Source organism: Protomyctophum bolini (assembly GCF_963924005.1).
Source record: "Protomyctophum bolini genome assembly, chromosome: 12".
NCBI lineage: Eukaryota > Metazoa > Chordata > Actinopteri > Myctophiformes > Myctophidae > Protomyctophum > Protomyctophum bolini.
Window position 1 is genome coordinate 8,772,599 of NC_137873.1, and position 65,669 is coordinate 8,838,267.

The window sequence follows — 65,669 nt, forward strand, 5'->3', positions numbered from 1 at the left end:
TGTGGATAACATTTTTTTCAAAAATTCAAAAAACGATGGGCTATAACCCATGTTTTTTGAAATTTTGAATTTTCTTCAAATCCTCAAAAATGATGAAAAACGGCGTGCTATAGTATGCCGTACGGTAGGGGCTATAGCCCATGTTCAAAAATGATGAAAAATGAGGATAACATTTTTTTCAAAAATTCAAAAAACGATGGGCTATAACCCATGTTTTTTGAAATTTTGAATTTTCTTAAAATCCTCAAAAATGATGAAAAACGGCGTGCTATAGTATGCCGTACGGTAGGGGCTATAGCCCATGTTCAAAAATGATGAAAAATGAGGATAACATTTTTTTCAAAAATTCAAAAAACGATGGGCTATAACCCATGTTTTTTGAAATTTTGAATTTTCTTCAAATCCTCAAAAATGATGAAAAACGGCGTGCTATAGTATGCCGTACGGTAGGGGCTATAGCCCATGTTCAAAAATGATGAAAAATGTGGATAACATTTTTTTCAAAAATTCAAAAAACGATGGGCTATAACCCATGTTTTTTGAAATTTTGAATTTTCTTCAAATCCTCAAAAATGATGAAAAACGGCGTGCTATAGTATGCCGTACGGTAGGGGCTATAGCCCATGTTCAAAAATGATGAAAAATGAGGATAACATTTTTTTCAAAAATTCAAAAAACGATGGGCTATAACCCATGTTTTTTGAAATTTTGAATTTTCTTCAAATCCTCAAAAATGATGAAAAACGGCGTGCTATAGTATGCCGTACGGTAGGGGCTATAGCCCATGTTCAAAAATGATGAAAAATGAGGATAACATTTTTTTCAAAAATTCAAAAAACGATGGGCTATAACCCATGTTTTTTGAAATTTTGAATTTTCTTAAAATCCTCAAAAATGATGAAAAACGGCGTGCTATAGTATGCCGTACGGTAGGGGCTATAGCCCATGTTCAAAAATTATGAAAAATGAGGATAACATTTTTTTCAAAAATTCAAAAAACGATGGGCTATAACCCATGTTTTTTGAAATTTTGAATTTTCTTCAAATCCTCAAAAATGATGAAAAACGGCGTGCTATAGTATGCCGTACGGTAGGGGCTATAGCCCATGTTCAAAAATGATGAAAAATGAGGATAACATTTTTTTCAAAAATTCAAAAAACAATGGGCTATAACCCATGTTTTTTGAAATTTTGAATTTTCTTCAAATCCTCAAAAATGATGAAAAACGGCGTGCTATAGTATGCCGTACGGTAGGGGCTATAGCCCATGTTCAAAAATGATGAAAAATGAGGATAACATTTTTTTCAAAAATTCAAAAAACGATGGGCTATAACCCATGTTTTTTGAAATTTTGAATTTTCTTCAAATCCTCAAAAATGATGAAAAACGGCGTGCTATAGTATGCCGTACGGTAGGGGCTATAGCCCATGTTCAAAAATGATGAAAAATGAGGATAACATTTTTTTCAAAAATTCAAAAAACGATGGGCTATAACCCATGTTTTTTGAAATTTTGAATTTTCTTCAAATCCTCAAAAATGATGAAAAACGGCGTGCTATAGTATGCCGTACGGTAGGGGCTATAGCCCATGTTCAAAAATGATGAAAAATGAGGATAACATTTTTTTCAAAAATTCAAAAAACAATGGGCTATAACCCATGTTTTTTGAAATTTTGAATTTTCTTCAAATCCTCAAAAATGATGAAAAACGGCGTGCTATAGTATGCCGTACGGTAGGGGCTATAGCCCATGTTCAAAAATGATGAAAAATGAGGATAACATTTTTTTCAAAAATTCAAAAAACGATGGGCTATAACCCATGTTTTCTGAAATTTTTAATTTTCTTCAAATCCTCAAAAATGATGAAAAACGGCGTGCTATAGTATGCCGTACGGTAGGGGCTATAGCCCATGTTCAAAAATTATGAAAAATGAGGATAATATTTTTTTCAAAAATTCAAAAAACGATGGGCTATAACCCATGTTTTTTGAAATTTTGAATTTTCTTCAAATCCTCAAAAATGATGAAAAACGGCGTGCTATATTATGCCGTACGGTAGGGGCTATAGCCCATGTTCAAAAATGATGAAAAATGAGGATAACATTTTTTTCAAAAATTCAAAAAACGATGGGCTATAACCCATGTTTTTTGAAATTTTGAATTTTCTTCAAATCCTCAAAAATGATGAAAAACGGCGTGCTATAGTATGCCGTACGGTAGGGGCTATAGCCCATGTTCAAAAATGATGAAAATGAGGATAACATTTTTTTCAAAAATTCAAAAAACGATGGGCTATAACCCATGTTTTTTGAAATTTTGAATTTTCTTCAAATCCTCAAAAATGATGAAAAACGGCGTGCTATAGTATGCCGTACGGTAGGGGCTATAGCCCATGTTAAAAAATGATGAAAAATGAGGATAACATTTTTTTCAAAAATTCAAAAAACAATGGGCTATAACCCATGTTTTTTTTGAAATTTTGAATTTTCTTCAAATCCTCAAAAATGATGAAAAACGGCGTGCTATAGTATGCCGTACGGTAGGGGCTATAGCCCATGTTCAAAAATGATGAAAAATGAGGATAACATTTTTTCCAAAAATTCAAAAAACGATGGGCTATAACCCATGTTTTTTGAAATTTTGAATTTTCTTCAAATCCTCAAAAATGATGAAAAACGGCGTGCTATAGTATGCCGTACGGTAGGGGCTATAGCCCATGTTCAAAAATGATGAAAAATGAGGATAACATTTTTTTCAAAAATTCAAAAAACGATGGGCTATAACCCATGTTTTTTGAAATTTTGAATTTTCTTCAAATCCTCAAAAATGATGAAAAACGGCGTGCTATATTATGCCGTACGGTAGGGGCTATAGCCCATGTTCAAAAATGATGAAAAATGAGGATAACATTTTTTTCAAAAATTCAAAAAACGATGGGCTATAACCCATGTTTTTTGAAATTTTGAATTTTCTTCAAATCCTCAAAAATGATGAAAAACGGCGTGCTATAGTATGCCGTACGGTAGGGGCTATAGCCCATGTTCAAAAATGATGAAAATGAGGATAACATTTTTTTCAAAAATTCAAAAAACGATGGGCTATAACCCATGTTTTTTGAAATTTTGAATTTTCTTCAAATCCTCAAAAATGATGAAAAACGGCGTGCTATAGTATGCCGTACGGTAGGGGCTATAGCCCATGTTAAAAAATGATGAAAAATGAGGATAACATTTTTTTCAAAAATTCAAAAAACAATGGGCTATAACCCATGTTTTTTTTGAAATTTTGAATTTTCTTCAAATCCTCAAAAATGATGAAAAACGGCGTGCTATAGTATGCCGTACGGTAGGGGCTATAGCCCATGTTCAAAAATGATGAAAAATGAGGATAACATTTTTTCCAAAAATTCAAAAAACGATGGGCTATAACCCATGTTTTTTGAAATTTTGAATTTTCTTCAAATCCTCAAAAATGATGAAAAACGGCGTGCTATAGTATGCCGTACGGTAGGGGCTATAGCCCATGTTCAAAAATGATGAAAAATGAGGATAACATTTTTTTAGAAAATTCAAAAAACGATGGGCTATAACCCATGTTTTTTGAAATTTTGAATTTTCTTCAAATCCTCAAAAATGATGAAAAACGGCGTGCTATAGTATGCCGTACGGTAGGGGCTATAGCCCATGTTCAAAAATGATGAAAAATGAGGATAACATTTTTTTTCAACAATTCAAAAAACGATGGGCTATAACCCATGTTTTTTGAAATTTAGAATTTTCTTCAAATCCTCAAAAATGATGAAAAACGGCGTGCTATAGTATGCCGTACGGTAGGGGCTATAGCCCATGTTCAAAAATGATGAAAATGAGGATAACATTTTTTTCAAAAATTCAAAAAACGATGGGCTATAACCCATGTTTTTTGAAATTTTGAATTTTCTTCAAATCCTCAAAAATGATGAAAAACGGCGTGCTATAGTATGCCGTACGGTAGGGGCTATAGCCCATGTTCAAAAATGATGAAAAATGAGGATAACATTTTTTTCAAAAATTAAAAAAACAATGGGCTATAACCCATGTTTTTTGAAATTTTGAATTTTCTTCAAATCCTCAAAAATGATGAAAAACGGCGTGCTATAGTATGCCGTACGGTAGGGGCTATAGCCCATGTTCAAAAATGATGAAAAATGAGGATAACATTTTTTCCAAAAATTCAAAAAACGATGGGCTATAACCCATGTTTTTTGAAATTTTGAATTTTCTTCAAATCCTCAAAAATGATGAAAAACGGCGTGCTATAGTATGCCGTACGGTAGGGGCTATAGCCCATGTTCAAAAATGATGAAAAATGAGGATAACATTTTTTTAGAAAATTCAAAAAACGATGGGCTATAACCCATGTTTTTTGAAATTTTGAATTTTCTTCAAATCCTCAAAAATGATGAAAAACGGCGTGCTATAGTATGCCGTACGGTAGGGGCTATAGCCCATGTTCAAAAATGATGAAAAATGAGGATAACATTTTTTTCAAAAATTCAAAAAACGATGGGCTATAACCCATGTTTTTTGAAATTTTGAATTTTCTTCAAATCCTCAAAAATGATGAAAAACGGCATGCTATAGTATGCCGTACGGTAGGGGCTATAGCCCATGTTCAAAAATGATGAAAAATGAGGATAACATTTTTTTCAAAAATTCAAAAAACGATGGGCTATAACCCATGTTTTTTGAAATTTTGAATTTTCTTCAAATCCTCAAAAATGATGAAAAACGGCGTGCTATAGTATGCCGTACGGTAGGGGCTATAGCCCATGTTCAAAAATGATGAAAAATGAGGATAACGTTTTTTTCAAAAATTCAAAAAACAATGGGCTATAACCCATGTTTTTTGAAATTTTGAAATTTCTTCAAATCCTCAAAAATGATGAAAAACAGCGTGCTATAGTATGCCGTACGGTAGGGGCTATAGCCCATGTTCAAAAATGATGAAAAATGAGGATAACATTTTTTTCAAAAATTCCAAAAACGATGGGCTATAACCCATGTTTTTTGAAATTTTGAATTTTCTTCAAATCCTCAAAAATGATGAAAAACGGCGTGCTATAGTATGCCGTACGGTAGGGGCTATAGCCCATGTTCAAAAATGATGAAAAATGAGGATAACATTTTTTTTCAAAAATTCAAAAAACGATGGGCTATAACCCATGTTTTTTGAAATTTTGAATTTTCTTCAAATCCTCAAAAATGATGAAAAACGGCGTGCTATAGTATGCCGTACGGTAGGGGCTATAGCCCATGTTCAAAAATGATGAAAATGAGGATAACATTTTTTTCAAAAATTCAAAAAACGATGGGCTATAACCCATGTTTTTTGAAATTTTGAATTTTCTTCAAATCCTCAAAAATGATGAAAAACGGCGTGCTATAGTATGCCGTACGGTAGGGGCTATAGCCCATGTTCAAAAATGATGAAAAATGAGGATAACATTTTTTTCAAAAATTCAAAAAACAATGGGCTATAACCCATGTTTTTTGAAATTTTGAATTTTCTTCAAATCCTCAAAAATGATAAAAAACGGCGTGCTATAGTATGCCGTACGGTAGGGGCTATAGCCCATGTTCAAAAATGATGAAAAATGAGGATAACATTTTTTTTCAAAAATTCAAAAAACGATGGGCTATAACCCATGTTTTTTGAAATTTAGAATTTTCTTCAAATCCTCAAAAATGATGAAAAACGGCGTGCTATAGTATGCCGTACGGTAGGGGCTATAGCCCATGTTCAAAAATGATGAAAATGAGGATAACATTTTTTTCAAAAATTCAAAAAACGATGGGCTATAACCCATGTTTTTTGAAATTTTGAATTTTCTTCAAATCCTCAAAAATGATGAAAAACGAAGTGCTATAGTATGCCGTACGGTAGGGGCTATAGCCCATGTTCAAAAATGATGAAAAATGAGGATAACATTTTTTTCAAAAATTAAAAAAACAATGGGCTATAACCCATGTTTTTTGAAATTTTGAATTTTCTTCAAATCCTCAAAAATGATGAAAAACGGCGTGCTATAGTATGCCGTACGGTAGGGGCTATAGCCCATGTTCAAAAATGATGAAAAATGAGGATAACATTTTTTCCAAAAATTCAAAAAACGATGGGCTATAACCCATGTTTTTTGAAATTTTGAATTTTCTTCAAATCCTCAAAAATGATGAAAAACGGCGTGCTATAGTATGCCGTACGGTAGGGGCTATAGCCCATGTTCAAAAATTATGAAAAATGAGGATAACATTTTTTTAGAAAATTCAAAAAACGATGGGCTATAACCCATGTTTTTTGAAATTTTGAATTTTCTTCAAATCCTCAAAAATGATGAAAAACGGCGTGCTATAGTATGCCGTACGGTAGGGGCTATAGCCCATGTTCAAAAATGATGAAAAATGAGGATAACATTTTTTTCAAAAATTCAAAAAACAATGGGCTATAACCCATGTTTTTTGAAATTTTGAATTTTCTTCAAATCCTCAAAAATGATGAAAAACGGCGTGCTATAGTATGCCGTACGGTAGGGGCTATAGCCCATGTTCAAAAATGATGAAAAATGAGGATAACATTTTTTCCAAAAATTCAAAAAACGATGGGCTATAACCCATGTTTTTTGAAATTTTGAATTTTCTTCAAATCCTCAAAAATGATGAAAAACGGCGTGCTATAGTATGCCGTACGGTAGGGGCTATAGCCCATGTTCAAAAATGATGAAAATGAGGATAACATTTTTTTCAAAAATTCAAAAAACGATGGGCTATAACCCATGTTTTTTGAAATTTTGAATTTTCTTCAAATCCTCAAAAATGATGAAAAACGGCGTGCTATAGTATGCCGTACGGTAGGGGCTATAGCCCATGTTCAAAAATGATGAAAAATGAGGATAACATTTTTTTCAAAAATTCAAAAAACGATGGGCTATAACCCATGTTTTTTGAAATTTAGAATTTTCTTCAAATCCTCAAAAATGATGAAAAACGGCGTGCTATAGTATGCCGTACGGTAGGGGCTATAGCCCATGTTCAAAAATTATGAAAAATGAGGATAACATTTTTTTAGAAAATTCAAAAAACGATGGGCTATAACCCATGTTTTTTGAAATTTTGAATTTTCTTCAAATCCTCAAAAATGATGAAAAACGGCGTGCTATAGTATGCCGTACGGTAGGGGCTATAGCCCATGTTCAAAAATGATGAAAAATGAGGATAACATTTTTTTCAAAAATTCAAAAAACAATGGGCTATAACCCATGTTTTTTGAAATTTTGAATTTTCTTCAAATCCTCAAAAATGATGAAAAACGGCGTGCTATAGTATGCCGTACGGTAGGGGCTATAGCCCATGTTCAAAAATGATGAAAAATGAGGATAACATTTTTTCCAAAAATTCAAAAAACGATGGGCTATAACCCATGTTTTTTGAAATTTTGAATTTTCTTCAAATCCTCAAAAATGATGAAAAACGGCGTGCTATAGTATGCCGTACGGTAGGGGCTATAGCCCATGTTCAAAAATGATGAAAATGAGGATAACATTTTTTTCAAAAATTCAAAAAACGATGGGCTATAACCCATGTTTTTTGAAATTTTGAATTTTCTTCAAATCCTCAAAAATGATGAAAAACGGCGTGCTATAGTATGCCGTACGGTAGGGGCTATAGCCCATGTTCAAAAATGATGAAAAATGAGGATAACATTTTTTTCAAAAATTCAAAAAACAATGGGCTATAACCCATGTTTTTTGAAATTTTGAATTTTCTTCAAATCCTCAAAAATGATAAAAAACGGCGTGCTATAGTATGCCGTACGGTAGGGGCTATAGCCCATGTTCAAAAATGATGAAAAATGAGGATAACATTTTTTTCAAAAATTCAAAAAACGATGGGCTATAACCCATGTTTTTTGAAATTTAGAATTTTCTTCAAATCCTCAAAAATGATGAAAAACGGCGTGCTATAGTATGCCGTACGGTAGGGGCTATAGCCCATGTTCAAAAATGATGAAAAATGAGGATAACATTTTTTTTCAAAAATTCAAAAACGATGGGCTATAACCCATGTTTTTTGAAATTTAGAATTTTCTTCAAATCCTCAAAAATGATGAAAAACGGCGTGCTATAGTATGCCGTACGGTAGGGGCTATAGCCCATGTTCAAAAATGATGAAAATGAGGATAACATTTTTTTCAAAAATTCAAAAAACGATGGGCTATAACCCATGTTTTTTGAAATTTTGAATTTTCTTCAAATCCTCAAAAATGATGAAAAACGGCGTGCTATAGTATGCCGTACGGTAGGGGCTATAGCCCATGTTCAAAAATGATGAAAAATGAGGATAACATTTTTTTCAAAAATTCAAAAAACAATGGGCTATAACCCATGTTTTTTGAAATTTTGAATTTTCTTCAAATCCTCAAAAATGATGAAAAACGGCGTGCTATAGTATGCCGTACGGTAGGGGCTATAGCCCATGTTCAAAAATGATGAAAAATGAGGATAACATTTTTTTCAAAAATTCAAAAAACAATGGGCTATAACCCATGTTTTTTGAAATTTTGAATTTTCTTCAAATCCTCAAAAATGATGAAAAACGGCGTGCTATAGTATGCCGTACGGTAGGGGCTATAGCCCATGTTCAAAAATGATGAAAAATGAGGATAACATTTTTTCCAAAAATTCAAAAAACGATGGGCTATAACCCATGTTTTTTGAAATTTTGAATTTTCTTCAAATCCTCAAAAATGATGAAAAACGGCGTGCTATAGTATGCCGTACGGTAGGGGCTATAGCCCATGTTCAAAAATGATGAAAAATGAGGATAACATTTTTTTAGAAAATTCAAAAAACGATGGGCTATAACCCATGTTTTTTGAAATTTTGAATTTTCTTCAAATCCTCAAAAATGATGAAAAACGGCGTGCTATAGTATGCCGTACGGTAGGGGCTATAGCCCATGTTCAAAAATGATGAAAAATGAGGATAACATTTTTTTCAAAAATTCAAAAAACGATGGGCTATAACCCATGTTTTTTGAAATTTTGAATTTTCTTCAAATCCTCAAAAATGATGAAAAACGGCGTGCTATAGTATGCCGTACGGTAGGGGCTATAGCCCATATTAAAAAATGATGAAAAATGAGGATAACATTTTTTCCAAAAATTCAAAAAACGATGGGCTATAACCCATGTTTTTTGAAATTTTGAATTTTCTTCAAATCCTCAAAAATGATGAAAAACGGCGTGCTATAGTATGCCGTACGGTAGGGGCTATAGCCCATGTTCAAAAATGATGAAAAATGAGGATAACATTTTTTTCAAAAATTCTAAAAACGATGGGCTATAACCCATGTTTTTTGAAATTTTGAATTTTCTTCAAATCCTCAAAAATGATGAAAAACGGCGTGCTATAGTATGCCGTACGGTAGGGGCTATAGCCCATGTTCAAAAATGATGAAAAATGAGGATAACATTTTTTTCAAAAATTCAAAAAACGATGGGCTATAACCCATGTTTTTTGAAATTTTGAATTTTCTTCAAATCCTCAAAAATGATGAAAAACGGCGTGCTATAGTATGCCGTACGGTAGGGGCTATAGCCCATATTAAAAAATGATGAAAAATGAGGATAACATTTTTTCCAAAAATTCAAAAAACGATGGGCTATAACCCATGTTTTTTGAAATTTTGAATTTTCTTCAAATCCTCAAAAATGATGAAAAACGGCGTGCTATAGTATGCCGTACGGTAGGGGCTATAGCCCATGTTCAAAAATGATGAAAAATGAGGATAACATTTTTTTCAAAAATTCTAAAAACGATGGGCTATAACCCATGTTTTTTGAAATTTTGAATTTTCTTCAAATCCTCAAAAATGATGAAAAACGGCGTGCTATAGTATGCCGTACGGTAGGGGCTATAGCCCATGTTCAAAAATGATGAAAAATGAGGATAACATTTTTTTCAAAAATTCTAAAAACGATGGGCTATAACCCATGTTTTTTGAAATTTTGAATTTTCTTCAAATCCTCAAAAATGATGAAAAACGGCGTGCTATAGTATGCCGTACGGTAGGGGCTATAGCCCATGTTCAAAAATGATGAAAAATGAGGATAACATTTTTTTCAAAAATTCAAAAAACGATGGGCTATAACCCATGTTTTTTGAAATTTTGAATTTTCTTCAAATCCTCAAAAATGATGAAAAACGGCGTGCTATAGTATGCCGTACGGTAGGGGCTATAGCCCATGTTCAAAAATGATGAAAAATGAGGATAACGTTTTTTTCAAAAATTCAAAAAACAATGGGCTATAACCCATGTTTTTTGAAATTTTGAATTTTCTTCAAATCCTCAAAAATGATGAAAAACAGCGTGCTATAGTATGCCGTACGGTAGGGGCTATAGCCCATGTTCAAAAATGATGAAAAATGAGGATAACATTTTTTTCAAAAATTCAAAAAACGATGGGCTATAACCCATGTTTTTTGAAATTTTGAATTTTCTTCAAATCCTCAAAAATGATGAAAAACGGCGTGCTATAGTATGCCGTACGGTAGGGGCTATAGCCCATGTTCAAAAATGATGAAAAATTAGGATAACGTTTTTTTCAAAAATTCAAAAAACAATGGGCTATAACCCATGTTTTTTGAAATTTTGAATTTTCTTCAAATCCTCAAAAATGATGAAAAACGGCGTGCTATAGTATGCCGTACGGTAGGGGCTATAGCCCATGTTCAAAAATGATGAAAAATGAGGATAACGTTTTTTTCAAAAATTCAAAAAACAATGGGCTATAACCCATGTTTTTTGAAATTTTGAATTTTCTTCAAATCCTCAAAAATGATGAAAAACAGCGTGCTATAGTATGCCGTACGGTAGGGGCTATAGCCCATGTTCAAAAATGATGAAAAATGAGGATAACATTTTTTTCAAAAATTCAAAAAACGATGGGCTATAACCCATGTTTTTTGAAATTTTGAATTTTCTTCAAATCCTCAAAAATGATGAAAAACGGCGTGCTATAGTATGCCGTACGGTAGGGGCTATAGCCCATGTTCAAAAATGATGAAAAATGAGGATAACGTTTTTTTCAAAAATTCAAAAAACAATGGGCTATAACCCATGTTTTTTGAAATTTTGAATTTTCTTCAAATCCTCAAAAATGATGAAAAACAGCGTGCTATAGTATGCCGTACGGTAGGGGCTATAGCCCATGTTCAAAAATGATGAAAAATGAGGATAACATTTTTTTCAAAAATTCAAAAAACGATGGGCTATAACCCATGTTTTTTGAAATTTTGAATTTTCTTCAAATCCTCAAAAATGATGAAAAACGGCGTGCTATAGTATGCCGTACGGTAGGGGCTATAGCCCATGTTCAAAAATGATGAAAAATGAGGATAACATTTTTTTCAAAAATTCAAAAAACGATGGGCTATAACCCATGTTTTTTGAAATTTTGAATTTTCTTCAAATCCTCAAAAATGATGAAAAACAGCGTGCTATAGTATGCCGTACGGTAGGGGCTATAGCCCATGTTCAAAAATGATGAAAAATGAGGATAACATTTTTTTCAAAAATTCAAAAAACGATGGGCTATAACCCATGTTTTTTGAAATTTTGAATTTTCTTCAAATCCTCAAAAATGATGAAAAACGGCGTGCTATAGTATGCCGTACGGTAGGGGCTATAGCCCATGTTCAAAAATGATGAAAAATGAGGATAACATTTTTTTCAAAAATTCAAAAAACGATGGGCTATAACCCATGTTTTTTGAAATTTTGAATTTTCTTCAAATCCTCAAAAATGATGAAAAACGGCGTGCTATAGTATGCCGTACGGTAGGGGCTATAGCCCATGTTCAAAAATGATGAAAAATGAGGATAATATTTTTTTCAAAAATTCAAAAAACGATGGGCTATAACCCATGTTTTTTGAAATTTTGAATTTTCTTCAAATCCTCAAAAATGATGAAAAACGGCGTGCTATAGTATGCCGTACGGTAGGGGCTATAGCCCATGTTCAAAAATGATGAAAAATGAGGATAACATTTTTTTCAAAAATTCAAAAAACGATGGGCTATAACCCATGTTTTTTGAAATTTTGAATTTTCTTCAAATCCTCAAAAATGATGAAAAACGGCGTGCTATAGTATGCCGTACGGTAGGGGCTATAGCCCATGTTCAAAAATGATGAAAAATGAGGATAACATTTTTTTCAAAAATTCAAAAAACAATGGGCTATAACCCATGTTTTTTGAAATTTTGAATTTTCTTCAAATCCTCAAAAATGATGAAAAACAGCGTGCTATAGTATGCCGTACGGTAGGGGCTATAGCCCATGTTCAAAAATGATGAAAAATGAGGATAACATTTTTTTCAAAAATTCAAAAAACGATGGGCTATAACCCATGTTTTTTGAAATTTTGAATTTTCTTCAAATCCTCAAAAATGATGAAAAACGGCGTGCTATAGTATGCCGTACGGTAGGGGCTATAGCCCATGTTCAAAAATGATGAAAAATGAGGATAACATTTTTTTCAAAAATTCAAAAAACGATGGGCTATAACCCATGTTTTTTGAAATTTTGAATTTTCTTCAAATCCTCAAAAATGATGAAAAACGGCGTGCTATAGTATGCCGTACGGTAGGGGCTATAGCCCATGTTCAAAAATGATGAAAAATGAGGATAACGTTTTTTTCAAAAATTCAAAAAACAATGGGCTATAACCCATGTTTTTTGAAATTTTGAATTTTCTTCAAATCCTCAAAAATGATGAAAAACAGCGTGCTATAGTATGCCGTACGGTAGGGGCTATAGCCCATGTTCAAAAATGATGAAAAATGAGGATAACATTTTTTTCAAAAATTCAAAAAACGATGGGCTATAACCCATGTTTTTTGAAATTTTGAATTTTCTTCAAATCCTCAAAAATGATGAAAAACGGCGTGCTATAGTATGCCGTACGGTAGGGGCTATAGCCCATGTTCAAAAATGATGAAAAATGAGGATAACATTTTTTTCAAAAATTCAAAAAACGATGGGCTATAACCCATGTTTTTTGAAATTTTGAATTTTCTTCAAATCCTCAAAAATGATGAAAAACGGCGTGCTATAGTATGCCGTACGGTAGGGGCTATAGCCCATGTTCAAAAATGATGAAAAATGAGGATAACATTTTTTTCAAAAATTCAAAAAACGATGGGCTATAACCCATGTTTTTTGAAATTTTGAATTTTCTTCAAATCCTCAAAAATGATGAAAAACGGCGTGCTATAGTATGCCGTACGGTAGGGGCTATAGCCCATGTTCAAAAATGATGAAAAATGAGGATAACATTTTTTTCAAAAATTCAAAAAACGATGGGCTATAACCCATGTTTTTTGAAATTTTGAATTTTCTTCAAATCCTCAAAAATGATGAAAAACGGCGTGCTATAGTATGCCGTACGGTAGGGGCTATAGCCCATGTTCAAAAATGATGAAAAATGAGGATAACATTTTTTTCAAAAATTCAAAAAACGATGGGCTATAACCCATGTTTTTTGAAATTTTGAATTTTCTTCAAATCCTCAAAAATGATGAAAAACGGCGTGCTATAGTATGCCGTACGGTAGGGGCTATAGCCCATGTTCAAAAATGATGAAAAATGAGGATAACATTTTTTTCAAAAATTCAAAAAACAATGGGCTATAACCCATGTTTTTTGAAATTTTGAATTTTCTTCAAATCCTCAAAAATGATGAAAAACAGCGTGCTATAGTATGCCGTACGGTAGGGGCTATAGCCCATGTTCAAAAATGATGAAAAATGAGGATAACATTTTTTTCAAAAATTCAAAAAACGATGGGCTATAACCCATGTTTTTTGAAATTTTGAATTTTCTTCAAATCCTCAAAAATGATGAAAAACGGCGTGCTATAGTATGCCGTACGGTAGGGGCTATAGCCCATGTTCAAAAATGATGAAAAATGAGGATAACATTTTTTTCAAAAATTCAAAAAACGATGGGCTATAACCCATGTTTTTTTTAAATTTGAATTTTCTTCAAATCCTCAAAAATGATGAAAAACGGCGTGCTATAGTATGCCGTACGGTAGGGGCTATAGCCCATGTTCAAAAATGATGAAAAATGAGGATAACATTTTTTTCAAAAATTCAAAAAATGATGGCCTATAACCCATGTTTTTTGAAATTTTGAATTTTCTTCAAATCCTCAAAAATGATGAAAACGGCGTGCTATAGTATGCCGTACGGTAGGGGCTATAGCCCATGTTCAAAAATGATGAAAAATGAGGATAACATTTTTTTCAAAAATTCAAAAAACGATGGGCTATAACCCATGTTTTTTGAAATTTTGAATTTTCTTCAAATCCTCAAAAATGATGAAAAACGGCGTGCTATAGTATGCCGTACGGTAGGGGCTATAGCCCATGTTCAAAAATGATGAAAAATGTGGATAACATTTTTTTCAAAAATTAAAAAAACGATGGGCTATAACCCATGTTTTTTGAAATTTTGAATTTTCTTCAAATCCTCAAAAATGATGAAAAACGGCGTGCTATAGTATGCCGTACGGTAGGGGCTATAGCCCATGTTCAAAAATGATGAAAAATGTGGATAACATTTTTTTCAAAAATTCAAAAAACGATGGGCTATAACCCATGTTTTTTGAAATTTTGAATTTTCTTCAAATCCTCAAAAATGATGAAAAACGGCGTGCTATAGTATGCCGTACGGTAGGGGCTATAGCCCATGTTCAAAAATGATGAAAAATGAGGATAACATTTTTTTCAAAAATTCAAAAAATGATGGCCTATAACCCATGTTTTTTGAAATTTTGAATTTTCTTCAAATCCTCAAAAATGATGAAAACGGCGTGCTATAGTATGCCGTACGGTAGGGGCTATAGCCCATGTTCAAAAATGATGAAAAATGAGGATAACATTTTTTTCAAAAATTCAAAAAACGATGGGCTATAACCCATGTTTTTTGAAATTTTGAATTTTCTTCAAATCCTCAAAAATGATGAAAAACGGCGTGCTATAGTATGCCGTACGGTAGGGGCTATAGCCCATGTTCAAAAATGATGAAAAATGTGGATAACATTTTTTTCAAAAATTAAAAAAACGATGGGCTATAACCCATGTTTTTTGAAATTTTGAATTTTCTTCAAATCCTCAAAAATGATGAAAAACGGCGTGCTATAGTATGCCGTACGGTAGGGGCTATAGCCCATGTTCAAAAATGATGAAAAATGAGGATAACATTTTTTTCAAAAATTCAAAAAACGATGGGCTATAACCCATGTTTTTTGAAATTTTGAATTTTCTTCAAATCCTCAAAAATGATGAAAACGGCGTGCTATAGTATGCCGTACGGTAGGGGCTATAGCCCATGTTCAAAAATGATGAAAAATGAGGATAACATTTTTTTCAAAAATTCAAAAAACGATGGGCTATAACCCATGTTTTTTGAAATTTTGAATTTTCTTCAAATCCTCAAAAATGATGAAAAACGGCGTGCTATAGTATGCCGTACGGTAGGGGCTATAGCCCATGTTCAAAAATGATGAAAAATGAGGATAACATTTTTTTCAAAAATTCAAAAAACAATGGGCTATAACCCATGTTTTTTGAAATTTTGAATTTTCTTCAAATCCTCAAAAATGATGAAAAACGGCGTGCTATAGTATGCCGTACGGTAGGGGCTATAGCCCATGTTCAAAAATGATGAAAAATGAGGATAACATTTTTTTCAAAAATTCAAAAAACGATGGGCTATAACCCATGTTTTTTTTAAATTTGAATTTTCTTCAAATCCTCAAAAATGATGAAAAACGGCGTGCTATAGTATGCCGTACGGTAGGGGCTATAGCCCATGTTCAAAAATGATGAAAAATGAGGATAACATTTTTTTCAAAAATTCAAAAAACGATGGCCTATAACCCATGTTTTTTGAAATTTTGAATTTTCTTCAAATCCTCAAAAATGATGAAAACGGCGTGCTATAGTATGCCATACGGTAGGGGCTATAGCCCATGTTCAAAAATGATGAAAAATGAGGATAACATTTTTTTCAAAAATTCAAAAAACGATGGGCTATAACCCATGTTTTTTGAAATTTTGAATTTTCTTCAAATCCTCAAAAATGATGAAAAACGGCGTGCTATAGTATGCCGTACGGTAGGGGCTATAGCCCATGTTCAAAAATGATGAAAAATGAGGATAACGTTTTTTTCAAAAATTAAAAAAACAATGGGCTATAACCCATGTTTTTTGAAATTTTGAATTTTCTTCAAATCCTCAAAAATGATGAAAAACAGCGTGCTATAGTATGCCGTACGGTAGGGGCTATAGCCCATGTTCAAAAATGATGAAAAATGAGGATAACATTTTTTTCAAAAATTAAAAAAACGATGGGCTATAACCCATGTTTTTTGAAATTTTGAATTTTCTTCAAATCCTCAAAAATGATGAAAAACGGCGTGCTATAGTATGCCGTACGGTAGGGGCTATAGCCCATGTTCAAAAATGATGAAAAATGAGGATAACATTTTTTTCAAAAATTCCAAAAACGATGGGCTATAACCCATGTTTTTTGAAATTTTGAATTTTCTTCAAATCCTCAAAAATGATGAAAAACGGCGTGCTATAGTATGCCGTACGGTAGGGGCTATAGCCCATGTTCAAAAATGATGAAAAATGAGGATAACATTTTTTTTCAAAAATTCAAAAAACGATGGGCTATAACCCATGTTTTTTGAAATTTTGAATTTTCTTCAAATCCTCAAAAATGATGAAAAACGGCGTGCTATAGTATGCCGTACGGTAGGGGCTATAGCCCATGTTCAAAAATGATGAAAAATGAGGATAACATTTTTTTTCAAAAATTCAAAAAACGATGGGAGTAGTATAATATGGTGGGTGTTCACTACACATTCTGACCACTACCACTGGTGGCGCTAGTGAGCAATTAATGAATAATTTGCATAATTAATTATGCAAATTAGTAATTAAAATAGATAGATATAAATAGATATAATTAGCATAATAATAAATCATAAATATAAATATCCATAACCAATAAAATATCCATAAATATAATTAGCATATAATAGTTTATAATTAAATAATAAAAAGCTAATAATAGTTTTTATAACTTTGTGTTTGTGTGTGTTTAATCTGATCATCTCAGCTCTCCCTCCCTCCCTCTCCATGCCCCAAAAAACCTAACAGACATGATGCTCTGGGGGTGAAGGTGTGGGGGATGGTCGCTAACCTCATGCAATCTTGTGTATGGCCAGGGGGCCATTGTCTTGAATTTGTTTGAAGCTTGGGGAGGTGTGAATAGAATAATGGTAATGCAAATGCCAATTTGATGACATAGTCTTTGCAACGGCAATGTCTATATTTACTTGATTGTGTTGGATTGGTCTGAGGGGGCATAACTTTGTTTTTAGTTTTTTAACATTTGTTTGCATGGTGACATAGTGAGGTTTATATATACATTACTTAAAATAAAAACGTATTTGTAGTTAATGTTTATAAAAAGTTTATAAAATTTATATTTACAGACTGCCGTAGCATCTAGGTGTGAAGTTTCACAGGTCCCCCTTATAATATGAGCTCTGAGTTCAATGAGGGTGTAGACAAAGGACTCAGATTATCATACTTAGAGAAGGTTTGTTGGTTGATACTATGCCGCGGGGTCCACAGTAGCGGGTGAAGATTGGTATGCAAATGTGGCACACCGCTGTTACAGTCACGGATCCCTGATGCATCCTGGGTAATGCTAGTTTGTAAATTAGGTCCAGGGAGGCATCCATTGTAATTCTTGTGTAAGTCAAGGATACCCCACCTAGTGGTCAATTTCTATATATATATATATATATATATATATATATATATATAAATACCCTGCAGTACCTACTATGCCCTGATTTCAGTCACCTAGTGCAAATGTGTTCAAGCAATGGTCAGGGGGCTACCGGTGGTCTTTGAGAGGGTACAGGTGACCCCCACCAGCTAAATCATGGAGAGTTGGTAACCAAATAGGCTCCTTATAGATCTTTAACTCTATACTTTTCAATATTTGGTGTTTTGTGCTGTGTCTTTGAATTTTGTATGTTTCATATGGTACTAATGTGTCGGGGTAATGGTATGTCTAGTATTATTTTTGGTGTTTTGTGTTGTGTCTTTGAATTTTGTATGCTTCATGTGATACTAATGGGTTTGGGTTATTGTCTGTCTTGTATTATTTTTGGTGTTTTGTGTTGGGATCTTTGAATTTTTTATGTTTCATGTTGTCCTAATGGGGTTGGGTATTGTATATCTTGTATTATTTTTTGTGTTTTGTGTTGTGTCTTTGAATTTTGCATGCTTCATGTGGTACTAATGTGTTTGGGTTATTGTCTGTCTTGTATTATTTTTGGTGTTTTGTGTTGTGTCTTTGACTTTTTTATGTTTCATGTTGTCCTAAGGGGGTTGGGTATTGTATATCTTGTATTATTTTCTGGGTTTTGTGTTGTGTCTTTGAATTTTGCATGCTTCATGTGGTACTAATGTGTTTTGGTTATTGTCTGTCTTGTATTATTTTTGGTGTTTTGTGTTGTGTCTTTGAATTTTTTATGTTTCATGTTGTCCTAATGGGGTTGGGTATTGTATATCTTGTATTATTTTTTGTGTTTTGTGTTGTGTCTTTGAATTTTGCATGCTTCATGTGGTACTAATGTGTTTGGGTTATTGTCTGTCTTGTATTATTTTCGGTGTTTTGTGTGGTGTCTTTGATTTTTTTATGTTTCATGTTGTCCTAATGGGGTTGGGTATTGTATATCTTGTATTATTTTTTGTGTTTTGTGTTGTGTCTTTGAATTTTGTATGCTTCATGTGATACTAATGGGTTTGGGTTATTGTCTGTCTTGTATTATTTTTGGTGTTTTGTGTTGTGTCTTTGAATTTTTTATGTTTCATGTTGTCCTAATGGGGTTGGGTATTGTATATCTCGTATTATTTTTTGTGTTTTGTGTTGTGTCTTTGAATTTTGCATGCTTCATGTGGTACTAATGTGTTTGGGTTATTGTCTGTCTTGTATTATTTTTGGTGTTTTGTGTTGGGATCTTTGAATTTTTTATGTTTCATGTTGTCCTAATGGGGTTGGGTATTGTATATCTTGTATTATTTTCTGGGTTTTGTGTTGTGTCTTTGAATTTTGCATGCTTCATGTGGTACTAATGTGTTTGGGTTATTGTCTGTCTTGTATTATTTTTGGTGTTTTGTGTTGTGTCTTTGACTTTTTCATGTTTCATGTTGTCCTAATGGGGTTGGGTATTGTATATCTTGTATTATTTTCTCGGTTTTGTGTTGTGTCTTTGAATTTTGCATGCTTCATGTGGTACTAATGTGTTTGGGTTATTGTCTGTCTTGTATTATTTTTGGTGTTTTGTGTTGTGTCTTTGACTTTTTTATGTTTCATGTTGTCCTAATGGGGTTGGGTATTGTATATCTTGTATTATTTTCTGGGTTTTGTGTTGTGTCTTTGAATTTTGCATGCTTCATGTGGTACTAATGTGTTTGGGTTATTGTCTGTCTTGTATTATTTTTGGTGTTTTGTGTTGTGTCTTTGACTTTTTTATGTTTCATGTTGTCCTAATGGAGTTGGGTATTGTATATCTTGTATTATTTTTGGTGTTTTGTGTTGTGTCTTTGAATGTTGCATGCTTCATGTGGTACTAAGGTGTTTGGGTTATTGTCTGTCTTGTATTCTTTTTGGTGTTTTGTGTTGTGTCTTTGACTTTTTTATGTTTCATGTTGTCCTAATGGAGTTGGGTATTGTATATCTTGTATTATTTATGGTGTTTTGTGTTGTGTCTTTGAATTTTGCATGCTTCATGTGGTACTAATGTGTTTGGGGCTATTGTCTGTCTTGTATTATTTTCGGTGTTTTGTGTTGGGTCTTTGAGTTTTTTATGTTTCATGTTGTCCTAATGGGGTTGGGTATTGTATATCTTGTATTATTTTTTGTGTTTTGTGTTGTGTCTTTGAATTTTGCATGCTTCATGTGGTACTAATGTGTTTGGGTTATTGTCTGTCTTATATTATTTTCGGTGTTTTGTGTTGTGTCTTTGAATTTTTTATGTTTCATGTTGTCCTAATGGGGTTGGGTATTGTATATCTTGTATTATTTTTTGTGTATTGTGTTGTGTCTATGAATTTTGCATGCTTCATGTGGTACTAATGTGTTTGGGTTATTGTCTGTCTTGTATTATTTTTGGTGTTTTGTGTTGGGATCTTTGAATTTTTTATGTTTCATGTTGTCCTAATGGGGTTGGGTATTGTATATCTTGTATTATTTTCTGGGTTTTGTGTTGTGTCTTTGAATTTTGCATGCTTCATGTGGTACTAATGTGTTTGGGTTATTGTCTGTCTTGTATTATTTTCGGTGTTTTGTGTTGTGTCTTTGAATTTTTTATGTTTCATGTTGTCCTAATGGGGTTGGGTATTGTATATCTTGTATTATTTTCTGGGTTTTGTGTTGTGTCTTTGAATTTTGCATGCTTCATGTGGTACTAATGTGGTTGGGTTATTGTCTGTCTTGTATTATTTTTGGTGTTTTGTGTTGTGTCTTTGACTTTTTTATGTTTCATGTTGTCCTAATGGGGTTGGGTATTGTATATCTTGTATTATTTTCTGGGTTTTGTGTTGTGTCTTTGAATTTTGCATGCTTCATGTGGTACTAATGTGTTTGGGTTATTGTCTGTCATGTATTATTTTCTGGGTTTTGTGTTGTGTCTTTGAATTTTGCATGCTTCATGTGGTACTAATGTGGTTGGGTTATTGTCTGTCTTGTATTATTTTTGGTGTTTTGTGTTGTGTATTTGACTTTTTTATGTTTCATGTTGTCCTAATGGGGTTGGGTATTGTATATCTTGTATTATTTTCTGGGTTTTGTGTTGTGTCTTTGAATTTTGCATGCTTCATGTGGTACTAATGTGTTTGGGTTATTGTCTGTCATGTATTATTTTCTGGGTTTTGTGTTGTGTCTTTGAATTTTGCATGCTTCATGTGGTACTAATGGAGTTGGGTATTGTATATCTTGTATTATTTTCGGTGTTTTGTGTTGTGTCTTTGAATTTTTATGTTTCATGTTGTCCTAATGGGGTTGGGTATTGTATATCTTGTATTATTTTTTGTGTATTGTGTTGTGTCTATGAATTTTGCATGCTTCATGTGGTACTAATGTGTTTGGGTTATTGTCTGTCTTGTATTATTTTTGGTGTTTTGTGTTGGGATCTTTGAATTTTTTATGTTTCATGTTGTCCTAATGGGGTTGGGTATTGTATATCTTGTATTATTTTCTGGGTTTTGTGTTGTGTCTTTGAATTTTGCATGCTTCATGTGGTACTAATGTGGTTGGGTTATTGTCTGTCTTGTATTATTTTTGGTGTTTTGTGGTGGGTCTTTGAATTTTTTATGTTTCATGTTGTCCTAATGGGGTTGGGTATTGTCGGTCTTGTATTATTTTTGGTGTTTTGTGTTGTGTCTTTGAATTTTGTATGCTTCATGTGGTACTAATGTGTTTGGGTTATTGTCTGTCTTGTATTATTTTTGGTGTTTTGTGTTGTGTCTTTGAATTTTTTATGTTTCATGTTGTCCTAATGGGGTAGGGTATTGTATATCTTGTATTATTTTTTGTGTTTTGTGTTGTGTCTTTGAATTTTGCATGCTTCATGTGGTACTAATGTGTTTGGGTTATTGTCTGTCTTGTATTATTTTTGGTGTTTTGTGTTGGGATCTTTGAATTTTTTATGTTTCATGTTGTCCTAATGGGGTTGGGTATTGTATATCTTGTATTATTTTCGGTGTTTTGTGTTGTGTCTTTGAATTTTTTATGTTTCATGTTGTCCTAATGGGGTTGGGTATTGTATATCTTGTATTATTTTTGTGTTTTGTGTTGTGTCTTTGAATTTTGCATGCTTCATGAGGTACTAATGTGTTTGGGTTATTGTCTGTATTGTATTATTTTCGGTGTTTTGTGTTGTGTCTTTGAATTTTTTATGTTTCATGTTGTCCCAAGGTGTATGGTTTATTGTCGGTCTTGTATTATTTTTGGTGTTTTGTGTTGTGTCTTTGAATTTTGTATGCTTCATGTGGTACTAATGTGGTTGGGTTATTGTCTGTCTTGTATTATTTTCGGTGTTTTGTGTTGTGTCTTTGAATTTTGCATGCTTCATGAGGTACTAATGTGTTTGGGTTATTGTCTGTATTGTATTACTTTCGGTGTTTTGTGTTGTGTCTTTGAATTTTTTATGTTTCATGTTGTCCCAAGGTGTATGGTTTATTGTCGGTCTTGTATTATTTTTGGTGTTTTGTGTTGTGTCTTTGAATTTTGTATGCTTCATGTGGTACTAATGTGGTTGGGTTATTGTCTGTCTTGTATTATTTTCGGTGTTTTGTGCTGTGTCTTTGAATTTTGTATGCTTCATGTGGTACTAATGTGTTTGGGTTATTGTCTGTCTTGTATTTATTTTCGGTGTTTTGTGTTGTGTCTTTGAATTTTTTATGTTTCATGTTGTCCCAAGGTGTATGGTTTATTGTCGGTCTTGTATTATTTTTGGTGTTTTGTGTTGTGTCTTTGAATTTTGTATGCTTCATGTGGTACTAATGTGTTTGGGTTATTGTCTGTCTTGTATTATTTTCGGTGTTTTGTGTTGTGTCTTTGAATTTTTTATGTTTCATGTTGTCCTAATGGAGTTGGGTATTGTATATCTTGTATTATTTTTGGTGTTTTGTGTTGTGTCTTTGAATTTTACATGCTTCATGTGGTACTAATGTGTTTGGGTTATTGTCTGTCTTGTATTATTTTCGGTGTTTTGGTGTTGTGTCTTTGAATTTTTTATGTTTCATGTTGTCCTAATGGGGTTGGGTATTGTATATCTTGTATTATTTTTGGTGTTTTGTGTTGTGTCTTTGAATTTTGCATGCTTCATGAGGTACTAATGTGTTTGGGTTATTGTCTGTATTGTATTATTTTCGGTGTTTTGTGTTGTGTCTTTGAATTTTTTATGTTTCATGTTGTCCCAAGGTGTATGGTTTATTGTCGGTCTTGTATTATTTTTGGTGTTTTGTGTTGTGTCTTTGAATTTTGTATGCTTCATGTGGTACTAATGTGTTTGGGTTATTGTCTGTCTTGTATTATTTTCGGTGTTTTGTGTTGTGTCTTTGAATTTTTTATGTTTCATGTTGTCCTAATGGAGTTGGGTATTGTATATCTTGTATTATTTTTGGTGTTTTGTGTTGTGTCTTTGAATTTTGCATGCTTCATGTGGTACTAATGTGTTCGGATTATTGTATGTCTTGTATTATTTTTGATGTTTTGTGTTGTGTCTTTGAATTTTGTATGTTTCATTTGGTACTTCAAAATATTATTAATACAAACAGGCGGCCTGTTGTATTAATATAATATTTTGAAGTACCAAATGAAACATACAAAATTCAAAGACACAACACAAAACATCAAAAATAATACAAGACATACAATAATCCGAACACATTAGTACCCCATGAGCCATACAAAATTCAAAGACACAACACAAAACACCAAAAATAATACAAGATATACAATAACCCAACCCCATTAGGACACCATGAAACATAAAAAAAATTCAAAGACACAACACAAAACACCAAAAATAATACAAGACATACAATAATCCAGACACATTAGTACCACATGAAGCATACAAAATTCAAAGACACAACACAAAACACCAAAAATAATACAAGACGGACAATAATCCAGACACATTAGTACCACATGAAGCATGCAAAATTCAAAGACACAACACAAAACACCAAAAATAATACAAGACATCCAATAACCCAAACACATTAGTACCACATGAAGCATGCAAAATTCAAAGACACAACACAAAACACCAAAAATAATACAAGATATACAATACCCAACTCCATTAGGACAACATGAAACATAAAAAATTCAAAGACACAACACAAAACACCGAAAATAATACAAGACAGACAATAACCCAAACACATTAGTACCACATGAAGCATACAAAATTCAAAGACACAACACAAAACACCAAAAATAATACAAGACCGACAATAAACCATACACCTTGGGACAACATGAAACATAAAAAATTCAAAGACACAACACAAAACACCGAAAATAATACAATACAGACAATAACCCAAACACATTAGTACCTCATGAAGCATGCAAAATTCAAAGACACAACACAAAACACCAAAAATAATACAAGATATACAATACCCAACCCCATTAGGACAACATGAAACATAAAAAATTCAAAGACACAACACCAAAACACCGAAAATAATACAAGACAGACAATAACCCAAACACATTAGTACCACATGAAGCATGTAAAATTCAAAGACACAACACAAAACACCAAAAATAATACAAGATATACAATACCCAACTCCATTAGGACAACATGAAACATAAAAAATTCAAAGACACAACACAAAACACCGAAAATAATACAAGACAGACAATAACCCAAACACATTAGTACCACATGAAGCATACAAAATTCAAAGACACAACACAAAACACCAAAAATAATACAAGACCGACAATAAACCATACACCTTGGGACAACATGAAACATAAAAAATTCAAAGACACAACACAAAACACCGAAAATAAATACAAGACAGACAATAACCCAAACACATTAGTACCACATGAAGCATACAAAATTCAAAGACACAGCACAAAACACCGAAAATAATACAAGACAGACAATAACCCAACCACATTAGTACCACATGAAGCATACAAAATTCAAAGACACAACACAAAACACCAAAAATAATACAAGACCGACAATAAACCATACACCTTGGGACAACATGAAACATAAAAAATTCAAAGACACAACACAAAACACCGAAAGTAATACAATACAGACAATAACCCAAACACATTAGTACCTCATGAAGCATGCAAAATTCAAAGACACAACACAAAACACCGAAAATAATACAAGACAGACAATAACCCAACCACATTAGTACCACATGAAGCATACAAAATTCAAAGACACAACACAAAACACCAAAAATAATACAAGACCGACAATAAACCATACACCTTGGGACAACATGAAACATAAAAAATTCAAAGACACAACACAAAACACCGAAAATAATACAATACAGACAATAACCCAAACACATTAGTACCTCATGAAGCATGCAAAATTCAAAGACACAACACAAAACACAAAAATAATACAAGATATACAATACCCAACCCCATTAGGACAACATGAAACATAAAAAATTCAAAGACACAACACAAAACACCGAAAATAATACAAGATATACAATACCCAACCCCATTAGGACAACATGAAACATAAAAAATTCAAAGATCCCAACACAAAACACCAAAAATAATACAAGACAGACAATAACCCAAACACATTAGTACCACATGAAGCATGCAAAATTCAAAGACACAACACAAAACACAAAAAATAATACAAGATATACAATACCCTACCCCATTAGGACAACATGAAACATAAAAAATTCAAAGACACAACACAAAACACCAAAAATAATACAAGACAGACAATAACCCAAACACATTAGTACCACATGAAGCATACAAAATTCAAAGACACAACACAAAACACCAAAAATAATACAAGACCGACAATACCCAACCCCATTAGGACAACATGAAACATAAAAAATTCAAAGACCCACCACAAAACACCAAAAATAATACAAGACAGACAATAACCCAACCACATTAGTACCACATGAAGCATGCAAAATTCAAAGACACAACACAAAACCCAGAAAATAATACAAGATATACAATACCCAACCCCATTAGGACAACATGAAACATAAAAAATTCAAAGATCCCAACACAAAACACCAAAAATAATACAAGACAGACAATAACCCAAACACATTAGTACCACATGAAGCATGCAAAATTCATAGACACAACACAATACACAAAAAATAATACAAGATATACAATACCCAACCCCATTAGGACAACATGAAACATAAAAATTCAAAGACACAACACAAAACACCGAAAATAATACAAGATATACAATACCCAACTCCATTAGTACCACATGAAGCATGCAAAATTCAAAGACACAACACAAAACCCAGAAAATAATACATGACAGACAATAACCCAAACACATTAGTACCACATGAAGCATGCAAAATTCAAAGACACAACACAAAACCCAGAAAATAATACAAGATATACAATACCCAACCCCATTAGGACAACATGAAACATAAAAAAGTCAAATACACAACACAAAACACCAAAAATAATACAAGACAGACAATAACCCAACCACATTAGTACCACATGAAGCATGCAAAATTCAAAGACACAACACAAAACCCAGAAAATAATACATGACAGACAATAACCCAAACACATTAGTACCACATGAAGCATGCAAAATTCAAAGACACAACACAAAACCCAGAAAATAATACAAGATATACAATACCCAACCCCATTAGGACAACATGAAACATAAAAAAGTCAAAGACACAACACAAAACACCAAAAATAATACAAGACAGACAATAACCCAACCACATTAGTACCACATGAAGCATGCAAAATTCAAAGACACAACACAAAACCCAGAAAATAATACAAGATATACAATACCCAACCCCATTAGGACAACATGAAACATAAAAAATTCAAAGACACAACACAAAACACCGAAAATAATACAAGACAGACAATAACCCAAACACATTAGTACCACATGAAGCATGCAAAATTCAAAGACACAACACAAAACCCAGAAAATAATACAAGATATACAATACCCAACCCCATTAGGACAACATGAAACATAAAAAATTCAAAGATCCCAACACAAAACACCAAAAATAATACAAGACAGACAATAACCCAAACACATTAGTACCACATGAAGCATGCAAAATTCATAGACACAACACAATACACAAAAAATAATACAAGATATACAATACCCAACCCCATTAGGACAACATGAAACATAAAAAATTCAAAGACACAACACAAAACACCGAAAATAATATAAGACAGACAATAACCCAAACACATTAGTACCACATGAAGCATGCAAAATTCAAAGACACAACACAAAACACAAAAAATAATACAAGATATACAATACCCAACCCCATTAGGACAACATGAAACATAAAAAACTCAAAGACCCAACACAAAACACCGAAAATAATACAAGACAGACAATAGCCCCAAACACATTAGTACCACATGAAGCATGCAAAATTCAAAGACACAACACAAAACACCATAAATAATACAAGATATACAATACCCAACTCCATTAGGACAACATGAAACATAAAAAAGTCAAAGACACAACACAAAACACCAAAAAGAATACAAGACAGACAATAACCCAAACACCTTAGTACCACATGAAGCATGCAACATTCAAAGACACAACACAAAACACCAAAAATAATACAAGATATACAATACCCAACTCCATTAGGACAACATGAAACATAAAAAAGTCAAAGACACAACACAAAACACCAAAAATAATACAAGACAGACAATAACCCAAACACATTAGTACCACATGAAGCATGCAAAATTCAAAGACACAACACAAAACCCAGAAAATAATACAAGATATACAATACCCAACCCCATTAGGACAACATGAAACATAAAAAAGTCAAAGACACAACACAAAACACCAAAAATAATACAAGACAGACAATAACCCAAACACATTAGTACCACATGAAGCATGCAAAATTCAAAGACACAACACAAAACCGAGAAAATAATACAAGATATACAATACCCAACCCCATTAGGACAACATGAAACATGAAAAAGTCAAAGACACAACACAAAACACCAAAAATAATACAAGACAGACAATAACCCAAACACATTAGTACCACATGAAGCATGCAAAATTCAAAGACACAACACAAAACCCAGAAAATAATACAAGATATACAATACCCAACCCCATTAGGACAACATGAAACATAAAAAATTCAAAGATCCCAACACAAAACACCAAAAATAATACAAGACAGACAATAACCCAAACACATTAGTACCACATGAAGCATGCAAAATTCAAAGACACAACACAAAACACAAAAAATAATACGAGATATACAATACCCAACCCCATTAGGACAACATGAAACATAAAAAATTCAAAGACACAACACAAAACACCAAAAATAATACAAGACAGACAATAACCCAAACCCATTAGTATCACATGAAGCATACAAAATTCAAAGACACAACACAAAACACAAAAAATAATACAAGATATACAATACCCAACCCCATTAGGACAACATGAAACATAAAAAAATCAAAGACACCACACAAAACACCGAAAATAATACAAGACAGACAATAACCCAAACACATTAGTACCACATGAAGCATGCAAAATTCAAAGACACAACACAAAACACAAAAAATAATACAAGATATACAATACCCAACCCCATTAGGACAACATGAAACATAAAAAATTCAAAGACACAACACAAAACACCAAAAATAATACAAGACAGACAATAACCAAAACACATTAGTACCACATGAAGCATGCAAAATTCAAAGACACAACACAAAACCCAGAAAATAATACAAGATATACAATACCCAACCCCCTTAGGACAACATGAAACATAAAAAAGTCAAAGACACAACACAAAACACCAAAAATAATACAAGACAGACAATAACCCAAACACATTAGTACCACATGAAGCATGCAAAATTCAAAGACACAACACAAAACACAAAAAATAATACAAGATATACAATACCCAACCCCATTAGGACAACATGAAACATAAAAAATTCAAAGATCCCAACACAAAACACCAAAAATAATACAAGACAGACAATAACCCAAACCCATTAGTATCACATGAAGCATACAAAATTCAAAGACACAACACAAAACACCAAAAATAATACTAGACATACCATTACCCCGACACATTAGTACCATATGAAACATACAAAATTCAAAGACACAGCACAAAACACCAAATATTGAAAAGTATAGAGTTAAAGATCTATAAGGAGCCTATTTGGTTACCAACTCTCCATGATTTAGCTGGTGGGGGTCACCTGTACCCTCTCAAAGACCACCGGTAGCCCCCTGACCATTGCTTGAACACATTTGCACTAGGTGACTGAAATCAGGGCATAGTAGGTACTGCAGGGTATTTATATATATATATATATATATATATATATATATAGAAATTGACCACTAGGTGGGGTATCCTTGACTTACACAAGAATTACAATGGATGCCTCCCTGGACCTAATTTACAAACTAGCATTACCCAGGATGCATCAGGGATCCGTGACTGTAACAGCGGTGTGCCACATTTGCATACCAATCTTCACCCGCTACTGTGGACCCCGCGGCATAGTATCAACCAACAAACCTTCTCTAAGTATGATAATCTGAGTCCTTTGTCTACACCCTCATTGAACTCAGAGCTCATATTATAAGGGGGACCTGTGAAACTTCACACCTAGATGCTACGGCAGTCTGTAAATATAAATTTTATAAACTTTTTATAAACATTAACTACAAATACGTTTTTATTTTAAGTAATGTATATATAAACCTCACTATGTCACCATGCAAACAAATGTTAAAAAACTAAAAACAAAGTTATGCCCCCTCAGACCAATCCAACACAATCAAGTAAATATAGACATTGCCGTTGCAAAGACTATGTCATCAAATTGGCATTTGCATTACCATTATTCTATTCACACCTCCCCAAGCTTCAAACAAATTCAAGACAATGGCCCCCTGGCCATACACAAGATTGCATGAGGTTAGCGACCATCCCCCACACCTTCACCCCCAGAGCATCATGTCTGTTAGGTTTTTTGGGGCATGGAGAGGGAGGGAGGGAGAGCTGAGATGATCAGATTAAACACACACAAACACAAAGTTATAAAAACTATTATTAGCTTTTTATTATTTAATTATAAACTATTATATGCTAATTATATTTATGGATATTTTATTGGTTATGGATATTTATATTTATGATTTATTATTATGCTAATTATATCTATTTATATCTATCTATTTTAATTACTAATTTGCATAATTAATTATGCAAATTATTCATTAATTGCTCACTAGCGCCACCAGTGGTAGTGGTCAGAATGTGTAGTGAACACCCACCATATTATACTACTGATGGGCTATAACCCATGTTTTTTGAAATTTTGAATTTTCTTCAAATCCTCAAAAATGATGAAAAACGGCGTGCTATAGTATGCCGTACGGTAGGGGCTATAGCCCATGTTCAAAAATGATGAAAATGAGGATAACATTTTTTTCAAAAATTCAAAAAACGATGGGCTATAACCCATGTTTTTTGAAATTTTGAATTTTCTTCAAATCCTCAAAAATGATGAAAAACGGCGTGCTATAGTATGCCGTACGGTAGGGGCTATAGCCCATGTTCAAAAATGATGAAAAATGAGGATAACATTTTTTTCAAAAATTCAAAAAACAATGGGCTATAACCCATGTTTTTTGAAATTTTGAATTTTCTTCAAATCCTCAAAAATGATGAAAAACGGCGTGCTATAGTATGCCGTACGGTAGGGGCTATAGCCCATGTTCAAAAATGATGAAAAATGAGGATAACATTTTTTTTCAAAAATTCAAAAAACGATGGGCTATAACCCATGTTTTTTGAAATTTTGAATTTTCTTCAAATCCTCAAAAATGATGAAAAACGGCGTGCTATAGTATGCCGTACGGTAGGGGCTATAGCCCATGTTCAAAAATGATGAAAAATGTGGATAACATTTTTTTCAAAAATTCAAAAAACGATGGGCTATAACCCATGTTTTTTGAAATTTTGAATTTTCTTCAAATCCTCAAAAATGATGAAAAACGGCGTGCTATAGTATGCCGTACGGTAGGGGCTATAGCCCATGTTCAAAAATGATGAAAAATGAGGATAACATTTTTTCCAAAAATTCAAAAAACGATGGGCTATAACCCATGTTTTTTGAAATTTTGAATTTTCTTCAAATCCTCAAAAATGATGAAAAACGGCGTGCTATAGTATGCCGTACGGTAGGGGCTATAGTCCATGTTCAAAAATGATGAAAAATGTGGATAACATTTTTTTCAAAAATTCAAAAAACGATGGGCTATAACCCATGTTTTTTGAAATTTTGAATTTTCTTCAAATCCTCAAAAATGATGAAAAACGGCGTGCTATAGTATGCCGTACGGTAGGGGCTATAGCCCATGTTCAAAAATGATGAAAAATGAGGATAACATTTTTTTCAAAAATTCAAAAAACGATGGGCTATAACCCATGTTTTTTGAAATTTTGAATTTTCTTCAAATCCTCAAAAATGATGAAAAACGGCGTGCTATAGTATGCCGTACGGTAGGGGCTATAGCCCATGTTCAAAAATGATGAAAAATGAGGATAACATTTTTTTCAAAAATTCAAAAAACAATGGGCTATAACCCATGTTTTTTGAAATTTTGAATTTTCTTCAAATCCTCAAAAATGATGAAAAACGGCGTGCTATAGTATGCCGTACGGTAGGGGCTATAGCCCATGTTCAAAAATGATGAAAAATGAGGATAACATTTTTTTCAAAAATTCAAAAAACGATGGGCTATAACCCATGTTTTTTTTAAATTTGAATTTTCTTCAAATCCTCAAAAATGATGAAAAACGGCGTGCTATAGTATGCCGTACGGTAGGGGCTATAGCCCATGTTCAAAAATGATGAAAAATGAGGATAACATTTTTTTCAAAAATTCAAAAAACGATGGCCTATAACCCATGTTTTTTGAAATTTTGAATTTTCTTCAAATCCTCAAAAATGATGAAAACGGCGTGCTATAGTATGCCGTACGGTAGGGGCTATAGCCCATGTTCAAAAATGATGAAAAATGAGGATAACATTTTTTTCAAAAATTCAAAAAACGATGGGCTATAACCCATGTTTTTTGAAATTTTGAATTTTCTTCAAATCCTCAAAAATGATGAAAAACGGCGTGCTATAGTATGCCGTACGGTAGGGGCTATAGCCCATGTTCAAAAATGATGAAAAATGTGGATAACATTTTTTTCAAAAATTAAAAAAACGATGGGCTATAACCCATGTTTTTTGAAATTTTGAATTTTCTTCAAATCCTCAAAAATGATGAAAAACGGCGTGCTATAGTATGCCGTACGGTAGGGGCTATAGCCCAGGTTCAAAAATGATGAAAAATGAGGATAATTTTTTTTTCAAAAATTCAAAAAATGATGGGCTATAACCCATGTTTTTTGAAATTTTGAATTTTCTTCAAATCCTCAAAAATGATGAAAAACGGCGTGCTATAGTATGCCGTACGGTAGGGGCTATAGCCCATGTTCAAAAATGATGAAAAATGAGGATAACATTTTTTTCAAAAATTCAAAAAACGATGGGCTATAACCCATGTTTTTTGAAATTTTGAATTTTCTTCAAATCCTCAAAAATGATGAAAAACGGCGTGCTATAGTATGCCGTACGGTAGGGGCTATAGCCCATGTTCAAAAATGATGAAAAATGAGGATAACGTTTTTTTCAAAAATTCAAAAAACAATGGGCTATAACCCATGTTTTTTGAAATTTTGAATTTTCTTCAAATCCTCAAAAATGATGAAAAACAGCGTGCTATAGTATGCCGTACGGTAGGGGCTATAGCCCATGTTCAAAAATGATGAAAAATGAGGATAACATTTTTTTCAAAAATTCCAAAAACGATGGGCTATAACCCATGTTTTTTGAAATTTTGAATTTTCTTCAAATCCTCAAAAATGATGAAAAACGGCGTGCTATAGTATGCCGTACGGTAGGGGCTATAGCCCATGTTCAAAAATGATGAAAAATGAGGATAACATTTTTTTTCAAAAATTCAAAAAACGATGGGCTATAACCCATGTTTTTTGAAATTTTGAATTTTCTTCAAATCCTCAAAAATGATGAAAAACGGCGTGCTATAGTATGCCGTACGGTAGGGGCTATAGCCCATGTTCAAAAATGATGAAAAATGAGGATAACATTTTTTTCAAAAATTCAAAAAACGATGGGCTATAACCCATGTTTTTTGAAATTTTGAATTTTCTTCAAATCCTCAAAAATGATGAAAAACGGCGTGCTATAGTATGCCGTACGGTAGGGGCTATAGCCCATGTTCAAAAATGATGAAAAATGAGGATAACGTTTTTTTCAAAAATTCAAAAAACAATGGGCTATAACCCATGTTTTTTGAAATTTTGAATTTTCTTCAAATCCTCAAAAATGATGAAAAACAGCGTGCTATAGTATGCCGTACGGTAGGGGCTATAGCCCATGTTCAAAAATGATGAAAAATGAGGATAACATTTTTTTCAAAAATTAAAAAAACGATGGGCTATAACCCATGTTTTTTGAAATTTTGAATTTTCTTCAAATCCTCAAAAATGATGAAAAACGGCGTGCTATAGTATGCCGTACGGTAGGGGCTATAGCCCATGTTCAAAAATGATGAAAAATGAGGATAACATTTTTTTCAAAAATTCCAAAAACGATGGGCTATAACCCATGTTTTTTGAAATTTTGAATTTTCTTCAAATCCTCAAAAATGATGAAAAACGGCGTGCTATAGTATGCCGTACGGTAGGGGCTATAGCCCATGTTCAAAAATGATGAAAAATGAGGATAACATTTTTTTTCAAAAATTCAAAAAACGATGGGCTATAACCCATGTTTTTTGAAATTTTGAATTTTCTTCAAATCCTCAAAAATGATGAAAAACGGCGTGCTATAGTATGCCGTACGGTAGGGGCTATAGCCCATGTTCAAAAATGATGAAAATGAGGATAACATTTTTTTCAAAAATTCAAAAAACGATGGGCTATAACCCATGTTTTTTGAAATTTTGAATTTTCTTCAAATCCTCAAAAATGATGAAAAACGGCGTGCTATAGTATGCCGTACGGTAGGGGCTATAGCCCATGTTCAAAAATGATGAAAAATGAGGATAACATTTTTTTCAAAAATTCAAAAAACGATGGGCTATAACCCATGTTTTTTGAAATTTTGAATTTTCTTCAAATCCTCAAAAATGATGAAAAACGGCGTGCTATAGTATGCCGTACGGTAGGGGCTATAGCCCATGTTCAAAAATGATGAAAAATGAGGATAACGTTTTTTTCAAAAATTCAAAAAACAATGGGCTATAACCCATGTTTTTTGAAATTTTGAATTTTCTTCAAATCCTCAAAAATGATGAAAAACAGCGTGCTATAGTATGCCGTACGGTAGGGGCTATAGCCCATGTTCAAAAATGATGAAAAATGAGGATAACATTTTTTTCAAAAATTAAAAAAACGATGGGCTATAACCCATGTTTTTTGAAATTTTGAATTTTCTTCAAATCCTCAAAAATGATGAAAAACGGCGTGCTATAGTATGCCGTACGGTAGGGGCTATAGCCCATGTTCAAAAATGATGAAAAATGAGGATAACATTTTTTTCAAAAATTCCAAAAACGATGGGCTATAACCCATGTTTTTTGAAATTTTGAATTTTCTTCAAATCCTCAAAAATGATGAAAAACGGCGTGCTATAGTATGCCGTACGGTAGGGGCTATAGCCCATGTTCAAAAATGATGAAAAATGAGGATAACATTTTTTTTCAAAAATTCAAAAAACGATGGGCTATAACCCATGTTTTTTGAAATTTTGAATTTTCTTCAAATCCTCAAAAATGATGAAAAACGGCGTGCTATAGTATGCCGTACGGTAGGGGCTATAGCCCATGTTCAAAAATGATGAAAATGAGGATAACATTTTTTTCAAAAATTCAAAAAACGATGGGCTATAACCCATGTTTTTTGAAATTTTGAATTTTCTTCAAATCCTCAAAAATGATGAAAAACGGCGTGCTATAGTATGCCGTACGGTAGGGGCTATAGCCCATGTTCAAAAATGATGAAAAATGAGGATAACATTTTTTTCAAAAATTCAAAAAACGATGGGCTATAACCCATGTTTTTTGAAATTTTGAATTTTCTTCAAATCCTCAAAAATGATGAAAAACGGCGTGCTATAGTATGCCGTACGGTAGGGGCTATAGCCCATGTTCAAAAATGATGAAAAATGAGGATAACATTTTTTTTCAAAAATTCAAAAAACGATGGGCTATAACCCATGTTTTTTGAAATTTTGAATTTTCTTCAAATCCTCAAAAATGATGAAAAACGGCGTGCTATAGTATGCCGTACGGTAGGGGCTATAGCCCATGTTCAAAAATGATGAAAATGAGGATAACATTTTTTTCAAAAATTCAAAAAACGATGGGCTATAACCCATGTTTTTTGAAATTTTGAATTTTCTTCAAATCCTCAAAAATGATGAAAAACGGCGTGCTATAGTATGCCGTACGGTAGGGGCTATAGCCCATGTTCAAAAATGATGAAAAATGAGGATAACATTTTTTTCAAAAATTCAAAAAACGATGGGCTATAACCCATGTTTTTTGAAATTTTGAATTTTCTTCAAATCCTCAAAAATGATGAAAAACGGCGTGCTATAGTATGCCGTACGGTAGGGGCTATAGCCCATGTTCAAAAATGATGAAAAATGAGGATAACATTTTTTTTCAAAAATTCAAAAAACGATGGGCTATAACCCATGTTTTTTGAAATTTTGAATTTTCTTCAAATCCTCAAAAATGATGAAAAACGGCGTGCTATAGTATGCCGTACGGTAGGGGCTATAGCCCATGTTCAAAAATGATGAAAATGAGGATAACATTTTTTTCAAAAATTCAAAAAACGATGGGCTATAACCCATGTTTTTTGAAATTTTGAATTTTCTTCAAATCCTCAAAAATGATGAAAAACGGCGTGCTATAGTATGCCGTACGGTAGGGGCTATAGCCCATGTTCAAAAATGATGAAAAATGAGGATAACATTTTTTTCAAAAATTCAAAAAACGATGGGCTATAACCCATGTTTTTTGAAATTTTGAATTTTCTTCAAATCCTCAAAAATGATGAAAAACGGCGTGCTATAGTATGCCGTACGGTAGGGGCTATAGCCCATGTTCAAAAATGATGAAAAATGAGGATAACATTTTTTTTCAAAAATTCAAAAAACAATGGGCTATAACCCATGTTTTTTGAAATTTTGAATTTTCTTCAAATCCTCAAAAATGATGAAAAACAGCGTGCTATAGTATGCCGTACGGTAGGGGCTATAGCCCATGTTCAAAAATGATGAAAAATGAGGATAACATTTTTTTCAAAAATTCAAAAAACAATGGGCTATAACCCATGTTTTTTGAAATTTAGAATTTTCTTCAAATCCTCAAAAATGATGAAAAACGGCGTGCTATAGTATGCCGTACTGTAGGGGCTATAGCCCATGTTCAAAAATGATGAAAAATGAGGATAACATTTTTTTCAAAAATTCAAAAAACGATGGGCTATAACCCATGTTTTTTGAAATTTGAAATTTTCTTCAAATCCTCAAAAATGATGAAAAACGGCGTGCTATAGTATGCCGTACGGTAGGGGCTATAGCCCATGTTCAAAAATGATGAAAAATGAGGATAACATTTTTTTCAAAAATTCAAAAAACGATGGGCTATAACCCATGTTTTTTGAAATTTTGAATTTTCTTCAAATCCTCAAAAATGATGAAAAACGGCGTGCTATAGTATGCCGTACGGTAGGGGCTATAGCCCATGTTCAAAAATGATGAAAAATGAGGATAACATTTTTTTCAAAAATTCAAAAAACGATGGGCTATAACCCATGTTTTTTGAAATTTTGAATTTTCTTCAAATCCTCAAAAATGATGAAAAACGGCGTGCTATAGTATGCCGTACGGTAGGGGCTATAGCCCATGTTCAAAAATGATGAAAAATGAGGATAACATTTTTTTCAAAAATTCAAAAAACAATGGGCTATAACCCATGTTTTTTGAAATTTTGAATTTTCTTCAAATCCTCAAAAATGATGAAAAACAGCGTGCTATAGTATGCCGTACGGTAGGGGCTATAGCCCATGTTCAAAAATGATGAAAAATGAGGATAACATTTTTTTCAAAAATTCAAAAAACGATGGGCTATAACCCATGTTTTTTGAAATTTTGAATTTTCTTCAAATCCTCAAAAATGATGAAAAACGGCGTGCTATAGTATGCCGTACGGTAGGGGCTATAGCCCATGTTCAAAAATGATGAAAAATGAGGATAACATTTTTTTCAAAAATTCAAAAAACGATGGGCTATAACCCATGTTTTTTGAAATTTTGAATTTTCTTCAAATCCTCAAAAATGATGAAAAACGGCGTGCTATAGTATGCCGTACGGTAGGGGCTATAGCCCATGTTCAAAAATGATGAAAAATGAGGATAACATTTTTTTCAAAAATTCAAAAAACGATGGGCTATAACCCATGTTTTTTGAAATTTTGAATTTTCTTCAAATCCTCAAAAATGATGAAAAACGGCGTGCTATAGTATGCCGTACGGTAGGGGCTATAGCCCATGTTCAAAAATGATGAAAAATGAGGATAACATTTTTTTCAAAAATTCAAAAAACGATGGGCTATAACCCATGTTTTTTGAAATTTTGAATTTTCTTCAAATCCTCAAAAATGATGAAAAACGGCGTGCTATAGTATGCCGTACGGTAGGGGCTATAGCCCATGTTCAAAAATGATGAAAAATGAGGATAACATTTTTTTCAAAAATTCAAAAAACAATGGGCTATAACCCATGTTTTTTGAAATTTTGAATTTTCTTCAAATCCTCAAAAATGATGAAAAACGGCGTGCTATAGTATGCCGTACGGTAGGGGCTATAGCCCATGTTCAAAAATGATGAAATATGAGGATAACATTTTTTCCAAAAATTCAAAAAATGATGGGCTATAACCCATGTTTTTTGAAATTTTGAATTTTCTTCAAATCCTCAAAAATGATGAAAAACGGCGTGCTATAGTATGCCGTACGGTAGGGGCTATAGCCCATGTTCAAAAATTATGAAAAATGAGGATAACATTTTTTTCAAAAATTCAAAAAACGATGGGCTATAACCCATGTTTTTTGAAATTTTGAATTTTCTTCAAATCCTCAAAAATGATGAAAAACGGCGTGCTATAGTATGCCGTACGGTAGGGGCTATAGCCCATGTTCAAAAATGATGAAAAATGAGGATAACATTTTTTTCAAAAATTCAAAAAACGATGGGCTATAACCCATGTTTTTTGAAATTTTGAATTTTCTTCAAATCCTCAAAAATGATGAAAAACGGCGTGCTATAGTATGCCGTACGGTAGGGGCTATAGCCCATGTTCAAAAATGATGAAAAATGAGGATAACATTTTTTTCAAAAATTCAAAAAACGATGGGCTATAACCCATGTTTTTTGAAATTTTGAATTTTCTTCAAATCCTCAAAAATGATGAAAAACGGCGTGCTATAGTATGCCGTACGGTAGGGGCTATAGCCCATGTTCAAAAATGATGAAAAATGAGGATAACATTTTTTTCAAAAATTCAAAAAACGATGGGCTATAACCCATGTTTTTTGAAATTTTGAATTTTCTTCAAATCCTCAAAAATGATGAAAAACGGCGTGCTATAGTATGCCGTACGGTAGGGGCTATAGCCCATGTTCAAAAATGATGAAAAATGAGGATAACATTTTTTTCAAAAATTCAAAAAACAATGGGCTATAACCCATGTTTTTTGAAATTTTGAATTTTCTTCAAATCCTCAAAAATGATGAAAAACGGCGTGCTATAGTATGCCGTACGGTAGGGGCTATAGCCCATGTTCAAAAATGATGAAAAATGAGGATAACATTTTTTTCAAAAATTCAAAAAACGATGGGCTATAACCCATGTTTTTTGAAATTTTGAATTTTCTTCAAATCCTCAAAAATGATGAAAAACGGCGTGCTATAGTATGCCGTACGGTAGGGGCTATAGCCCATGTTCAAAAATGATGAAAAATGAGGATAACATTTTTTTCAAAAATTAAAAAAACGATGGGCTATAACCCATGTTTTTTGAAATTTTGAATTTTCTTCAAATCCTCAAAAATGATGAAAAACGGCGTGCTATAGTATGCCGTACGGTAGGGGCTATAGCCCATGTTCAAAAATGATGAAAAATGAGGATAACATTTTTTCAAAAATTCAAAAAACGATGGGCTATAACCCATGTTTTTTGAAATTTTGAATTTTCTTCAAATCCTCAAAATTGATGAAAAACGGCGTGCTATAGTATGCCGTACGGTAAGGGCTATAGCCCATGTTAAAAAATGATGAAAAATGAGGATAACATTTTTTTCAAAAATTCAAAAAACGATGGGCTATAACCCATGTTTTTTGAAATTTTGAATTTTCTTCAAATCCTCAAAAATGATGAAAAACGGCGTGCTATAGTATGGCATGAATTGAACAAAGGGCATTGTTCAATTCATCAAAACATTTAGAGACAAACAAATAGACACTTATATGTAGTTAAAGCAACAGAGTTAAGCAACAGAAACAAACAACAATGGATTCTACAGTGTAAAGACACCAATTTAATTATACATGTCAATAAAGTTGAATATCTAATAATATCAATTTAAAATGTATTATCCAATACAAATTTCCTTACCATTTTTAATGTTTTAGTTTTGTATTGCTATTTTTATTTGCTAATTGTAGATTGACCTACTTTTTGTTTCTGGCATTCCGCTGCTTGTTATTTTTTATTTTATTTTCATGTGAAGTACTTTGAGTTGCATTTTATGTATGACATGTGCTATATAAATAAAGTTTAATATGTGAAGTACTTTAGTTGTCAAGGATGCAGACAGAGTTGAACCCAGGAGCAAAGTCACAACAAACTAGAGTATAATAATAAAGTATTTAATAAAGAATTACGAGATATCTTACACAGGGGAATGCAGGTAGGAATCAGGCATGAATCAGAATGACATCAAAGTCAACACATGAACAGGCAGGACATCTGTGACACAGGTTATGAACTGACAATGAGTGTTTGTACTGAGTCCAGTTTTATAGTGAGCAGGTTGATTGGAGAAGTGTTCACTGCTGGGCTGATTAGGTAGTTGACAGGTGTGTAAATGGAACTGGGTGTGCTGGAATGGGATATGGGAGGCCAGTGTGGAGACTGAGGGAGAGACAGAATGTGACAGAGTTGCATTTTATGTATGAAATGTGCTATATAAATAAAGTTTACACCACTGACTGTCCCTCCATATAAAATAAAGGCGAAAGTCACAAAAGAAAATTGATCAGTTACAATTCCAGACTATGAAGAATAATTTAATAAAGGAATACTTCCAGATTCAGTTAAAGATTAGCTACAATAATTGTGATATTAAAAGTTAAATGCTCGTCATATGACATAACAGAGAGGAATGGGCCGGACCCTGCGCGCAAGGGGACAATTTACAATTTTACAATTTAGGCATTTAGCAGACGCTCTTAATCCAGAGCGATTTACATTAAGCAAGAACAAAAGCATGGGAATACATCACATAAAAGCATTTATCATGAAGTGGAAAACAGGAAACAAGAAATGGGTAATACATTTTAAATTGATATTGTAATCACAGACTATCTTCTTGGTGTCTTTGAACTATAATTTGACATTTGATTTAAACATACAAAAGGACAAAAGTGTCATCAAAGCAGGTTATTGAGCAATGCAGGGCCTCGCACCCCATATAGGTCAGCAGATGCTGGCTAATAGTACTATTACCATCGCTTTTCGTGTTGCTTTGCTTTGTGACACTTGAGTTCATTGCATGTGAATAGGCCTAGACAGTTAAATAACAGGTGAGACCTGGTTGAAGCCACGGTGCTTTTCACTAATTTCCAAACGCCTTGTAAAAAATATGAAATATTCACACATAATAAGAAGAACCCATCATCATCATCATCATCCAGCAGCTAGCTAACATGCTAACAGATACTACATGTCCATAACTAAGCCAAAAATGGACAGAAATGTTCCAAATTAAAATCGTTCCCTTATTGGCCCCTGGAGAAAGCCCTGCTGCCTTTAAATATTTTCCAAACACCTTGTACGATTTATTAAAATTATGAATACGTCCATCCACCGCACACTGTAACAAGATGGCCGCCACCGTGCTGTTTTGGAATTACTGAGAGGTAGGGGCGGGACCATGCCCCCATTGGCTCCTGGGTTGGAACCCCAGTTGGAACCAGCCAATGGTAGCCTGCACGATCCGGGCACCGGCCAATCGGTGGCCCGGAAGTTGCAACATTGTTGAAACACTTGGAACAAAAAAAGGACGAAGATGGAACTCGACCGTAGAAGTGTGCCGGTTCAAACCGGCAAAGACTCATGTCAAAAAACATGGGCTATAACCCATCGTCCAACTTGAAATTTCTGAAATTTCCTGAATTCCGCAATTTCCGCAATTTTCCGCAATTTAGGCTAACTTGAAATTTTTAAAAAAGTTCAGGAAATTGCGGTAATTGCAAATTGCGAAATTTTGGAAATTGAGGAAATTTGAAAAAATGAAAAAAACGATGGGTTATAGCCCATGTTTTTTGACATGAGTCTTTGCCGGTTTTACCTGTGGGCTGTGTGTCCAATTGTCCATGAGTAGCTGTCTGCCTGCCTGTCCAATTCTCCATGAGTAGCTGTCTGTCTGCCTGTCTATGAGTAGCTGTCTGACTGCCTGCCTGTCCAATTCTCCATGAGTAGCTGTCTGTCTGTCTGCCTGTCTATGAGTAGCTGTCTGCCTGCCTGTCCAATTCTCCATGAGTAGCTGTCTGTCTGCCTGTCTATGAGTAGCTGTCTGACTGCCTGCCTGTCCAATTCTCCATGAGTAGCTGTCTGTCTGTCTGCCTGTCTATGAGTAGCTGTCTGCCTGCCTGTCCAATTCTCCATGAGTAGCTGTCTGTCTGCCTGTCTATGAGTAGCTGTCTGTCTGACTGCCTGCCTGTCCAATTCTCCATGAGTAGCTGTCTGTCTGTCTGCCTGTCTATGAGTAGCTGTCTGCCTGCCTGCCAGCCAGCAAGTTGGTTAACAGAAAATAAATTGTTATGGCTGAGTAAAATAAAATACAATGAACACAATTTGCCTGAAAATAGATTACCCAGCTATGACCTTTTTCATGAAAAAAAATGAGGAGTGATATGGCTGACTGAGTAAAATAAAACAATCTACCTGAAAATAGATAGCTATAAGTGAAGAGCAATTTCCGCAATTTCCGCAATTACCATTTCCGCAATTTCCGCAATTTCCATTTCCGCAATTTCCATTTCCGCAATTTCCTCAACTTCCATTTCCGCAATATCCATTTCCACCATTTCCGCAATTTCCGCAATTACCATTTCCGCAATTTCCATTTCCGCATTTCCACCATTTCCGCAATTTCCGCAATTTCCATTTCCGCAATTTCCATTTCCATTTCCAACTATTAATGGCAGCTGGGTTTCATCATTCAAATAAAATAGAATTCTGTCCGTTTAGCTATAAAATTATGTCAGGGAATAGGGATACACAGTATCTGTCTTTCATTTGCATTGCATCTCCCCCCCCCCCCCCCAAGCTTTTATTTTCGTTCGAGTAATAGTACAACTCTAATAGTATTACTTATAATAATGTAATTAAAGATAACTTCATTCAGATGTATTTATTTTTATTTCATTTTCCAGATTTCTTTTTCTTCTTTTTTTTAGATTTTCATTGGTGGGCCAGTCATAATGGTCCCGCGGGCCTGATGTGGCCCGCGGGCCTGAGGTTGAGTATCACTGGTTTAGGAGATAATATCTCAACAGGTGTAGGCTGCTACTATGCATATTACACTGTGTTAAAAGGGATATTGTACTTTAAAATGAAATAAACAATTAAAACACAAAACAAATTAAATTAAAAGTGATGATGACACGTGAACGCTGTTTCATACGTGAACGCTGTTTCATACGTGAACGCTGTTTCAGTGCAACGATAGTCAGCGGCCCAATCCATCCCAGAATGCACTCTGTTCCAACCCGGAAGGAGGAGTTAAATCGCCTCAGTTCTGACCAAATAATGACTTCTGCTAATTCACAACATAGTACAATTTTTTTCTTTTATAAAAAGTTAAAGAGAAGACAATTCAGGTGAAGTTGCAGATTTGTTTTATTCTACTGAACAACAGGGCATGCTTAGGGAGACACTGATACTGGGGCAGGCAGGCCAGATGTCTCAGAAATGATTATTCATCAATGAGCTTCACTCTTCATCGTGGCCTTTCTGTAACAGAGGTGAAAAGACAATTAATATCTAGCACACGCACGCACTCATACACGCAATAGTGCACGTGCAGAGGGGGGGGTGGTGGGGGGGGGGGGGCTTGAGCACCTGCCCTTTCGCAGAAAGTGATATTTCTCTATAAAAAAAGAAAAAAGTTTTATTTTTTTATTTGTTTTTATTTTGTTTGAGGGAAAGGGCCCCAAATACTATAAGCAAAGGGCTTGTGTGTGGCTTGTGTGGGGGGGAAAGAAGGGCTTATTTGGGGGGCAAATAAGGGCTTGTGTGGGGGGGGGGCAATAAGGGCTTATGTGGGGGCCAAAAATGGCTTGTGTGGGGGGCCAATAAGGGCTTGTGTGGGGGCCAATAAGGGCTTGTGTGGGGGCCAATAAGGGCTTGTGTGGGGGCCAATAAGGGCTTATGTGGGGGCCAATAAGGGCTTGTGTGGGGGCCAATAAGGGCTTGTGTGGGGGCCAATAAGGGCTTGTGTGGGGACCAATAAGGGCTTGTGTGGGGACCAATAAGTGCCATTGGCCCTTCAAGACGAACATTAGGTAATGATAAATTCCACTATCATAATGAATTATCTTTTAATTTGCCATCGGTCAGTTTTAGTTTCAGACTAATGAGAACATATTGCTTATTTTACTGTCCAATGACATGAAATGGCACAAGGACTCCACAAAAATACCACCCCCAAAAATCGACGCGCGCTACGCACGCCCACACACGCCCTTTTCTGGAGTTTGAGCCCCTGCCCCCCCAATGCTCTCTGCACGGCCCTGGAGCAATACCCATCTCAAACAAGTTACAAGTTTTTCCATGTTGATTTACATAGTGTAATGAATTCACACTGACTTTGGATCCCACATCGCGGCTCTTGGCACGTAGCTTGTTGACCTGAGACTCAGCGATGTCAGCTCTCTCCTCAGCCTCATCCAGCTCATGCGTAAGCTTACGGAACTTGGTCAGATGACCGTTGGTCTGTTCCTCCTGTTGACACAATGTAGTCAATACAATAGCTAATTGAATGGGGGAAAATTAGAAATAAACAAAAATAGAGAAGATAGAAAAAACTGTCTTTCCATAGTCAATTACTGCCTCTAGGTGTGGGATACATACAATGTTTCTGTTCATATTAGACAGTACTTACAGCCTCCTCTGAAGCTCTCTTGTAGGCTTTCACCTTGAGCTGCAACTTGTCTACCAGATCTTGCAGGCGGGTCAAATTCTTACGGTCTTCCTCAGTCTGAAAACAGAACATTACATTTTTAAATTGTGGTTTGTCAGACTGTCTCAAGACGTTTTCCTTTCATCTAATTGGAAGGATACCTGGTAAGTAAGCTCCTTAATGCGCCTCTCGTATTTTCGTATTCCCTTGATGCAATCATTGGCCTTTTTCTGCTCCATCTCCACTTCACTTTCAAGTTCTTTTACCTGTGACGTTGTGGGGAGACGGGTAAGGAGGTGTAACAAAGTAGCCTTCTCATTATGGTTATGATATTATTACATGTTCCAAATAAAATAAACTCACCCTGGCCTCCAGCTTCTGCACCTGCTTCTTGCCTCCCTTCATGGCGATCTGCTCCGCCTCATCCAGACGGTGCTGCAGGTCCTTGATGGTTTGTTCCATGTTCTTCTTCATGCGCTCCAGGTGAGCACTGGTGTCCTGCTCCTTCTTCAGCTCATCTGCCATCATGGCAGCATCAGTAATGGCCTTCTTGGCCTTTTCCTCTGCATTTCTGCACTCCTGCAACGCTTCGTCCACCTCTGACTGAAGCTGGGACGTATCGGCCTCCAGCTTCTTCCTCAGGTTTATCAAGCTGGTGTTCTGGTGTTCAGAGATGAAATCTTATTAGAGAATGTCTTTACGTCACAATAATTCTGCCCAATTTTGGTAAATGCATCGTCTTACCTGTGAGTGCAGCAATTGGACTCTCTCGCTGATATCCAAGAGCTCTTGCTCAGCCAGCTTGCGGCCTCTCTCGGTTTGTTCCAGAGCTGCTCTCAACTCCTCCAGTTCGGCCTGCATGAGGTTGTTCCGTCTCTCAACGATGGCAATGTTCTCCTTCAGATCGTCATTGGCACGGAGAGAATCGTCAAGCTGCAGTTGAGCATCCTGAAAGAAAAAAAACAACTAATAGTACATATTTTTGGGTGCTTTTATATCAAGCAGCTGATGTTTTCTTTCACACTCTACCTTCAGATGAGCATGAACAGACTTGAGTTGTTTCTGAGCCTCAGCCGCCTGCCTGTTGGCCTGGCTGAGCTGGATCTCCATCTCATTCAGGTCTCCCTCCATCTTCTTCTTCAGGCGCATGGCCTCATTCCTGCTGCGAGTCTCTGACTCAAGAGAGCTTTGAAGATTATCCACAATTCTCTGTTGGTTTCTCTTGGCCGTCTCCATCTCTTCATCCTTCTCTGCTAGCTTGCGCTCAATGTCAGCCTTCACCTGATTAAACTCAAGCTGCGCTCGAAGGATCTTCCCTTCTTCATGCTCCAGTGTGGCCTAGCATGAGGAGAAGAATGGGAATCAGAGGTAGTTTGAAGAAACTTTGAGGTAAGTTCAAATGTCATCATACTGTACCTCTGCTTCTTCCAGAGCTGCTTGAATCTCACACTTTTCATGCTCCAGCTGTTTCCGATTCTTCTCAAGCTCATAAATATTCTTTCCACTCTGAGCAACTTGCTCAGTGAGATCAACTATTTCCTCTGAGGATGAAGAAAAATAAATGTCATTATAATAGAACAATGACCCTAAAGAATGCTTCAATAGATCACATATCTGCTTACCCTGTAGATTCTTGTTCTCTCTCTTCAGGGTCTCCAGGTGGTCCAGAGATTCTTCGTAGGAGTTCTTCAGTTTGAAGAGATCAGTGCTCAGAGACCTGGCCTCCTTCTGGGAGCTCTCTAGCTCGACTTGAGACTCCTCGTACTTCTGCTTCCACTCTGCCAGGACCTGGAGGAAACAAGAACACCCTGTTATTACAAGTACTTGTGCTCTATTTTCCTGCGTGGAAATATGTTTTAGAGATAAAATGCAACCTTGTCAAAGTTCCTCTGCTTCTTGTCCAGGGCAGCAGCAGCAGCGTTAGACCTCTCCACGTCCACCATGAGATCTTCAATCTCATTCTGCAGTCTGTGTTTGGTCTTCTCCAGGGAAGCACATTTAGCATTAATGGTCTCAACGGCCTCCTCTGCATCCTGGAGACGCTGAGCCAGCTTCTTCCTGGATTGCAATGAGAGAAGTTCCAAGGAAGGTGAGTGTCTAAAAAGGTGTGCCAACATGCAAAACAACAGAAGATTGTGTGCTCACTTGGCCTCCTCCAGCTCTTCAGTCCTCTGGATGGCATCAGTCTCGTACTTGGTTCTCCACTGAGCCACCTCAGAGTTAGCCTTGGACATGCCTCGCTGCAGTTCGCCTTTGGCCTCCTGCTCCTCTTCATACTGCTCCCTCAGCAGGTCAGAGTCGTGGCGAGAAGACTGCAGTGCATGGGCTAACGCATTCTTGGCCTGGTGAAATAAACACAGCAGACTGCAGTGCATGGGCTAATGCATTCTTGGCCTGGTGAAATAAACACAGCAGACTGCAGTGCATGGGCTAATGCATTCTTGGCCTGGTGAAATAAACACAGCACACTGCAGTGCATGGGCTAATGCATTCTTGGCCTGAAACCAGTGTTCATTTTGACATTTTGATATTTTATTTTGTTTTATGGTCATAGTCTTTTGAATACAATTTGTTTTAGTCAATTGAGATGTGAATAATTCAGTAAATCTACAGTTGATTTTATTGCCAAAAATGTATTTTAGCAGGCCTTGATGCTTATAATGCCGACTTTACACTTGTTGGTTACATGCCAAAAATAGCTATCTACAAGCTAGTTGTCAGTATATTTAGTTTAGTTTAGTTTTTGTCATCATAGTTACTTGCGCAAGCAGAGCGCGCAAGTAATAGTTTCGCTTGGTCTCTTCGAAGTGAAGCCAAGTTTTCTTCAACGGTAAGTCTGTGCCTGGTTTGCTGGGACTAGTTACAACATTACGTCATCCTTGAGAGAGTACATGGTGTGTATATGACGTAATGTTACAAGTTACAAGTTACAAGTTACAACATTACGTCATATACACACCATGTACTCTCTCAAGGATGACGTAATGTTGTAACTGGTCCCAGCAAACCAGGCACAAACCTACGGTTGAAAAAAACTTGGCTTCACTTTTTGGAACCAAGTAACCACAGTATACTGCTAATCAAATTACAACTACATACTCTGTATGTAGTTGTAATGTGATTTGTAATTTGTAAATCTGTGCCTGGTCTGCTGGGACCAGACTACACAGATGACCATATCTCTTACGTCATCACTGAGAGCTAGTCATACATATACACACCATGTACTCTGGTCCCAGTTCTCAACGATGACGTAATGTTGTAACTGGTCCCAGACTCCCAGCAAACCAGGCACAGACTTACGGTTGAAAGAAACTTGGCTTCACTTTTTGGAACCAAGTAACCACAGTATACTGCTAATCAAATTACAACTACATACTCTGTATGTAGTTGTAATGTGATTTGTAATTTGTAAATCTGTGCCTGGTCTGCTGGGACCAGACTACACAGATGACCATATCTCTTACGTCATCACTGAGAGCTAGTCATACATATACACACCGTGTACTCTGGTCCCAGCTCTCAACGATGACGTAATGTGGTATCTGGTGGGACCAGATTAAACAGATTTCGGAAGTATTTTAGATCATGTATATTTCAACAAATTTGAAAGTATTATTACAGAAATTGAAGTTAGAGACACATATTACTCTGATCATGATTTAGTATTAATATCACTATAGTACAAAATGAAATACATTTAAAACAATTGACAATTTACAATAAGTAATAAAATAATTATACTGTATAATATATTTTAGTTTATATACCAGTTTATATACCTTTTTTTCATCACATATCAATGATTCATTTTTCTGTAAAAAAGTAGTTAGGTAGCAAATAGTTACACGTAATGATTATACATTTCAAACGTTCCTTCACAGAGATACTGAGATGTGATAGTTTCCAGCGGTCGAAAGTACTTGTGCGCTCTGCTTGCGCACTAGTAGGCCATTTATGGCCTACTAGTGTGCAACAAGCAAGTATGCACTCGGCAGAGTGCAGTTCTAGTTTAGATTGTATTTAGTTTGTGTTAGTGAAAAAGGTAGGCCTAATCGACGAAATTAACACTGCATGAAATTGGTAAGATATTTTGTATCCGCCTTGTGTCATTCAATCTACTCTTTATAACTAACTAATGTAATTATGTATAACATGTATTGTTACCTTGACTTCTTCTTCCAGTTGTCTTTTAAGATCCTCAATCTGCTGAGTGTAGGATAGTTTTCCTCTGGTGAGTTGAGACACCAGAGAGTCCTTTTCCTCAAGTCGGCGTGAGAGTTCACCTGATTTGAAGTTCATTTAAATTGAGTGCCTTAGAGTCAGTTCACCCATTTGAATTAATTATGATCAACACGCCATTTTACCATTCTCGGTTTGAAGCTTGGCTTTATGCAGGGTGAAGTCATTGATGGAGCGCTGTCTCTCTTCTGCCTTTGTTTTATATTCATTCATCTGATCTTCCAGAGTCCTGCACATTTTCTCCAGGCTAGCCTGAAATAGTTTAGTCAGATTAAATGATGACTCATTGCTTCTTATCTGAGGTACCTTTTTTTAGAACAATAGCACAAACTAGAAATACCATTAAGATCGGACGCATCGACCAACAAGTTGCTGTTTACATTGTTGTCTGCCCATGCAGACTCATAATTATAGCATATATAGGCCTAGTGAATGAAGACTTTAATGAACATGTTTTGTGAGGTCACAGTGACTTTGACGTTGTCCCTTTACCAGCTATTTCTGATCAGTTCATCCTTGATTCCGTTCACAAGTTCGGGACGAACAGACAGACAGAGAAAACACACTGTAATCCTCCGGCATGTATGTGGCACCATAGAAATGAAGCTTTGCTCATATTGTATGCCGTTAAACCCAATATTAAGAGTGAACTATGTACCTTTGTCTTCACGATATGCTCCATGCTGGAGGCCACATCGTCCAACTCCAGTCTGACTTCGCTCTTCTCCTTCTCCAGTTTCTGTTTGACTCTCTGCAGGTTGTCAATCTGCTCTCCCAGGTCCGCCACACTGTCGGCCTGTTTCTTCCTCAGGGTGGCAGTGGTGGCCTCGTGATGCAGAGTGGCCTCTTCGAGGTCTCTGCGCATCTTCTGAAACTCTGCCTCTCTCTTCTTGTTCATCTCAATCTGGGCGACGGTCGCCCCGCCAGCCTCCTCCAGCCTCTCGCTGATCTCCTCCAGCTCTCTGGCCAAGTCAGACCTCTGCTTCTCCACCTTGGCCCGGGCAGCTCGCTCTGCCTCAAGCTCCTCTTCCAGTTCCTCAATGCAGGCCTAAAAGATCCAGGTCACATGCATCTTAATCATGCTTCAATTTCAGGACATTGTATTGTTCTTCAACCAGTTAATTTAACTTGCATTACCTGCAATTCCTTTAATTTCTTCTGGAGTTGAACACTCATTGCTTGTTCATCTTCATTTTTTCCATTAAGCTGGCTGATTTCAAAATCTTTTCTACGGATGACAAAATGGTATAGCTCACCTTGACAACATACTTTTAAATCAAATTATAACACTCACAAACTCATGTAATAGCATACATGTAATTACAATAGTGTCATGTAATCACTTTTTCAGCCTCTCTTCTAGTTGCTGCTTGTCATTTTCCAGGTCCATGACACTCTCATGAGACAACTTTAGGTCTCCTTCAAACTTCCTCTTGGACCTCTCGAGATCCATACGAATCTTCTTCTCTTGCTCCAGGGACCCTTCAAGCTGTCGCAAGTGATATACTTAGTCAGATTCAATATAGGTTCTATATATTTCCACGCAAATGCAAGTTGATTTATTTTACTTCTTACATCGTCCACTTGCTGTTCCAGTTTGGCGTTGGCCTTGGTCAAGGAGTTGACTTTGTCCTCCTCTGACTGCAGGTCATCCAGTACCTGCTGGTGAGCCTCTTGTAATGCCTTCTTCTCCTTGGTCAGTGTGGCGATGATGTCGTCCAGAGAAGCCATTTCCTCAACCATGTTCTTCACCTGTGGGGACGGGGATATTGTGTTATTTATGATCTCACAGTCCATGTGCTATAGCCTATTGGGGACATAATATGAATAGATGTTTTGGTGACACCTTGTTCTCGGTGGCATGCTTCTCTTTCTCCACTTTGGCCAGAGTTAGTTCCAAGTCATCGATATCCTTCTTCAGCTCAGAACACTCGTCCTCCAGTTTCCTCTTCTTAGCAGTGAGTTCTGCATTCATCTCCTCCTCATCCTCCAACCTCTCTGAAAACTCTTTGGCTTTTCCTTCCATCTGAATCTTGTTCTTGATCAGTCCCTCACACCTTTCCTCTGCGTCACCCAGGTTGTCTTGCTCCTGTCACAGTTGAAAAACATACAATAATTGCCAAAAATGCATGCTTGGTCAAAAGTATCAATCACAAAATAGAGAGCTTATTTCCATTGTGGGCCTTAAAAGGTATCTTCAGTGATTTCACTTAATTCAAATATCACTTTTCTTTTTCTGTGATAATCCACCCTACTATAGTGTGCTGACCATATAAGGAGTTCCTCCCTGTCCCCAGTTCACCCCTGGGGTCAAAAAAGCGTAGGTTTCGTTTTTGGCTATGGGCCCATCCTTCATCCAATCAGGATCGAGCGGGCCTTGATGTGTGTGCTGGTGGCCTGTTGTGCGTCCCCCGAACTGTAAAGTGTATGCATGTGCACTTACCGGGGCGGACCGGGTTTTTTTCCAAATCACTGAATTCTCCTTTAACCTTAATCATGCATTAATTAAGATTTCTGAGGGGAGCTAACCCCTCCTATGCCAGGCTTTGTGAACATTGGCTCATGATTGGCTGATCACCCCATAGCGATGATTTGATTGGCTGTACAAAGTACATATTGAAGATAAAAGTGATTGGCCGGATGACATTTGTGATGATTTGATTGGCTGAGCACGGAATGTGATGTATGATGACAAGAGCACCCCTCACTTCACACGAGTGTGATTTTTAACATACCGATTGGACTTGGAGCCGTAGGTCATTCTTCTCTTGGAGAAGAGTGACCATTTTCTCCTCTAATTCCTTCTTGCGCGTTTCAGATTTGGCATAGACCTCTTTAAGTTTGCCAAACTCCTGCTTCATATTAGCCATTTCCTTCTCGGCCTCCGCTGACTTCAACAGTGGCTTGATCTTGAAGAACATCTTCATCCAGGGCCAATTCTTGACCACCATGAAGGCACGGATATTCCACTGGATCACCAGCAGTGCATCCCTGCAGAATCAAAACAAATTAAAAAAGGAGATCTAGAATACTGTACATCATTAATGTCACACAGCATGGAAAAAAACATTTGTTTTGTATTGTATCACAGTTTTGGTGGTGCTTTTGGTATATGTTTGGTAAAATGCGTGAAAAGACATTACCAACACATGTATTTGGGAAGACATCTTAACACTTTGCCTGAATTAATGCAATATATTTTACACTTAAATCCTAAATAGCACTAGCTGACTAAAATAACAGATTATGTTCGATATTGGAATGTAATTTATGAAGGTAATCTTTAATAGGGCCTTAAATATTTGACAGTCAGAACACATGAGTGCTCCGAACTATTATTGTCAATCTATACGGTATTGAGTTTTGATAGGAACTTGTGTTCCTCTCAGAATGGGTGTGAATCAGTAGACATTTTGAGGGGCAGGTGCTCAAGTGAAAAAGGGCACCTCGTGCGGCGCATGGAACCGCCGGTTGCCTTCATATTATGTGAGATTTACAGATTTTACACAACACAACAAACTGAACCAAAAATCACACCTGTGTGAACTGAGTGGTCTCTCTCTCTCTTTCTCTCTCTCTCTCTCTCTGTCTCTACTTTCATAAGGGCACATTGCTGTCCAGATGGCAAAAGGGCAGGTGCTCTAGCACCACCTAGTGGTGTGAATGACCATGACCACTTGCCTGCGATCAGCAGTCATCTGGAACTCAAGTCTCGCCAGAACACCACGAGCTCTCGCCTGGATGCCAGAGATGATTAGAGCCAGTCTGTCGTCTCGCATCTCCTCCAGCTGACCCAGAAGCCCGGCTTTAAAGAACACCTGAAAGACAGGGAACAATTACATCTCCTCCAGGTGACCCAGCAGCCCTGCTTTAAAGAAAACCTGAAAGACAGGGAACAATTACATCTCCTCCACGTGACCCAGCAGCCCTGCTTTAAAGAACACCTGAAAGACAGGGAACAATTACATCTCCTCCAGCTGACCCAGCAGCCCTGCTTTAAAGAACACCTGAAAGACGGGGAGCAATTACATCTCCTCTATAGCTGACCCAGTAGCCCTGCTTTAAATAACACCTGAAAGACAGGGAGCAATTACATCTCCTCTATAGCTGACCCAGTAGCCCTGCTTTAAAGAACACCTGAAAGACGGGGAGCAATTACATCTCCTCCAGCTGACCCAGAAGCCCTGCTTTAAAGAACACCTGAAAGACGGGGAGCAATTACATCTCCTTCAGCTGACCCAGCAGCCCTGCTTTAAAGAACACCTGAAAGACAGGGAGCAATTACATCTCCTCAAGGTGATCCAGCAGCCCTGCTTTAAAGAACACCTGAAAGACAGGGAGCAATTACATCTCCTTCTATCAAACCATGGACTGCACACCTTGCAGTGTCCCAGGTCGTACTGGTTATGGTCAATTTAATACCCACCTTGGTGAGTCCCAGTTTGTACTGGTTATGGTCAATTTCCAGAGACCCCAAGAGTTTCTCTCCCGCCTTCTTGTTGTCAATGAACTGGCCCTCAGGGATTGCATTTGGGTTCAAAATGCGGTACCTTTGTGAAATTAGAGAAACATTAAAAAAAAAATACAATTGAATTGATTTATTTTTCTTCGTAAATGAACAGTTAGTTAGTTCTCTAATGCCGACCTCTGTCTGAAATCCCCATAGAGCATCCTGTTGGGGAAGCCCTTCCTGCAGATCCTGATGCCTTCCAGCACGCCGTTACAGCGAAGCTGGTGCATCACCAGAGGGTTCTCCATGATCCCCGGAGTCTTGGTCTCGTTGGGGATGAGGCAGCGCACAAAGTGAGGGTGCGTGGACCTCAGGTTGGACATCAGCTTGTTCAGGTTCTCCTGTGGAGTTAACCATCAGGGAGGATACCAGTATTATTTGCCACTTTAACATTCTTGCCATGTAGTGAAATGTAAGGCAATTATCCCAATCTGAACTGTTTATACTATTGTGTTGCCCTGTAGATTAATACCTCTTATGTAATGGGGCCAAACTCTGTTTTCAGTTATAGCCTACAGTAAATCAGCACTGAGTTCTGGGAGGAAGATTTTAAATGTGTGGATGCCTTGCAAAAAGCTTCAAATTTGCTATTCTAATTGATAATCAAACTGGCCTTTCTTTGTTTACAGGGTTATCTCACCCTATGCAAAGCAGATACAGTCTGGAAGGAGGAACCTTTCTTCTTGGTGCCACCTCTGCTCTTATTGCCACCAGAGTCTACAAGAAATGTAAAAGACAATTGTATGAATCATTGCTTAGGACCCTTTGAGGCTAACCCAGGGGGTGCCGTGGATCATGAGAACATAAATATCTGTGTATTTTTTAATATGTACCGGAGTCAGACCCTGCATAATCTGCAAAGAGGATGGATAGCAGTTTAAGATTCGACTTCTGGTAAAGTCCCACGACCGTCTCGTTCAACGGGTCTTTGTTCTTCACCAGCCAGTTGTTGATGTTATAGTCCACGGTGCCAGCGTAGTGAACCAGGGAGAAATGAGCCTCTGGTCTCCCTTTGACAATCCTGGGCTTCTGGAAGTTGCCGGACTTCCCCAGGTGGTTGTCGTACAGCTTGGCTTTAAAGGTGGCGTCGCTGGCCTTGGGGAACATGCACTCCTCTTCCAGGATGGACATGATACCCATGGGCTGAGGAGAAGGACATAATGTACATTGAAGAACAACTAACTTGCTAGAAAGAGGCATATACCTTTTGTATTGATCCATGAACACATTATTGCGAAAGCAGTGAGCACTTAATATGAGACCTAGCAGATCATGTCTGTGTGTGTGTGTGTGTGTGTGTGTGTGTGTGTGTCTGTCTGTATGTCTGTCCGTCCGTGTGTCTGTCCCGCTATCCAAATATGGAGTGTGTTGCATCAGCAATCACTCAGCTCCATATATGGGCATATATGGGCACAAAAGGGGCCAGGTACCCCAGCTCCATATATGGGCACAAAAGGGGCCAGTGATTTGTTTGTTGTGGACCTGGCCCCTTTTGTGTCCATATATGGAGCTGAGCGTTCTCTTCCCGCGTTCGCGCGTCTTACTCGTATTTCAACTATGAGATGTACCGATTCCAACACCCACGACCTTCGTATCGGTCGAGTATCGATCCAATACCAGTGTGTAATTTGAAATCTAGGACAGTGGTTCTCAAAGTGGGGTCCAGGGACCCTCAGGGCTGAAGTGGACTTTACACTTACAACAAGTTATAAAATGACGAATATGTAGCCGATCCGCATGAGGAAATGCAGCGCTCTCGTCGACATACGCGTCAGGCAACCAAATAGTCAGCGACGGCGCCGAGTGTCAGAACAACTCTAATTTCAAGCCCTCACCTTTTCGATGAGGTCAATACAAGCCTGTAAGTCCATGCCGAAGTCAATGAAAGTCCATTCAATGCCCTCTTTCTTGTACTCTTCCTGCTCCAGCACAAACATGTGGTGGTTGAAAAACTGTTGCAGCTTCTCGTTGGTGAAGTTGATGCAGAGTTGCTCAAAGGTGTTGAACTGCAAAAGGACACGATGCAAAACGTTAGCATAGATTTCCTTTACATTTCCTTTTTTTATCCCATGTTAAGACCTATAATGCAGATTCTTAAAATGTCTTCTAAATCCTGACCATAAAGACTTCAGAAATGTGCACAAATACATAATATTTGCTTTATAGCAAAAGCAAATGTTGCACAAAGGGGTTCCTAGATTGAAAGGTATAACAACATATAGGTGTTCCAGGTCTAAATGTGTTCTCAAAGTGAAAATAGAGGGTATACGCATGCTTAAAGTGAATGGCACATCGAGTGGCAAATCGAGTGGCAAAGCAACATGCAAAGTGAGTTTAAATTGTTTAATGATGTTTAATGCAATCAGATATGACTTTTCTGTTTGGGTGCATGGGCTGTCAAGGCCAGAAAGTAGTCTTTTGCCACTCAGTAGGCATTCCTGGATGACGTCCGGGTTTGATGATGTCGTCACACGTCTATAACGAGCTAATACCACAGTCCGTATTGTCAAGTTAGCGTAACTCACATCAAAGATCTCAAACCCGGCGATGTCCAGCACACCAATGAAGTACTGTCGGGACTGCTTGGTGTCCAGTGATTGGTTGATCCTCACCACCATCCACATGAACATCTTCTCATACACTGACTTAGACAGTGCACCGATCGCATAGTTCACCTGTGAAAGCGCGTGAAGAAATACAATTATATTAGGAAAATGATTTGCCATTTAAAGGATAGTTTAGTTAGTAGTTTCTCATTCCCTGTAATTATCTGAACATAAAATATAATTCCTATAAGTTCCTATCAATCCATCACAGGAAACACGCACATTGACTGTGGGGTGCTGGGCTAAAGAGGCTTCTGTTCAAAAAGGTAAAGACTGCACACCAAAGCAGTAAAATATTTACTTTTCTATTACTGAAATGACAATGTTTCGATCCGCGGTGGATCTTCCTCAGGTCACATCAATCATCCTTTTGCTTCCATTAATCCATTATAGACAATTCATCCTTACCGTTGTGCCAACTACCGGTCTATGTACTATCTTGCATTTAAAAAAAAAATCACACCCGTGTGAAGTGAGTGTGAAGTGAGTGGTCCAACTCTGTGTGGGGGTGCCCGGGGGGGGGGGGGGGGGGAGTTCCAGACCCACAGGAACGCACCCAGGGTGCCGGCCCGATTCGGGCAAGCCGCCCCACATCCGAAACGGTTGAGAAATTACAGAGTTACCGTGTGGGGGTCCCTCTACTGTACTGTACTGTGTGTGTGTGTGTGTGTGTGTGTGTGTGTGTGTGTGTGTGTGTGTGTGTTAGGTTGCGCACAGGTGGTGAAAAACAACCATGCTGTTTTCGTGCTCAGACGCACCCACCCAACCACCCGCCCACACACACACAAAGCTCTGTAAGGGAGTGGTTGCACCACTCAAAAAGTGGCAGAGACCAACCGACGCTGAGTATACTATACAGTCATTATTATTTTCATAATAATCATAATATGACTCATACCTGGGCAACATCCTGTCCCTTGGTGACCCATTCGTTTCCCACTTTCACTCTGGGGTGACAGAGACCCTTGATGAGGTCAGCAGAGTTCAGGCCCATCAGATACGCAACTTTGTCAGCATCTGAGGAAATTAATGTAAGCTGATGTAAGTGTTAATGTAAGTGATATGAGGTGCCTGACATCCAGCACCTGGCCTGAATATAGGCATTGAGATGTGTACACAATCTTCTCTGTGTGATGTGTTTATGAGGTGACAGTACTTCATTAGACCCCTTGGTGTGGTTGTTATGTGCAAAGATGTCTTCCCTTTGTATTTAGGGTTTCTTCCTGGAGGCTGAAACATTGACAGTCAAACGTGCCAATGGAGGGGGAAAAAGTGATATAGTGACATCACAATATCATCCCCTCACCTAACCCCTCCCCCTTTGTCATAAAACTACAGCTGTGGGTGTGGCTTCAGTTCAGGCGGATCACCACCCATCACCACCCACCAGGCAAACCAGGCATACTTAATGAACTGGTGGGTGTGTCCACATAAAAATTCCATTTTAACAAATACTGTACACTTCTTTGAAAAAAATCTTCCTCCTAATATAATAATAATAACTGATGATCATGTTTTAGGGTGGATACAAATTACGGCACGCCATCTTTACAGATGACTCAGACAAGATCGGCATTCCTGGCTGTCTTGTCACCACGTCGTCTCTGTCGGGTGGAAACCTCATACGTCCAAAACTGTTATATTTCAGGATTCAAATCAGAAAAAAGCAAAAGCAGCAGACCTACAATAGCCTACAATCTAAAAGCTATAGAGCTTGTGGATCTGCTCCGTTTGATGCTTTTGAGTGACCAAAAAATAAAACGGATGGAGATAAAGTTTCTGCCCGACAGAAATTATATATACCATCTTGCTGCTGGTCGTTATGTTTCTTCACAACAGCCTCACCTTCGGTGCCGTCGGACTCGGCCTGCTCCTCTCTCTGCTTCTGTTTGAACTTCATGTTCCCGTGGTGCATGATGGCACCGGTCAGCTTGTAGATGCTGTTCTTCTCTTCTTGAGTGAAGCCCAGCACGTCAAAAGCATCCTAAATAACACGATAGATAGAGGATCAGCTAATTATGTCGAATTTGTAGGTGTAGGTGATTGTTTGACTTGATTTAGAAAGTAAAGCTCACGTCAGTGGCATGCAGCTCCTCAGCGTCGTTGATGGAGGCCACTGTAGTCTCTCCTTGGGAGATGAAGGAGTAGTCGTAGGGGTTGTTGCTGATGAGCAGCATTTCTGAGGACAAGATGAAAAAGTGCAAATAAAAGAGTGTGACATTAAGGCTCCAGTAGATAGCTTACAGCACAACATATTATGAGCAGTGAATTACGGATATCTTACCCAGAAGTTCGGGCTTTGCCTGAGACAAGATCTGGTAGAAGATATGGTAATCTCTCTCAGCTTTTAGCTGAAAAGTCACACGGGACTTTTCCAGAAGATCTAGAAGGACAGGGTATTACTTTTATTGTACCAAATCTACTCGGAATAGAGTATCTGCCATTACTCTATCAGTGACTTATTGTTTGAGCGCATGTTTGTCTTGACCCTATTGTTAAAGGAAATGGAGAATGCAAACCTCGCTCTGTCATGAGTTCAATAACCCCCATTGTTTGCATCAATAATTACAGAAACTGTTACATCTGCTTATACTTACAAGTCTCAATATCAGCCTTGGCCAGCTTTCCTCTGTTGTCAAAATGAATTCGGATGAATTTTCCCTAGAGGGTAAAAAAAAAATACGTTTTTTGATTGATTATTACTTTAATTTAATGCTGGCTTTGTCTCTTTAATCACAGAGACACTCACAAATCTGGAGGAGTTGTCGTTCCGGATGGTCTTGGCATTACCGAAGGCCTCCAGCGCAGGGTTAGCCTGGATGATTTGATCCTCCAGGGTTCCCTGTGTGGTTGTCAAAAGTATATGCATGGTTTGGGTTTTTTTTTTTAGAAACACTTTACTTGAATTACTATCATGCCATGCATATTTACTACATTCTTTACAATACGAACCTTTTTCTCAGCAGCTGCGTCTTTTTTCCCACTTGGCACGGCAGCGATGCTGGCAAAATACTGGATGACACGCTTGGTGTTGACAGTCTTCCCAGCGCCTGACTCTCCACTGCAGGGTACATATAATAATAATGAGACACCAGAATACTAATATTAGGCTAAGACAACTTTTAATATGCAATGACATTGTTGCCGTGTGAAGATATTTGACTCACGTGATGAGGATGGACTGGTTTTCTCTGTCTGTAGGCAAAATTATAATGTTAAAATAGCTTAGATTAGAATAATCGAATGGCTTAAGATGGAAAGACTTTGACAAGTGCGAGTTGTCTGATTGTGTACTTGCCAGCATATACATTATACAGTATGTACTGATATAATTTAATGTTTTATTTACCTGCCAGTACCGATAAGCGTTATCTGCTGAATTGACTTGCTAGCATGTACAGCATGTACTGATAGGCATTATCATTCATTTAATGTTTAATAAACTTTACTGTACCTGCCAACATGTACTGATAGGCGTTATCAGAGATGGAGAAGATGTGAGGAGGCGCTTCAGTCCTCTTCTTGCCTCTGTAAGCAGCAACCACCTCTTGGTTGTAGACCGGCAGCCACTTGTAGGGGTTGACAGTCACACAGAACAGCCCAGAGTAGGTCTGCCAGATGATGGGGATGGAGTAGTGGATGGATAGGGATGAGTGTGTAACACAGTCTAATCATTGATTGAAGGAGAATTGTAATGAGGCTGTAGTCTTACATAGATCATCCATGCAGCGTAACGCTCTTTGAGGTTAAACAGCACAGCCGGCTCATGCAGGAAGGTGAACATCGCCATGTCTTCAATTTTATCAAACTTTGGCGGGTTCTGAGGATGGACGTCATCCTCCTTCACGGTCACCGTCTGCAAAAAAAACAGATTTTGACATGTGGTGATCAATCATATACTCGGATCATAATCAATATGTCCCAACCTCAAAAAACAAACAAACGTATGCACTGTATATCTTCCACCTACCTTCCCAAACTCAGTATCGACAGTAACCATTTCACCGTCGCGGCTGGTGATGGAAGCCTTGACGTACTCAACCTCAGGGTCGGGGACGAAGCATTCCTTCTTCATGTCAAAGGGACGAGTCTGGGCCTCCAGACGCTCCCTGTCCGACTTCCTCAGATAAGGAGCGGCTGGCCCAAAGTCCGCCATGGCCTTGTCACCCATTGTTCACCCTGCATGAGATGAACGGTTGTTTTCAGCCATATTGTATCATGCTCTGTAAAGGGGCGGCTTGACATAACATTGTTTGTCGTGTGACAATAATGTCATGTTGATCATCCACTGTATTTCTCTATTCTGTATTTCACATTCACATATATCACATTCATATGCCCACATTAGTGCAATAACGTCTAATTCCAGTGCATATTATACTGCCACTGATTCCACTTTTATTTACTTGTATTATTGTTGGTGTTCAGCAGTCGTTGTTGTAATTATTACAACGTATTGTAGCCATTATTATTATTTTAGGATCCTAAATTTGAATCCAATGAAGTGAGACATCTTAGTCATTCAAAGTCCCATGCAGTCCCAACACAATGACATTATTCATCTGCCTCTTTCAAAAAAGAAAACATCCGAGATAGTTTTTTACCTTGGCTGCTGTATTCCTCAGGAGATCAGACTCTGTGCTATAGACATGAGAGCCAGGCAGGAAAAAACAAATCAAAGGGATCATAAAATGACTTCATCGCATTTAAATAAACAGAGATAATAAATAATATTCTCATCAAAACCTGTATAAAAATTAACTTTTTTAACCCATTTTGAGCGGGAACCCCTTTTCCACCCAGAGTGGCACGCTACGAGCTTGTGTAGGTCCGCTATTTTTTTTAAAGAACGACTGACATAGATAACATAGCTTTTTCAGAAAACTGTCAGGATGTAGAAGACATTTTTAGAACCTGATCTCAGGTCAAAAATCGGTTACACTTATGATATGACAATAAATTAAGAACAATCTTAATCTGAATACACTGTGCTGTATAGATGAATTACCTTTCGGAGTGTTTTGCTTACCTTTGACTGTCAACCCAGTATGCCGAGTGAAGTGATGGACCCAGTAGCTGACCGCGGGCCGTACATCCACTAATAAAGGATGTTAGTCCACCAAATAAGGGGATGATCAGACATCTCGACCTAGATAAATCATCCTTCTAATTGGGTATCGGGCACAGCTCCCCTGCTATTTGTGACAGAACACTGGACACTGGACAGAGCGAGGGGATAAGGCAGAATATGTGTGTGTTCGTGTTGCGGGGTGTTTGGTGGGGCCAGCGGGGTTAAAAGATTAGACCAGTGCTCACTTAAAGTGCCATTTAGATTATTTAATGTTTCGTAGGCATGGGCAGCAACACAACACATGGAAGCCTTAACAACATAAAGTAACCTAAAAATATTTTATTGTTTTCTTTCTTGAATCTCATTCTGAACCGCAGTAAAGAGTACATTTTGGTTTCTTTGAAGTCGATGTGTCTATTCTGCACCAGTGAAAATAAACTATGCCGTGACAATGAATTTAAACTTTAAGGAATGTTTTTTTTAAAGAAATCAACCACATTGACCACCCTATATTTTGGGCATGTCATTATAAGTGAAAAGGTTCAGAAATCGTCACAACATTTTGAGCTTTTTTGACATGCAACATAATATGACGAAGTAAAACAATCGTTAGCTGCAGTGTTTCTAGTTTGACGATTCACTTAATTTGTAATCATTGAAACAATGTGGAATCAACACATATTGTACAGCACTTGGGCTCGTTTGTTTATCATCAGGATCCACTTGTTTGCAAAACTTTGCACCTCAATTCAGATTTCATTTCAATCGCCTTATAGTCAGAAAGCTACTGTGAGCTGTTGATCACATCACACACATCATCACAACTATACTTACTAGGCTGGTAGCTTAACAACACAGTGTTCAGGATCAATATGAGAGACCCCGATGTCTATACATAGACATTGGGGCAATACAGACATTACACACTCATAAAAGCTTAATGAAACATCATAGACTATAATGTTTCATAATGCCACACAGGTGTCACTGTGTGATCATCGGTTGATTTATATCTCCTTCATGTCATCAGCGCGGGATCTGTCAGCATATGATAAGATAAATGGGCTTGTCATGATCTGTCAAATGATATGGTGTGAAAGTACAGGCAGTGCTTGTCAAGAGATGGCGAGCGGCAGCTGTTTGTCTGCTACGGTGAGCCAAGACAGGGCCACGCGGTCACGCTAACGAGATGCTCCTTTCATTATCACTCTCGCCTGCTGTGTCAACATCCTCGTTCCGCACCAGTGGACATGGAATGGTCAGTCGAGGAGCAGCTAATTTGTGTAAAAGCGGCGAAGCGCCAAATGTTGCACAGATGTAGCCCGTGTAATGATTTAGCTATAGGGCGCCCGAGCCGGGCCAAATCCATCCAGCCAGCATTGACATAATGTCCCCAAATGTTCCTCGTTTTAACTTTGAGTGCCCGGATAGTCTTTATTGTTACCCTATATGGCCGTGTTTAATTAGCCCAAGGAGTGTTTGACACGTCACATGCTATTAACCCATTCTGAACGGGAACACATTTTGGTGTTAGCATCATGTTATGCTTTAGCTATTGAAAAATAGTGACCAGTGTGTGTCCAGTGGAAACCTCGTATGAATCTGATCTCAGGTCAGAATGGGTTAAAGCATAATGACATTTTTGCCGTAGGTTGTTAATGGTGTCCATATGGATTTAGCCGCTGTGGCGACCCCGAAGGTTTGCCGGCTCAGGCGCCCTAGCTAAATCGTTAGAGCATGCCCTGGGCAGGCTGGGCTGCATCTGTGTGCAACATCTGGCGCTTTTAGACAAATTAGCCAACCCGGTTAAGGCCCAGTTAGGGTGTTTACAAAGTGTTTACAAAACATTTCGACAGCTTGTACAGCTGTTATTTTTAAAAGATGTTCATACATTTGAAAACTTAAAATGGGACAATGGGAACACATGCAGTACTTTCACTTTTGTTTTTTTAAGTAGATTTTGATGCCAGTACTTTGGTAATTGTTTCTATTATTTCTATATTGCAGTGTTGATACTTTTACTTAAGTACAAAACGTGATCTACCTTTTCTACCACTGGCTACAGCTGCCCTATGTGGGCATCTTGAAATGACTTTGAACACAAAGATAACCTGTGAAATTAATAATAACCTTTGAACACAAAGATAACCTGTGAAATTCCTGCAGGATGGAGGATTTACTGGCCTGCTTGGGGAGGGGTGTTATTTCACATGTTGAGCAGCAGTGACAGGTGCATATACTGCCAAACTGGCACGGTGATGCACACGCTGCTTCCATGACATGCAGAAAGTTGCAGAAATCAAATAATGTGTCTCAGCAGCGTCAATATATAGTGAAATGACAAAAACGATTAAAAACAAACATTGCCCCACGAGCGCTCTTCCAGGATCTCTTTTGGCGTTAAAAAAAATGTCCAACAGGTTTAAAATAGCATTCATGGAATCACTGTCCTACAATGTTGATGTTGATGTGCACAGCACACTATAGTACATTTGTGTGTGTGTGTGTGTGTGTGTGTGTGTGTGTGTGTGTGTGTGTGTGTGAGAGTGAGTGAGTGAGTGAGTGAGTAAGTGAGTGAGTGAGTGAGTGAGAGTGAGAGAGAGAGAGAGAGAGAGAGAGAGAGAGAGAGAGAGAGAGAGAGAGAGAGAGAGAGAGACTATGAAAGCCGGGGCGATATAATACTGGTAACAGTAACAGTAATATGTTGGCCCGACGTACTACAGTCTGACAGGCATTTAGTCCGACACATGTATGGCTGGTTAAGACTCACCCGTGGCTCCGCTCTGATGTTTAGGGTTAAGTTAGGGTTTCGAGTCGGGTGTCGGACTAATGTCTGTCGGACTGTTTGTACGTCGGAAAAAATGACATAGGACATATACATGGCATCAGGTACACAAGACACTTAGCACCCGGCAGGCCAGCTGGGCACTATATGAACAGATAGCTAGGGTTAGCACCACAGGACACAATATGAACATAGCTAGGGTTAGCAGTTAGCACCCGGCCATATAATTAGGGCACTATGAACAGACTGTAGCTAGGCTGCTAAACAGGCGCTGAGCCCCGTCTCACATTCACAGTATTTGATACCTGCAGTTACGTGTGACGTGACGTGACAACACGGGGTCCCCCAGGAGTCTATATAGGCTTCTTGTTCCCCTCCTTTCCCCCCCTCTTTTCTACGAACATAGCCGATCTACAAGCACAATGTGTCGTGTTGTGACATGTTGCGAGCTTAATTGTAGAAATGCTATCTTCTCTGAATGCTCAGCAACAGTATGGCCAGTATCGGGACCCCAGGGTTCAGGTAATTTCTCTTATACCGTTCGACTGCCTTCATTTATGTAACATTTACAACAGCAGGGGCCTATATACCTCCAAAAATGTTTACCTATACGATATATCCCTAGGCCATCCATCGGTCTGAGGGCGAGCTATTGTAGGCTGTTCATAGTACAGTGTTCAACCCGTTTATTACCATGTCCCAGTCATCATCACATGTGTCATTCTCAGCTGCCAACAGCCCTCGAGTCTCTGACTGTGTAGGAAGGTGTGAGGCGTGCACCTTGCCCCACACACACTTAAGTTTGAAAGCAGAGCCAGCTTCATTTAACGGGGCTATTGTTAGTGTGTCCGTTGTTGTGGCAAAGGTTGAGTTTTTTGAGCGGGGGTGTCGAGTGCTGAGGTTCAGAGCCGTTAAGACCACGCAGACTTGGGACGTCTGTGAGGTCTGCGAGACAATGCTTGGCTATACGAATAATATGGCAACGAAAAATGGCATAAAACTGAGAAACATATTGAAAGGCATCGACCGTCCTGGGCTCTGTCGACATGCTCTCCTGACTTTTATTTTTTACTTTTCTTTTTCTATCTGTCTTTGAAGATCCTGCCTTGGGAATACGATACACAGGCTTCTGTTTGTCCGTTTTGGAGACATGGCCCTCTGTCGGTATCGACTGAGGTGCTTCCCGTACCTGGCTTTAGAAAAGCATCAAGCGAGGGTGCTCGTTGCCGGAGGAGGAGAACGAGGACATGAGGAGATATTCCTGCCCATCGTTTTCTAAGAGACGTTCTGGGTCAAAACTAATCAACGGTCAAAGGTATAAAGGCTCAAACATTATATTCTCTGTTTTTGTTCCACGAATGTTAACCATTGCATAAATGCTGTACACCATGAAATCCTGAGTTTTGTTAGTTTAACTCAAAGAGCGTACACATGTAACCAAATGGACCCTTAATGGCCAGGTTGGTTACAAGCGGATAACAGCACCTTTGTCTTTGCGCGTGTAAAACTTTGATATTTCTAATCATCGATAGCTCACTTGTTCCTCCGGTCGGTCTGTCTCAGACAGCTAGAGGATGGGTGGGCTGTGGAGACCCCCAGAGGTCATTGGGGAGGTTCCAGGGTTGTCCCCATGCAGCCCAACCGCCGATTTTAAGTCATCTATAATTCAGTCAACGTGATATTGTTACAATGATTGTTACAAATGATGTGTTTCAATGTCACCATCATAATTGTACAGTATCTGTACTTTGCGACATAGTTAAATATGATCATGTCAAAACATGGTCACACCAATTGATTAACAGTTAATAGAGTTTTATGCCACTTGACAATATTGCTTCTA

At 36.8% G+C, this 65,669-nt stretch overlaps 1 protein-coding gene across 1 annotated transcript; it reads right to left on the reverse strand.

Moving 5' to 3' along the window:
* Window positions 1-43,316: 43,316 nt before the first annotated feature.
* Window positions 43,317-60,141, reverse strand: LOC308325936 (myosin-7-like; the record flags this gene model as incomplete). The annotated part of the gene is made up of 37 exons (XM_080778718.1): window positions 43,317-43,444; window positions 44,300-44,434; window positions 44,595-44,690; window positions 44,774-44,878; window positions 44,976-45,272; window positions 45,357-45,560; window positions 45,642-45,950; window positions 46,029-46,153; window positions 46,235-46,400; window positions 46,487-46,670; window positions 46,758-46,954; window positions 48,780-48,898; window positions 48,980-49,106; window positions 49,513-49,902; window positions 49,992-50,082; window positions 50,198-50,343; window positions 50,430-50,606; window positions 50,701-50,943; window positions 51,590-51,845; window positions 52,536-52,672; window positions 53,281-53,404; window positions 53,500-53,705; window positions 54,005-54,081; window positions 54,198-54,507; window positions 55,200-55,370; window positions 55,890-56,039; window positions 56,869-56,987; window positions 57,816-57,954; window positions 58,046-58,149; window positions 58,255-58,353; window positions 58,568-58,631; window positions 58,720-58,812; window positions 58,923-59,031; window positions 59,138-59,165; window positions 59,425-59,581; window positions 59,683-59,826; window positions 59,941-60,141. 37 exons carry the CDS (start codon window positions 60,139-60,141, stop codon window positions 43,424-43,426), a joined length of 5,820 nt encoding a protein of 1,939 aa, XP_080634844.1. The 3' UTR covers window positions 43,317-43,423.
* Window positions 60,142-65,669: the final 5,528 nt, after the last annotated feature.